This window comes from Chanos chanos, chromosome 4 (assembly GCF_902362185.1).
Source record: "Chanos chanos chromosome 4, fChaCha1.1, whole genome shotgun sequence".
Lineage (NCBI taxonomy): Eukaryota > Metazoa > Chordata > Actinopteri > Gonorynchiformes > Chanidae > Chanos > Chanos chanos.
In genome coordinates this window covers 20,415,290-20,487,378 of record NC_044498.1, presented here as the reverse complement: position 1 = coordinate 20,487,378, position 72,089 = coordinate 20,415,290, and the positions used below count along the sequence as shown (strand labels likewise).

The 72,089-nt window shown below is 38.5% G+C and overlaps 1 protein-coding gene across 2 annotated transcripts; it reads right to left on the bottom strand.

The window, feature by feature from the left end:
* Positions 1-30,951: 30,951 nt before the first annotated feature.
* Positions 30,952-60,943, bottom strand: fbln1 (fibulin 1). 2 transcript variants are annotated; one of them, XM_030771613.1, is made up of 17 exons: positions 60,874-60,943; positions 53,302-53,413; positions 51,943-52,075; positions 51,133-51,277; positions 50,495-50,560; positions 50,083-50,175; positions 49,742-49,879; positions 49,209-49,346; positions 48,830-48,973; positions 47,682-47,807; positions 46,946-47,071; positions 46,505-46,624; positions 46,111-46,242; positions 45,021-45,144; positions 38,402-38,547; positions 37,672-37,809; positions 30,952-31,139 (listed from the first exon to the last, which is right to left on the bottom strand). In XM_030771613.1, exons 1-17 carry the CDS (start codon positions 60,926-60,928, stop codon positions 31,000-31,002), a joined length of 2,076 nt encoding a protein of 691 aa, XP_030627473.1. In that variant the 5' UTR covers positions 60,929-60,943; the 3' UTR covers positions 30,952-30,999. The 2 variants fall into 2 exon arrangements, with proteins under 2 accessions (XP_030627473.1, XP_030627474.1); XM_030771614.1 differs by having other exon boundaries at positions 38,402-38,544.
* Positions 60,944-72,089: the final 11,146 nt, after the last annotated feature.

The window sequence follows — 72,089 nt, the reverse complement described above, 5'->3', positions numbered from 1 at the left end:
GAAGAGAAGAGAAGAGAAGAGAAGAGAAGAGAAGAGAAGAGAAGAGAAGAGAGAAAGCATAGATTTACAACAAACAAGGAACAATGAGAATGGCATTCACATAAAATGCACGCATTTAAAACAAAAACCACTATTTCATTTACCAAAGTGGTTAACTGCCCATAAACATACATTGTTAGTCACAGCATCATTGTTCTATTAACAGAAACCCAACAACTTGGCAGAAAACACTTTTATAAATTTTATCTGCTTTGATTTGTTTACATAGTGTGGAGGGTGCTTACTGATTCAGAGTGCAGAACAGTATACAGTCAGAGCAAAGCATACTCAGAGATTGTTTAGCACCTTTGGAACTCTGGTAGGTCTGTAGACAGGTATTGTATTTCCAATGAGGAGATGAAAGACTCATATATGTCTTAGGTGCAAATAAATAGTTATATATGAATAGGTCATACTTAGATATTGCTAGACATTTTTACTCAACTGGATAGCACATTTGGTCATATTGGCAATCTATCAATCTATGTAAGACTTTCACATTACAATCTACAAGTTTGTCAGCTAACTAGTTAGCCTAGCTGAAACTAAAACTCCAACTGAAGCATATCTAACATGTAAATGTATCTATTAGTATGTGTCAGGCACCTGAATAGAGAGAAATTTCAGCCCCCGTCCAGATATGAGCATGCTGCTGAGAGAGAAGAATCGACTTTGTCTGGGGGTGTGTCTTTCTTTGTGATCTTTATTGTCTTTCCTACCTTTAGTTAGATGTGACAATTAGTTATCTTTGTTGTTGTCAGACATGGCACAGATGGAGGGGCTGGCCGCCAATAAGGCCAAAGTTTTTGATAGAGCATTACTTTGTTCACTGTGCTGAACAGATTTTCTTTAAGTTGTCTGCTATATGTTGGATACATAGTGTCATTTGGCATTTACTCCCTTTTGTCTCTCCGACACCAGTGAGTTTGCTCTCTAGAGGAGTAAGTATGATGGAGTTATTTGTATTTGTACCATGGAACATCAGCTCCTGCAGGCCACAGCAGACAGCTGTGCTGGAAGCTTGGAGGAAGAACACAGAAAAAAGAAGCAACAAACCTCCAGGTTAGTATTTTTTGATGACTAGACCTGATAAATAGTCAGAACTGTCTATGCAGACAAAATATGCTTGAATTTACAGTGGAAGAACAGCAATTGGTAATTAAGCAAAGGGGAATGTATGATGTGTGCAATTGTTATACACATTCATAGCAAATAGTAATTGCCCATCTTCTTAAGGAGGTATGGTTGCATCAGACCACACCAGCTGACACTATTTCTCATTTCATATTTTTCCCTCTGCTTTTCCCTTCCCTTGCCTTCCCTTGAGTGTCTATGCCATCTGAAGAGCCAATCTGCGAGCAGCAGGTGGGACTGCCAGGTCTTCAGTTTTATCAGTGTTTGATCATAAAATGAATTGACTGGGTTTTTTTTTTTGTGATCATTATTGAACTAAGGAAGATCTATTTAACAATTCCTCCATCAGAGTCCTTTGGGTAGGGATGAGATGGTGATGCCGTGCTGCCCAGGCCTATCAGACAGTCTTCTTCTCAACACACTCATTGTCTCTGAGTCAAAAAAAGCTTAGCAGCCCATTTGCTTAATCCATCAGCTGGTAGCAAAACACATAAAGGCATAGCCAATAAGCCATTAGTTTCTGGTCTACCTCAAGTTCTTGGTCTGCTTCTAAGGAGAGAAAGCAGAGGGAGGAAGCAGCTACATCTATTTAATTGCTAAAACAGTGAGCATATCTCTGAGGCTTCAAAGTTCTTCAAAGAATGTTTGGTTGACACTGCAGCAGTTTCCTCCACCACAAGTATGGGACATATGACAAGGCAAACAGAAACAGCAGTTTACTATGCTCAGTCTGTAAGGCAAGGTATACATTTTTCATCTATTTCTCTCTGTCCATTCATGAAAGCATATATGACAATGTCCAGTTGATAACATTCATGGAAAGTAGAATGAAGAGAACCTTGATCTTATTAAGGAAATGGTTGTTGTGCAGTTGCAGAAGAGCATAACCATGGTGAAAACTTTGAAAGAGATTAATAAATATGTTTGGGACTGAGATGGAATAAGCTAACAACCATGGCTAGTGGCCACCGTGTAGGGCATAAAAATAGACCTCTGTCCTTGAGTAGTCATGCTTCTAACCCATGGTGGTGCAGTGAATTCTTCATGTTTTATTCTGTGGAAAATTATTTTCCAGGTCTGGGGATAGGTAATATTGTGTTAAAGTGAAATACGCATAAACAGTATTATGATCCCATAAATGAAAGTATCTTAATGTATTAGATCGATCAGATTAGGTCTGTACTACAGACTTAGTGTATTATCAGGTGGAAGCATTTGATATTCACCTTTTCTGTTTTAAACTTCATAACATTATTGCGTCACTAATCCATGGTTCTTCTTCAGTTTGACAGTGCCAAATTGGGATCTGCTGCATGGTAACTTTTTGTAGAAACCAACAGAGAATTGTGTCTGTCTTTCATTGCTCCCTTCCACATTTTTTGTCAAAATTATATCATGTTTTCAGAATTGAGGAAGCATGTGATATCTGATCAAGATATGTGATCAAGTTATGTTATGTGACCCCCTTCCCTCCTCTTATTTTAAGTATTTGACTTTGCTGCTCTCTCTTTCAGCAGCCATTTTGGGGAATGAAAGATCATCCACCAAAGTTAAAGTGCTGGAGAATACTGGAGAAGATAAATACTGCGGTAAATTAAAGCAAAGTCACTATAGATGAGACTTTTTGGACTATAGATGAGAAATCTTAAGTAAGACTTCTCTTCTGTTCACAGTGGCTCAGTGATTAGCACTGTTGCCTCACAACAGGCCCTGGGTTCAAATCCCAGCCATCCCAGGTCCTTTCTGTGTGGTGTTTGCATGTTCTCCCCATGTTTGTGTGCTCCGGTTTCCTCCCACCATCAAAGACACGTATGCTAGGACTAGTACTCCTGTCAGTGACCTTGACCAAGGCACTAGCAAGAAGACATGGAACTGGTCCCCAGGTGCCTGCAACTGCCAACTGCTCCTAGCTCATAGTGTGTGTGTGTTTGTGCTCATTGGTGTTAGGATGGGTTAAATGCAGAAGCTGCATTTCACTGCTAACTGCTCCAGTGTGTGTGTGACCAATAAAGTGCTTCTTCTTCTAATAGCAGAAACAAACTACGTTCACATTCACCCTCTTCATACATCAGAATCATGGGGATTGGTTTATTTATGTCAGCTCAAAGGAAAGAAAATCAGTTTATGCCCTTGTGTTAGAACTGGATAATACAAAGCAAAATAAACACAGACTTCCTCCTTCCTAAACATGAAGAGGGATCATAATTTGTACATGGTCACTGTCAATGCTTGGTATAACAAACACGCTTAGATCAAAAGTTAGGGAACCAGTGGTGCATCTTAAAACTATCAAAAAAAAAAAAAAATAGTGAAGCAAATTAATATATTTGCCAAGAAAATGATCTCGTTTTCACAAATAATGAACAGTAAAATAGGCTCCAACGTGGCTGAGTGGTTCTGACCTGCTGTATGGCGTTATGGAGTAAAAATACACCACAAGAGGGCAATCTTTTAGGACGTGCTTTATGACTTGGCTACACTTAAATAAGAGCCTTTATTTTCAACTGCACATGCTGTGGTCCCTCAAAGAATCCTTCTATCTCTCCTTTTTTTCCCTCAAGCACACACTCCTAGACCAATAGAAAAGTGTGTGATGCATACCAGTCCAAAATCCAGATTTGCTTAGGGGTTGTTGAGAAGTGTGGACATGCCTTTAAAGTAATACTATCCCCCATAACATATTACAACTAACCACAAATTTTTATTATGTTACATAAAAACCTCATCTTTGGGGGTCCACTCACATGAAAACACAGTGTCTCATCACTTATGGTACAATCAAGCCTGGACAGGTGAGAAGGTATGAAGTCACCTGATAAAAAAAGAAAGAAAGAAAAAGAATAATAAAGATGCTTAAGTAAGAGAATGATGGTACTGCTTCATTACTCCATAATAAACCTGCAATGAACAGTAAAATCTCTTCTAGCATCATGCCTGTATTATAGTATTGTAGATGTCTGTATTATTGTAGTTTTTCCAAGTTTCACAAGGAAAGCTATTCCCTTAAATATCACTTGCCTAGTATTTGAGAGGCATGTGGTTGAAGGGCAGGACATATTCATATGTTTTTTTGTTTGAGCTGATGCTTATTCTGTAATTCAGTTATTATCAGGAGTGCTGAACCTAACTTTGACACAGGAAATATGATATGTTTCAAAACTTTTTCATTTTTTAAATGAAATTTCCTGATTTAACCTTGAGTTGATGTGCCTTCCACTCTCTGTCAGATAGGATATAAACTGATGCATCGGATCATTATTTTGTTTTATGATTATAAACTGTCATTGATCACTGACATTCGAATGGTTTAACCTAGCGCTCCACTGGTTCTGAGCAAAACTGTTGATTGGAAATTGCATGGCTAAGGTCTGTGTTAGGCAGACACAAAACAACTTAAAGGTTCCTTGTTTTCTGTGTCAGTCTCTGGCTGCTGTGGCAGAGCGGAGCTGTCATTGCAGAGGGAGGCTGCGGGTAGAGAGAAACAGCAGCATGAACAGGAGAGAGGATCCCTTACCCGCTATGTCATGCTAGTCTTATCTGCCTGTATTTGCAAAATGGCACTACTCTGCCCTGAGCCATGACTCACACTTTCTGGTTTCTAATCCTTCCACTGGGCTCCCTCCGCAATGTCTATTTCTGAAGGGGTAGGCACAAATATTGCTTTAACTAAACCAAAGCCTGGCAGACACTGGCCTCAAGAACTTCCTACACCTAAACCCCAGCGGAACACCTTGCCTTGGCGATGACCCTCAAAATGTCAAACCTCTCTGTGTGCTTGACTGAGAAAACATAACTCTGAATCAAGCTGTCTGAGTGGAATGGATTTCTTGGTTGCTTGCTGTGTTCAGCAAGCAACCAAGTCATGCATAATGTCAAGCATATTCATGTAAGAGAGACTTTTAGAATGGGATTTATGGTGTAAAATGATGGAAAAAAGGGTAAGAAATGACATACAGATTGATGATTTATCTAACTATTTACAGCATATTAAATTATATCACAGGGTTTTCATTCAAACTTGGTTATTAACATAATTATAGCGCAACAACCAGTTTGCTGTACTGTAAGTCTGCCATTTCATTTATTAGTCTGGCTAATCTCTAACTTTACTTTAAAAATAAGTAATAATATGTTGCAATGAAAGTAAAATTAACGATAAACTTAAGTTATTATTATTGTGGTGGTTTCCACAATGTTGTTGTACAGAAAACATTTAAAATTTTGAGGGGGGAAAACAGTGGTCAATTAAAGCAAACTTACTAGTTTTACTGATAGAATGCAATATGAACCTAACAATGGCCCTTTCTGTTCCATTATTACCAGCTTGGCAAGCTCTTTGGTCCATTATGACAACTTACTCTTCTGGTTGGAAACATCCCTCTCATTCAAATGAGCAGCTCATCGCTTGAGAGAGGATATTTTGGCACCATACTCCACATTCATAAAAAAGCTGAATCAACAGCACTCTGCTTAGCATTAGCATTAGCCCTAGAGATGGTAGAACGGGACTTATGTTGATGAGTTGATGAGTTTGAATGAAATATTTGTGTGTGTGTGTGTGTGTGTGTGTGTGTGTGTGTGTGTGTGTGTGTGTAGTGTGTGCTGAAGTACATAAATATATTTTCTGTAGTACTGAGTGCGGACCCAGAAATGCAGCACCTCCACTATATAACCAGTACTTAATTTCTTATTTGATGTATCCTTGTGGGCTTGGCAAGTGGTATTTTAAATAACTCATGAATTTGATGTGCCTCTTGAAATTTCTCAGTTCAGTTTTCGTTATTATCCGACATGACTTGCACACATATCTCAGACTACAAAATTCAGTTCCTATTATCTCAGGAACTGATGCCAAACATGTATCTTGATTTCCTTCAAAGTCATATAATGAACTGTGAACACAGGCTGAAACATGCCAACTGACAACTCGTTCCTGATAGTAATCAGATTTTCTTTATGATACTGATTATTACTTTCCAAGCCAAAATCAAAGCAGTTGAGAGATTATATTAATAACATTGCTTGTTATTTGTAATATATCTTGTCCCTAACATTAGACTGCATGTTCAGATACTGTATAATCTATTTTGACTAAATAATAGCATTAGACCTAACCATATAATTGTATGTTTGCAACTGAGCCTTTGATATTCACTTGCCGAGTATTTGTAAAATACTTAAAGAGTGATCAATATTTTTCATCAAGTATTTCATGTATTGTGTGAGATTTAATATTTTCCATTTTTATCATAATCTCTGGACCCCTGCATCTCAAATATCTTATTGTATGATTGTTGCTGAGCCATCCAAAGAATCATGATTAAACACAAATTTTCCAATGGCAATTACATCCCACTCATAAGAGATATTAAGTGTGCCTATGGCTTTGTGTGCTCTGCCAAGTCAAATACATGGGAAGTAAAGGGGAAAGTCTGCCAACATCTTTTTATCCTAACGTATGTTTCTACCCAAAGAAAACCATAATTGGCCTCTCACTTACCATGGCTGACATGGCCCTCTTAACCCTCACGTCCAAAAGGAGCTTTCAGTGAAAAAAGCTGGAAGACAACTTCTTGCATGTGTGTAATTCTGCCACTGAAACACAGAGGATCCAGAGGTTGTTTTTTTTTTCCAGAGGATGTTTCTCATTTGGATAAGGAAGTTGTTTCTCATCTAAAAAGACAAGTGCGCTGTTGACTCTTCTCCAAATCTCTCTAACTCTTGCTATTAATATACTATTAACTACTCTACTTTGTGGTGGTACAACCTTAAGCATTACTTAAATACAGTGTAGTAATTTGTGGTTACAGCAATTGCACTGAACTGTTCATACCTTAATGTTTGTAAAATCGTGGACTGCAAAATAGTCAGCAGTATTACATTTACATTGCTAGAACACAGGTATAGCAGAAAAATGACTTATCCAAAAATATCCATCTGTTGAAGCATAATTTCTGTGAGTGGGGACAATAGAACTCTGTGCCAAGCCTCAGATATACTGAGCCAGAAACCTAAGTATTACAGGCCTAAGTAAATCGATCTTCTCTGAAGTGGTGAGGCAATCAGCTAAGCACATTCATTTCGTTGAGTTTCATTTTATTTCCAGTAGTATCTAGCCATTCCTGACTACCTATGCCACCCAGCAGTTGATCTACGCCAAGGATATTTAACACAGGACGTTACTGTAGCCCATAAGTACTTTTTTCATACCTCCCAAAACTGAAGCCATGATTATATAGTATATCTCACCAATAGTTGTAAGAATTTGTCTTATGAAAATTACAGAACAAAATTGAGCTATAAAACTAATTTCAAGTCATTGCAACGCAAAATCTCACAAAGTCACAAATAATATGCTGTGTTCAACATGATGATTATGGATATTCCTTTGTAGGATACACACATTTGCCTATAACCCATAAGTTGTGTCTGTTCCTCTTTCACTCACAAAGTTGAGTATCCCTGGTCTAGGTACTGGTAATCAACAGAATGACCTACTGCAACTCCCTTCTCAGTGGGCTGCTAACATATGACTAGACTTCCCTGCAATGCATCCAAAATATAGAGGCAGTGCTAGTACATCATTTGCTAAAATGCTTCTAAATGCTAAAATTCTTCATTTTGAAATTTAAAATAGTCTTTTAAGGGACAAATTAAGCAATGGTTTGTCTAAAAATAACCTGTAATGTTATATATGTTCTCTCACTGACTATTTGTATGTGGTTTATGTGTAGCAGTTGTTAATAGTGTGGCTTCCCCACTGGTTTAATGACCTCTTTGGTTTTACTATGCAGATTTTTCTAAGTTACTGTTCCAGAAATCTGTTAGGGCCTAGGAAAAGACCAGGAGTTAACCTACACTTAGTATATGGCCATGTGTTGAAATGAGATGTCAGGTTGTGTAGAGAGAGCACCAGAATATATATGAAATATAAACATTTCTCAAAGTGACTTGTGACAAGATATGCTAAGATGATTCTTATTTCATTGCTGGTTATGTGAACAATCTAAAGATATGCTTAGCTGAGGAAAATAAGCTGCATTTGTTCCTTGCAATATCCTAATACATGTTTAATTGTCCCTTGGCTTTGTTTCTACACAGTTACAACAAAAATGTACATCTGCATTATTGCTCCTCACACTGAATATAAAAGACAACACCTGTGTTAGGATGAAAACCTCAAAAAACATCATAAATGACACATGGACTGTGTCATTCTTTTTTTTTTTTTCCAGAGTCAAAGTGATAATTTATATGACTGCTGCCTATGGATTTGATACAGAACTTTGAGTCATTGGTCCTCAGCTGCTCATTTTTTCATAGCAATGATCCTACACTGATTCCAGGTCTCTCTGGCTTTCCTGTTTCTTGACTCACAGAATTAAGATTAGTCACACTACCACACTACAGAGCTTCCCTTAATAGTTAAAATATACTACGCATCAAGGCTTTAAACTGGTTCAAGGAACGAAAATGAAAACCAAAAACAATTGACATTTAACTAGGAACAAAAATGAAACCAGAAACTTTATATTTTTTAATGTTCTGGAACAGAAACATTTATTTGAAGTAATGGTAACAGGTTAATAACATCATTTTTTCGTTCTTTTATTTATTATAACAAATTAAAATATTTTCTGCTTGCAATAACTTTGGTGCAGAGTTTACTTCCTGTCTTCCTCTGAACGTCACTAACTTCTTCAGATAGCAGACATAAATTTACCTGCAGCAGACCCCCCCAAAATATCTGTTAACAGGCATTTTTATACTGTCCCAAAGATACATATTATCATGTCACAGCCCTACATGGAACATTATGGACCGGTATTTTATTTGGTTCTAACCGGTACGGGAACGATAGTTTTAAGGTGCAAAACCGGAAATGTTAAAATACCGATTCTGCTCCGAACGAACCGATTGAAGAAAAACTCTGGTTTGAAGCCCCGCTACGCATAAGAACATGTGCAGAGAGACAGAACATTCAGTCTCAATGTAGACAATACAACAGTAAACAGAACTAAAAGAATACTCAAGGTGACATCTCACAACCTGTCACTACATACATCCAAGCTATGTACTTGTAATGAGGATGGTCCTCTGTTTTAAAGCAGCTTTTCCCAGTAAATACAAAACCGTTGGCCAGATGGCTGTTAGGACCATGCAAAATACAAGAGACAACATCAGAGACTGGGCATTAAGCAAAAGCAAACACCTTCCACAAATCCACCATAGAGAAGTGGCACACAATATACCAAGAGTTAAGAGAAAAGAAGTGAATGTACTGCCTCTGGACATTGTCCCACAGAGAAGTCTACACTGAAGACTGAGAGTTCTCTGCAGTTTTGTCTCACTCTGATTTCAGAGTAGAGGTTTGGGTCTGTTTGAGAGTTGTGGCTGTCTGCCAGTTTTTGGTCCCCTTCATTATCTTTGCTTTATGGCTGCATGCAAATTATGAATAGGCGACTCTTTCCATTAAAATAATACCCTCATCAAGAGGGCTTATGCCAGAGTCGCCAAGTGCCAGCCTGTGTTATTCACATCCTGACAGCCTGCGGAACACTAGTCAGTGGGTGGAATTTTAATTGTTGCTTGGGAATCACCCCAGTTTATTGGCCGGCAAAGGAATACTCCTCAAGGGGAGACTGGGAGAGGAGCAAGGGGAGGGGGCAGTGGATGAACTTCCCAAACCTCCCAAAAGTGCAGATTTACTGAATAAAATGTGCCTAGCCAAGCTGAGAAGAGACACTTGCTTACAAGTATGGATGACCTGTCCACACAGGGAGGGATGGGCTCATTAAGAGTCTCAGGGAGATTACAGATTATAGAGTTATTGCAGACACAACACCTGCCAAGCCTGACCCCCCACTTTTATAACTGACCTTTGACTTTTACCCTGGCGCTGTTCCCTCCAGCCTCCATTGTAAGCACTTGAGCCCTCAACCACCACTAATGACTTGGGATGCCATGGGTAAAAAGGGTGTGAGCAAGAGAAAAGTTTAATTGGAGATGCAGCACCTCCCGTAATCCACTCTCAGTCTATTCAGTGGAGGAACAAGGAGATGTGGGAGATGAGACGCTTTTAACAAGAGGTCAGAGAAACTTTGGCCAGGCATGCTGGCCTTCATCAAATCCACTGGTAAATCCACAGATTAGTCCCTCTCATTGTTTTCATCCAGTCAGCTCTCACCAGTCGAAAGAGAGGAGGTAGTTTGAGAGCTTGAACTAGGGCTCCAGTCCACCAGGCCTGGGGGCTCAGAGGAGGCGGGTGGATGCACAGAGGAAGAGGGTGTCACAAAGACTCAGGCTCATGCACACAGTTCAAACCAGAACATTCCAATGGTCATTTCTGCCTTCCTGACCACCATTGCAGAAAAAGTCCAATATCCTAGCATGACATTTCCATGGATAATATATGCTTTGGACATCGTTGAGAAGCCTCAAGGTTTCATAAGGATCTTTTTGATATTTACACAATTTTCTGAATTTCTCCTCCACAAAATTAATTTATTAGAAAAAATATTATTCTCTATTAAATGTGACAGAGGGAACCACAAACAGAGTCATTGTAGTTTGAGTTGGAGCAAAACTTTATTGAGACACAAAAATCTGTGAAAATGTGTCAGTTTTTTTCCCTGCTCTACAGTGAAAGAAATAAAAGTACTAATCAAGAAAAAAATAATAATACCAGCATTCTGGCTGCCAGTGAGCCATGTTATGGCTTTTTAAATCATCATTGCTTATTTGATTAAACACTGACAAAGAGATGCAAAATGGTTAAAAACATGAAACTTGATGCTAAAAACATTCAAATCCAGACTGAGTGTACTGAGACAAAGACTTGGCACAGCCATAATGATGAAGTATTCAAAGATCTAGAGTGCTTTGTCTCTGACAGCACCCTCACAGATAACATAAAGATGCCAACAGTACAGGCGGAAGTATAATGAAGTGCAGGGAGCATGACCGTTGCAGGCCCATGAAGGCAGGGGGGGCCTCAGTGTAAAGACATTACAATAGTATAAAACCTGACAAGCATAATTCATCATCAGTTAGACTGCCACACTTAAAACATACAGAGATTTTTATACTTCTCATAAGACATTGCTTTGTAAATCATGGTGGTGCTACACGATTGTCAAGGTAGGCAATATTGAAGGTGGTATTGATTTCAAAGGTAATAAATACCTGGACAACATTAAATCACTCAAAAATAAGATAATAGGATTACAGACAAAAAATATTGAAATTTCTAATAATGCAAAGCATGGCCTGAGGAAAAAAAATGAGTGTCACTCACATCATGTTACAATAATAGCTACAATCAGCTCTACAATGGACAGAAGTGAGATAAGTGAGTATTTTCTGTTCACTATAACTCTAGAACTTCTTGTGGTGGACAGAAATAAATCATAATTTGAACACAGAGACAATAAGGAGTTGGGCGCCTGGAGAGTTTTTTTATTTGTTTGTTTGGAGGGGTTTTTTTTGTTGTTGTTTTTTTGCTCGTGGGTAGGGAATTAAATAGTTACATTACTTACCAAGAGCATGTGGGAACTTTGTTTTAGGCAATTAGCTGACTGTTGGAGCAACAGTATATTTCTTGATTTCTGGTTTATTGTACAATGGTTGTAACAAGGCAGACATTTTCAAAGTCTGTGGTAGTGGGCCTCTGAACACAAGCTTCTGTTTTGGACACTGTCTTCATTATAGACAAATTATTCCCATTAATGAGGTTTACATGATGTGCAAAGAGGACATGAAGGAATCTACAAATTATTTTTATTTAATTAAGCAATGATCCCAGGCAACACAAACGGTTAAAAAACAAACCAACTTATTGTGGTTAATTATGCCACCTAAAGTTTCAGTTTATTATAGCTCCAATCATGCTGGGTATTTACTCTTGAATTTTCTGTAATACCAGCATTAGGCTGGTGACCACAGTAAAAATGCATATAGACTGAGGCTTACTCCTTCAGTGAGAAATTGCAGTATGCATGTATATCTCCTTACCTTTATCTCATATATCCTATGGATGTACGTTGTATCAAATAGACAGAGCACAACGAACAGTGCTATTGTGGCTTAAACATAACATTAAGTGGTTTGATACAGATTTTTGAACATTTCACACCACAGCAAGAAATTCTGAAAAGTAGGTTTAACCATCAAATAACTGATGAGCTGAGTTTACTAATCTCATATTTGTGGATAAATTACTTTAAAACAGTTATGTTTGTCTGAAAGTCATTCAGTATCTTGTATCAGATATCATTAAAAACACATAGAAATGTGGTCCCTGTCTGGATTTCAGCACTCCACAACTCCATCTGTCTGAAAGTGATAGGGGTATTGTCTCAGTCCCTGTAATTCTGAGTTGCTTGTGCAGCATTGGAACTCAAGTGATCAGATATGCTCTCATCATGTATGCATACCCAGGGAAAGAGCTGAGTCATGATCCCGATGATTTTAGGTGTTGTGGTGGATCACAGAGAGAATATGGAAACCTCTGGAAACCATGTGGCACAGACATCAAAAACAAAAATGTGTGTGATCAGAACTGCTTTGGACCAATAAAGTCCATTACAGACCACTGAAAGGGAACTAAACCCACTGAACTGGAATGAGATGAGTGTGCCTCATGCCATTCTTGAAACAGTGCTTGTCTTCAGGCATTCAGTGTATATCTGATAGTATGAAACCACATTGCTGCAACTGCTGGACCAAAAGAGCCGTGGACCGGCTTTGATAAGTTTTGCTTGCCCAAGATAGCCTGTACATGGGATTGTGTGGGACAGGTATAGTGAACTAGCGGTGTATATGACATTTTCACCTAGGCAGCACTGTTGTCTGTATTTCCAAGGCCCTTCTCTTACACCTTGAAACAAGCTTTCACTGAGGTCAGGTCTTGGTTGTAAACATGTTCTGGTCTGGAAACTTGTGTCCTTAGGGCAGCACATAGTTTGAGACCTTCCACAAGTTCAACATTGAGAACTCTTCTCAATGTAAAGTCACTGTGTAAATTCTATACCACAGCACACCTCCATGGGATATGTCTTAGTGTTTCCATGGACACATTTAATAAGTGTGCAGTATGTGTAGTCAATATTGGCCTCAGTCAAGTACCACTGCTCAACATGTAGGCACTGCCAGTATCTAGAAAAGCATTAACTTTCACAATTCATTGACATGGATATAAGAATAGAATCACTGGTACACTGATTACCTGCATCAAGATCACATCAAATTGTTGACATATAAGAAAAGTTTCACAGCTTGGGTTTTCATATAGGCCTCACTGAGGCTTTATAGCTTAGCTGCTGACAGTAAAAACAAATAAATACGCCGTTGTTAGTTTGCCAGTTCTTTCCTTTTTGTAGGAGTTTCTCCTTTTTCTGCTGGAAAAACTTTAAAAAGCTGTTTCTGTATGATCTCCTTCATCCGCTACTTGTCATATCTGGTGATACCCAAAGTAGCAGATAGGTGAACAGTGATGTGGGATGTTAGCTGTGTGTCCATGGAGGGATATTAAAGGGCATTTCAAGTGTCAATTACATATAGGCATAATGCAAGAATGAAGTAATGGCAAAGTTTTGAGATATTGTGTAAAGAGACAATTGGGGACCAACTGCAGACTCCTGAGGAAAACTGGCTAACAGTGTGCAGTATGATGCTGACCTTCTCCACATGTCCTATTACAGCTGGTCTTCTATGCAAGGGTCATGCCTGAGATTCCTAGATTGGGCGGGGGGGGGGGGGGGGTCAGTGCCTCTGTAACTGCAAGGAGAACAGTCTCATTTGAGTTGGTATGGATCCAGGAGATTGTTCTGGAACAAATAAGCTGAGGTGACTGGAGATGTCATTTTGTAAAGCTCTTACCAGTCAATAATTTATTATTCTTTCGTGGCCATAGTTTGGACCAGATGGTGACACTTTGCTCTTGTTGTCTTGACATTCTGCTTTAACATTTGGGTTATTTGTGCTGCTACCAAAAAGTCTTCCTTCTGTGGATGCCACAGAGTGCAACACCATCTTCAGATTCCTGTTTAGAATTTCTTGTTCCTCGTATATTTTCCAGTGTGTGACTCTAAATAGCACTTGGCACAATCACTGAATTGTAAGGAAATTTACCTTTGAACAAACATGTGTATTCCAACTTAAGACTGTTGTGTAAAGTTAAAAGTATGGTCTCCCACAAAGCACAAATCTGGCCTCAAACTAAATTGGATGTAGACCTTGGGAGGAGTACAGAAGCCACATTTTTCCCCAAATGCTTAGGATACTGTGTTGCTGTTGCGGATGCCCAAGGCAGACCATTTAAACATTTTCTTGTTACCATGTACAGTTTTGAAAGCATGATACATTTTTTACAGAGCTTATAGAAGGAACTAGTACCTTCTGATGATTGTTAGGATGGATTGGCAAATCGTTTTGTCAGTGTATTTTGTGAATGAGTTACGTGCAGAATAAAGTACAGGTTGTGGGATGCTAGAAATTGTGTAATCGTAAGACGCATCAGTGTAAGACCAGCTTGACTTGACAAAAACAAATGAGTAAATAAAAAGAAAATAGTTAACACTAGAGGGAAATATTATTGCTTTAGTCTATAGATCCAGAAGATTCTCTCTTACTTTTCAAGGTTCATGGCACCCTCTTATTATTTCCTCTGATTTTCCCATGATTTTTCAGATTGTCTTTGTTTCCTTTACCTTTACAAGCTCCTCCAAGTGCGTTGGTTCCCTGAATGTGCCATGTAAAACTTTTCAGCAATAGCTCTCTCTCTCCACATATTCTACTCTCCGACATAATTTTTTCTCAAAATGTCACTTACGGTAAGACACACCACTTCCCCTCGCGCACACACACACACTCTCTCTTCTTGTTCTCTCTCTTTGTTCCATCTGACCTTCCCAGCACTGCACAAAACTGTGTATTTGAAGCTATGTCTGAAACAAAAGCAAAATTATGGGTCTGGTTTGGCATAGTCAGAGTTGTGTGACCCCGGCATGTGGTCACTACTTCACTACTGTGCTACACTGGGAGAGGAATCTATTGTGTATTGGATTCTCCAGCCTCGTACACCCCAGTCATCTTCATCTTCTCAACCACTTTCACTTTCCCCCTTTCAAGGTAGATATCTCAAAAGAATCTGGGCTCCAGCAGCAAGTGTTCCTTTGCATTTTACACTCAATAAGTTGTTGTAAACAGCAGAGGTAAATTATTTAAATTTAAGAATTTCTGTGAACCAAACAATGACCTATATAAAAAGAGACACAAATAGTGCAGTCTTTTTCAGAGAGTTTCCTCTTGTGGCCTGGTGTCAAACTGTGTGGTCTCCAAAGCCTATTTATATCCCATATGTGACCACTGCATAATTAGGTGAACCACGCATCACGAGGAGGCAGAGAATGAAATTCCTATTTGATGGAATACTCTGCACTTGTTTACCTTTCCCATCTTCTTTTCTGCTGGGGAATGAAAAAAAACTTTATTTCATTGGTGCAATATCAGGTACAAAAGAGTTGTGTAATTACTTACTTATATAATCCTCTCACTTGTCAGTGCCGGAATAGAATATTTGGTGCTTTTACCAAATTGTTTGTAAAAAATGTGGTAGTTATCACAGCAGCGTTCTATAATTGTTAAGATGGCAAAGTGCAAAATAAAAATGATGTAAAACAACGTACAATAGTGTAAAGAAAGTCAAACAAAATGAAAATCTGAACAGTCACAAATATTATGTATACTGTGACAATTTTTTTTTCAATTATTTTTTTTAGCATTTAATAGTCAGTACATTTTTAATTAAGCTTCCACTTGTTTTAATTTTCACCTGCTGTCCTTACTCATATAGTTTAAGCAGCATATCCTTTTCTCTGCTTTCAGTTCTTGAATGGAAAAGGGGTTCAAATTATATTCTCTTGTCCAGAGCCTAATGAATGGATCATTTCATCCCTCCTGACAAATTCAAGCAGAAATCGCTATAATATCTCACTGAAAATTTGATATGTTTTGCTTCAATGAATTATAAACTATAAGATGATTGTCTTCTGCCTGATAAGCTGAAATTTGTGGATTTGTTGAGGTAAAGCAACCACATTTTCCACTGATTTCACTTGCAGTTTCTGACGTAGAGTCCATCGAAATGAGTAAATGAACCTTTTGTATGTACTGATAATGGGTACAATGATTAGATTTGCATCATAATATCCCATTTTAGTCCCATTTTAAATAAGGGATCGTGTTTATCTGAACATACTAAGCTGTGGGAGAAAATGGGAGACCATTTCTGACATGAGCCAGCCAAAGTATCTTTTTACTGTGAATGTCACATAACATTGTCAAACACCCTCAGGGAGAACACTATTCATGTAATAACAACCACAACTACATGAACACTGGGCCATCTGTAAAGACCAGCAAGTAGAGATAGCTAAAGTGACCCCAACACACATAATTGCCCAAGGAAACATTGCCAACAGTCTACAAGTATGGCACAGCTAGAATTCACCCTGAGTCCAAGATTCATCCATGACAATCATTTGTGACAGTGGACTGGAAGCCCCCGCAATATGTTGTCCAATCAATAATACTTAGAGTAAACAATAAACAGAGCAGAAGAACAGCATTTTTAAAGACAACAAAAGATGACTGTTCTGACCATTCTGGAGTGTGGATTTAACATAGGCAGTACATAATCCTGAAACCATATGATGAAGTGCCCCTGAGGAGATAGTCCTCTTGTGGAGTCTCAGAGACACTGTTAGTCTGTACCCAATTGTGGTGGGAGAGCATTGACAACAGTCATTCTTTTTGTTTTCATTCCATGAGACCAAAAAAAAAGGGCACAGTAGTTTGGGCAGACAGCATTTTCCATGGGAACAACCACAAAACAAAAAAAATATTCTGTGAATCATTGTGCAGGAATCCAGAGAACACCAAACGCGTCTGAGTTGTATTAAAAGATTCATCTGTACGAACAAACAAATGTAGAAAACAAACTCATCTTCTTTTTTATATGACAGATTTTTCCAATATATAGTGGAGGGAGGGGGTTAAAAAGACTCCAGAGAACAAAGACATGGTCTAAACCATGACCGGTGTGAGTTGGTGCTCACATTTCAGACGAGGTCTGGGGTTGGAAATGATAAAACTCAACAAAACTCCAGTCGGTCAGTCAGCCACAAAGTTAGGGGACAAGTGGTCTTGAGATTTCCAACAGTTGTTATTTTCTTGTCTTGTTATTGTAGTGGTTGTCTGCCACTTCTTGTTGAACAGACAGTTATACGTTGTGGTCGTAATCGTTCTGTATCCAACGCCTGGAGAATTTGGAGTACACAACCTGTCCACCAGCTCTCTTTTAGACAAAGACCTAAATATAGCATATTGAATACAGTTGCCGGTAACAGCAGTTATGAAATGGTACCTAAATTGATGATGATGGCCTATGAGCTAAGAATCAGTGGACACAATGTCAAAGCTCAGTAGATATTGATTAGTAATACCCCCTTATTTTTGGTATTTACACTTTTGACAAAGCATAAACAAAACTGTGTTAAACATGGGAAAAATAAGTTTGCATTCAGCTGGAAAAGTATATTGATTCCATTACTGCAGCACAAGTAAATGTTCAACTCTATCACAGCTAATCAGTGGATTCTGTGTAGCTAGAATAATGAAGAAAAATTCACCTCAAGCTTGCTTTTTCTTCAGTTGTATGATGGTGAATTACTTTCAAGCTGATGAGAGTATCACTTTGAACTGCCAAACCTATAAATTTGTTTTATGTCTTTATATACTCTAAGAAACAGGACTTCAGCCTCCCAAGGCTAAACTTGAGCATGCCTTCATAAGATGGAATACCATAAAAAAAAGTCAAATCAGATGGTAAAATATCTGGCCAGACTAAGTGAAAATTTTAGTAACCAAGGCATATCCCAGTTTTCTTCAGTGTTCCCTTTTTGTGTGACCTTGCTCTCTTAATTAACAGGATAAGAGGCCATTTTTAAGCCTTGTAAGAATATGGACAGGATTCGGGTCTTATAAATAAAGTACTAGCTACTCAACCAGTGTACTACCTATTTCTCAGTTTATCACATTTTTTTTAAATACATTTGGCAATATTGCTCAAATATAACTAAAACAATTTTGTTTAGAATACACAAAATTAAGAGTTAGCTTCTTTATCTTCCTATGAAATACATAGAATGAATGATTGAGGTTGTTGACTTGTTTTCTGTCTATCCCTAGCTATGGTAACTTGATCTTCTGGATTCAGATCAAGAAGGGTTTCCATTATGCTACATGGCTGTTAAATGTCTGGCACAGTGACCACAACAAAAGAAGACATTTTGGAAGGGTCCCTCAGGAACCTCCCACTCTGAGCGTGTTTGGTTATTCCCTAACTCAATGTGCGTTGGTTTCTAAATCCAGTGACGTATGCTCCACTTCAACTACTACACAGACACGCACACACACATGTTTAGGAGCTTTTGTTTTCCCACTGGTTTAACTACCTGCGAGTCATTACACAGACTTTTAACGAAAAGTCTACACCAGTTGATGGATATAGTAAAATGTCCACAAAAACATTTTGCCTTTGATCTCTACATTCAGGTTGTCACAATCAAACTTAAAGCCAGTATTGAAACACCAAAGATTATTCGTCAAAAATTACTCAAGTGTCAAAATCCACAACACATTATATCTAACTGATTAATGCTAATGATAATAACTAGCCTCAAGTCAGAACTGACAACTATAACTTTTTTAATCGTAACTACAGTCCCACAGGGGTATGAAATTCAAATTCAAGTCCTACTTTTGCCAATAATAGTCAAGTCCTTACCCTACTCAAAACTAATAAAGACTCTATAGAGACACAGTATGTTGACATTTCCTTTCTTTTGGCAGTCACCTGTATGTCTTGTTTGTGTTGTTGTAAATTGTTCCATACCAGTCTCAGAGAACACAGATCTAATCCACTCCTAAACCAAGCTGCCATCAATATAAACTGACATTTGTGAGAATGATCTGCAAAAGTGTCATTATCTTTCTGCATTTTCTGTGTTAATATATTCCATTGGTTGACTTTCTGTAACCCGTGTTTAGACAGATGTTTCCAAGCAAGAATATTTAATTTCTAATGCTTTCCAAATATGCAGAGTTCATATTGCCACCACAAATATAACAGCAGAATGAAATTAAGATGCAGAATGATGTCAATAAAAAAAGGAATAATACACATTCATGATTCACCCTGGGTGGTCCCCTGCTTCTTAGGAATCATAATCTTACTCATATGATTCAAATAAGCACAATTACGCGTTAAGATGCTGAAACATGCAAATACATTACAATCAATGATGTCTCCACAAGAGGCACAACAGCCCTTTTTTGGATGGGACTGTAAGGTAACCTTACACTCACTTCATTCATTTTCATGTGAGTTTCTGGATTTATCAAAAGGGGTAAGGTTATGAATGCTCTGAAGTGGCCTTTTAGGTCTTTGCAAGTCTCTCTAAGATGTGAGCACTTGAAAGAAGTCTGGAAAGCATGTAAATGTATATGAACAAATTATTATATATGTACGTGAGCAAAATATATATGAATTCTGTTTCTCTTTCAACAAATGAAGGTTTTCATGACCACAAGCAAGCTGGCAGCTTATTGACCCTGTTATGGTGATGGAAACCTGGCAAGTTTTTTTCCCCCCTTAATGTGCCTTCTCCTCTCTCTTTACTTTGTAAGGGCAACACAAAAGACCCTTTCTTAATCAACTTGTAATATGCCTATGTGTCAGCCAGGGTCCTGGATACAAACGCCACAGGTCCATGGTGCATGTAATGCATATATCCACTGACATGATACCTAGCCTCTGTATGTCAGATTATTGGTGCTGGTTGTGGATACTGCCACTAAAATACTAGAACTGAGATACTGGCTGGTTTGTCAAAAGGCATTGCTGTAGTGGTAATCCCAACACCCAGCACTCTAGAACATGGAGAATAGCCTGATTGTATAATGAGAGTGAGATACAGACAAAACAGAACCCTAACCTGAAAGAAACCAGTAATAATTATTTTCATCCTAGAAGGACAATGCACCAATCATTTGCTGATGTAGACTTAATAATCATTCAGCTGATTACTTCATGGCTTGTTATAGTATCTATAATCTTGCGTTATTCTCGGTTTGTTTTAAACAATTCATAGCTTTGATTTTTCCATGTCTCTTGATAATACAGTTCTATGTAATATTTTCACTGATCCCTTCAAATGAGCACTATTTACATACATGACACATAACACAGCTTCCCCCTCATTCCGTGATCAACCTGGGAATAGCCTCACAAACAAGCAGAGGAGCTAGGGCAGTGTATTAAATCAGTGCCACTAGCAAAAAGGCCTGGGTCATTATTAGAACACAGATGTGCATAAAGGCCAATTGCAGAAACAAACTACTGCAGTTACAGGTTATGCTTGCTTACATTCATTCATTATTTCATTCATTTTCTAAGCCACTTATCCTAATTAGGGTCATGGGGGGTGCTGGAGCCTATCCCAGCACTCACTGGGCAAAAGGCAGAGAAACACCCTGGACAGGTCGCCAGTTCATCACAGGGCAGACACACAGACCAATACATTCACACCTAGGGTTAATTTAGTATCGGCAATTTGCCTGACTTGCATGTCTTTGGACTGTGAGAAGAAACCAGAGGTCCCAGAGAAAACCCACGCAGACACGGGGAGAACATGCAAAGTCCACACAGAAATTACCCTGGCCACCCAGCTGGGAATCGGACCTTGGGCCTTCTTGCTGTGAGGCGACAGCACTACCCACTGCTCCACTGTGCCATCCTGGTTGCTTACATGATATATAAATTAGATGAGAGTGCCTCTGGTAGTGAACAATATAATATTTAAAGATGACAAACATGCTCTCTGAACTGAAGGTTTTTTCAGAGAAACCCAATTTTCAGAGAAATCAAGCACATAGACTTCTTGGAAGCTGAGAATGAGCTCTGGATTGTGTATTTGGATTTTACAATTTTCACCATGAAAATTCTGCAAAATAGTTTTGACTTGAGACTGCTACAAGCATAGGAGTCAGCTGTTGCCTGGCTCCTGATTAATTATGAAACTGTACTGAGTAGGGCTTTGGGATCATTTTTTGAAAATGTGTGAGATAAAGGAGGAGCCTGAAGTGCTGGCCCGTGTTCAGGGGAGCAGATTGCAAGCGAAACAGAGAACGAATGTGCATGAAGAGGCATATCAGTGTTTCCCAGGGTCCCCAAAATATCTGTTTTGACCACTGATCAGTATTAACAGAGATTGCACAACCGTAAACCAAGGAATTTACAGCAAGCAGCCATCAACAGTGGAGATAACAGAGATCATTCATCCACAGTCAGAGGAACATACGTCCACCATTTGCAATCATTCCCTCAAATGACATATCATCTAATCCAGTGTTATATCCCAAATCATCAGCTGTATGGTTGTGATTGGGAAACCATTTCACTGTTGGTACCAACGTTGTGTTGTCTTTTTGCCTGTCTGAGTCTCTTGACCATTCTCTCTATCTCTTTATAAAGAAAGTCATTTTAGAGCTGCCATTTTCCTTTTATGACCTGATTGTGCTACATACTGATACATTGGCATTTTATATCTGTAGACTGCACAGACACAATCTTGTAATCTTTGTAATGTGCTCCTAGATAACTGAGGAAAAACATGCTATGAAAATATTAAGGATTAAAATGCTAAGTGCCTTGATGGTTGAGCCTATGAAATCTGAGGAATTGCAGGAAGTACATTACTATTTGAAGATGTACTGAGGATCTAGGGGGAGCAACTCATCCATGTGGTCTGTGTAAGTCTCCAAGCAGTGATGGGGATACTGTGCTACTATGAAATGTTAAGCAATGGTCTTGATATTTGGTGGGTGTTAAGTATTCCATGATTTCTCTCTGGGAAGAAACAACTGTAAACCTTGGTGGCCTGTCCAAATTCCAGTCCTGGCTTACTTGATCTTAGTTTCCCAACTGGTTAATTACATGCCAGTTCTCTTCATCCAATAATCAATGTTATGCTTTTAGTGCTTTCTGAGAATTATCATTCATACCAGTTGGGACCTCTATATTGTGGGTAAAGTGAGTGTCCCCTTCATGTTAAGCACAGTGGATTTGAGGAAAAAAGCAACTTCTGCATCCCATGATTTCACCAGTGGCTGCATTTTGATATAGGGGTGAACTTAAAAATAATACGGTTAATCCAGAAATGAGTCAAATGACTGTCTTTAAGAAGTGACCCCATACTGTCCCATTCCAAATGGTGAAATCAAAAATATTAGTGCTTAGAAAGATGTCAGTAGAACGCAGCCCCATAGCCCCTGTGGTGCAGATAATAACCTTCTCATACAATTGTACCAAATACGAATTGACTCATTCCCTTCTACCTGATGTTTGAGAAGTAATATTAGTAGCTGGTAACTGCGGCTTATTCAAATGGCACTAAACTTTTAAGATTTACTAGTGACTAGAGTCTTTCTAGAGACTGTAAACTACACTGAATGTATCACTGAAATGTATCTGAATGGTGACTATGTGAGTACCTTTGTGATTAGTTATTCAGCAATTACATTATCAAAAGTAAGTAAGCCATTGTCTGTTCAAAATATGATGAACCAAGTAAAAAAGTGCACCATCACACTAGGAATGAATATTTTTATATCCACATTCACTCTCAAATATAAATGTATTTAATGGTATCAAATCAAATTAAGACCAACATTTCAAAGTGGTTGTGGTGAAATAAAACACCGTGACATTGGTTACTCATTCATTTTTGGAGATGTATGCCCACTTCCAAGCAAAGAGTAAATCAGCTGATAACTAAAACTCAATACTATCTATGTCAGATATCACACAACTGGAGAAATCTAGAGGTTATGTATTTGCTTAGTAGTATCTGTACAGTGATCCATCAGACCAGAATGGTCTGGTCATTCCCTTACCAAAATCCTACTACCATTCTCCTGTTTCTGTCATTGCACTGTATAGAGGGTTAGTATGCAAGTTATTTGTGCAGGCCTTTTCTTCTCTCTCACACCTTTGTTCCGTGTATGTTCAATATTAATTAATGCGATGTTGTTTTGTTAACTGTATTTAGCCCTTCTGATGTCTAATAACTCTGAGCAATATTATGCAAAAACTCCACAAGCTCACCAACGCTCAATACCAGAGAGTTGTGCTCTCTCTATCTGCAGTTAATAGAGGTAGAGATGGTTCATGGAGGTAAAGATGTGAAAATATGTTTTTATTTTTGTACCAGTAAATGCTCCACATGAGAAGTTATAACCTGTTATGGCATTGGCTAATTTAACGATCGTATCAATTGCATTTTGAGTGGAGAATCTTCATTTAGATTACAATTAACATGAGGACCACTCTTAAGGAATGCGGTGGGAAGGAATGTGGCCACTCCTCAGAAGCTCTGAATCAACAATGTGCCGAGTTAGAGGCCCCACCCCTACCATTGCTTAGTCAGAAGAAGGAAGGATGTGATTGAGTGCTATGGTCCTCGCGAAGGCCCTCTGTTAAAGTTAAGTATTAACCCAGCTCTGTGTAAACTAGTACAGAAAAACAAAAACATATTGATGGATATCTTTTCTCGGCCTGGCGTGGCACAACAAAGGAGATGGTTCCGCCTTTCAAATGCAACACATTAATAATTATCAGCAATGTCATGTCGCGTCTTTGTTTTGGCAGCGCGATTATTCATGCCTGTTTGCCCACTTCAAAAAGGCCCTCTATTCATTAATATCAGAATGACTGCTTCTCTGTGGCGGCTTGGAAAGTCAAATAACGACATACTAATGCGCCAAGTGTAATAACAAAGGCCTGAGCAGCCAAAGCTATGACAATGTTATAGAAAAAAGGGGCAGAAGAAGAAAACTGTTCAGTGATACTTTCTCAAGTGTAGGCCGAAGGCAGTTATTTTTGCTAGCTTGTAATAGATAACATTATGTCATGTCACTGAGTGGAGGTGCTGATTTGCAAGAGCCAAGTGTCCCAAGGCGGGTGTCAGGTCACTTCGAAACACTTCAAAACCTGTCTGACACCTCACGTCATTTTAGTGGGTAACAAACCTGTTGAAATTAAACTTCTAAACTGGCCTGTCTATATGACACACAGTGTCTATGAGGTTGGGTTTCCTCACGTGGACGTCATCTCCTTACATCAGACACACAGAGGCGTGAAAGCTCACGAGACAAAACAACACTATCCACACGAGGAACACCATCGGGTGTGTGCTTGAAGGTTGAGACAAAACAATGCAGTGACCGACACAGCAAACTCCAGAATTGTTTTCATAATGAGGAAAGGTGAGACTCCGCAAGATATTGGGTCAATGTTGTTGGCAAAGCAGACACATTCCCTTTTTCCAACAATTGTTGTTACAAATTTCGATCCTTTAGACTAGTGGCTTTCTAGACTACTTTCACGCTGTGGATATCCCCATTGTGACTTCGCCAAAGGTAACATTCAGTCAAACATTACAGGAGCCGTAATTATAGTTGTGAAACACAGGGCCTCAAAATTCATTGAAAAAAAAAAAAGTGGCAACCCCCCCTTCCAGATACAAATGCTAAACGCAGAACATGCAAGCACTTTTGTTTTACAAATTTGGAGCTGTTGACCTGTTTTATATTACTGTTTTTGGACCCAGTTTTTTTTTCAGTGTGTTTTGTCTTTTTACCTTCAATTCAGAGGTAAGTGCGGTAGTGTTTTCAACCACACAGTCTTGAAGTTATCAGCAACAGTAATTGGACCATTGTTTTAAAATGTATTGTGTGTGTAATTAAATGTTTTGCTTAATTATCTAAATAGTTATTTTGGTTTTGTCTGTTATTGATACCACTGAAAAGAATAGTGCACATAAGATCTGAAGAACTCTGGCACAGTTTTAGAAAACTGCCTTGGAAAACTTTTTTTTTTTAATTATTTTTTAAAAGACAGTCCTTTCATCCTTTGAAGTGGTATTATCCATTATTGTGTATTTACAATTCTTGCAGCCAATATGTCATTTGGCACATGTTTGTTTTCTTCAATAAACAATGTGCTTTTCATTCCTCTAAAGAACACATTTGTTTTAAATATCACCCTTAACCAGAGAAGCCAGATAAATATGTATTCATCATGAATAAAGTAGTGCTAAAGAATTCCCTCACATCCCTCAAACAAAAAGAAACTTTTACAGCTCAACGTCCATTCATCCGTTAATGGCTGCATTGTGGTATACAGCAACTAATCTCTCTGTAGGGTCATACGATACCCTTCATCTCAACCAACCCACGGACATCACGAAACATCCTGTTAAATGAGGGTCTATTTCAGTGTTCTTTTCAGAGGCAGTGATGACGGACAGAAAACCCTTCCACATTGAATTTTCATGAGTGCCAAGTTAGGTTCAATTGCTCTGCTCTCAGACTTGATCTATCCAGTGTGTACTCTGGCATAGGCTTTGAGCTCTCCTCTGGTCATAGGTGGTTATGTCTAGAGCGTTAAGTTATGGAGAGTCACACACATGAGTCGAGCTTACTGCTTTAAGGTCAAAGTGGAGCGCCTCAGCCACCCTGACTATTCCCCGAAACCTCAGTGAACTTCAGTAATTGCATGAAATGCAAAATCAGAAGTCAGTGTTGGTCGGTCCAAATTATGGCTGAAAATAGCCTGAAGATGAAAAGGCCTTCTCTTTGCATTTGGCCAGTTCTTTCATTGTGTGATGAAACGGCAGATGACATTTAAATGTGAATAGGCAGTGCACCATGGAAAGAGGCATTGTGCTGTGTAAGCCTGCCATCTATTGGTTTCTTGAGAAGAAGAGGCATAATGTGGGGAAAAAAAAAAACCATGAGCATGACAATGAGTGGCGCATCATAGCACATCTTCACATCACTCAATTAGTTTTCTAGATGTTTTTTAATATACTGTGGATTCTTGTTTTGTTTTAGTTTTTTGTTTGTTTGTTTTTTGTTGTGTTTTGGTTTTTTATACACATATCTTGTTTCAGCCAGATTCAAAGAAATGAGACTATTGCATGCTTATTCTATGCTTTAACTTCACATAATATACTGTTCATATTGTTATTGTTTGTCCAAATTGCTATGGGCAATTGCTATGGTAAACTATCTGTCAGTTTTTCATATCAACATAATTTTCATTAATTTGTCTCATTTGCAGTATTGTCTCAAATAGGAGCTTTTCCTAGAAAACTCTTATTTAGTAGAAAATCCTGAAATATTTTAATTCTTTGGCTCTCTGTTTTGAGTAATGGCACAAAATATGTTGCTCTTTGCAGTAGTTAAAATAAAATGAATGAGTTTTTTCCTCTTTAGTCAGCCAATTTGCCAGGGTTAAATAAACCTGGAGTGTGTTTACAGGACAGTATAAACACTCTCGGAGTTAATTTAACACTGGTGTATTTTACCATATTCTGCTGATTTAATACAAGGGCAGCAACTTCAACATTTGAGAGAGTTACCTAACAAATAATTACTTAACAAGTAACAAATGTCCTCAGATGTGACTACATTAAAATGAAACATTGCAGCAATGTAGACAATACAATGGTTGAGGCCATTTTGTACATTCCATTTAAAGCAAAATTCTGGCGTTCTCCATAATGAGAAACAGTGGTTTTTACAAATGGAGAAGAAACAAGTCCCATTTTTCTTTAAAGAACTCACTTATATCTTATAACATGTGTTGCGGTGGAGGCTGGGGTAGCTGGCCAGGAAAAAGGCAGAAGAGAAGACTGAGTGAAGCACGTGTCTGAGCTGCCCTGACCCTGCAGTAAGCTGCCCATCCTTGCTTTTGGCTCCCATCCAGCCCTGGCAGTCAAGGCCTACACTACCCTCCCCTCCCCTCACCCCCCCAACATACACTCCCCCTAAGCCAAGAAGCCTTCCCTTTCTCACAAGCCTGACCACCATTTTTCTACAGTAGCCTACTGCATCCTACTTTAATGCATTAAGAGTAAGCCGTATGAAGTTACTGTAACACCAGACACACAACCAATAATAAGTTCAGTTGCTTGTTATCATTGGTTATCTGATATGTCATGTTTAACATATGCTTAAGGTAGACAAAAAATTTCTATGTAATGACAACAGTTACCATGTAGTGTAACGGCTGCTATTTAATGTAGCTGGAGTTAACCTTGCGTAGTTTCTAGGTGAATCATACGAAAAGGGATTACATATACAAACCAGAACACAATGTGCTGTACTCTACTGTATAAAGATACCTCTGACATATTTGCAGTTGAGGTAGCATGTGTAATTACCTGTGCATCATTCATTTTGGGCAGTTCTAACTCAGCACCATCAGTTAGACCTTTTTTTTTATTTCTTCTTCTTCTTTTTTTTGAGTATGTTCTGATTTGACATAGTCAGTCACACCTACAGCATGGAGAGAAAAATTAAGGGGGGCTTACAAGAGAGCATGAATAATTTAAAGTTTTTTAATGGAAAAAGCTGCGTCTCTCTCCTAAAAATAGACAACCTTTTCCCTGTTTTGGCAACATTGCCTCATTTTGAAAGCTAGTTCTAAAAGCTAAACAAGTAGGCATGTGATTTTATGGAAATTCATGAAGACTATTTAAACTGTGAATGTTTTGTCCACTGGTAATATTGTTATGACAAGGTAGTGCTCACTAAACCTCAACATTCTCAGCTCACATTCTTTGCACCTCATGCGATTATATAATTTTCACGATTATTTAAGCACTGGGAACTGATTTTCATCTTCAGTCCCAAGAATAGATTTGCTACTTCCTATAGACATGTAGCCTGATGCTAAAATACAGACTGCCAAGTACAGTACTATTCAAACATTCTCTGGATCATTGTTTTGTCAGTGCATTTTCTAATTTGATAGCAGTAGTGGAGTCAAATTCAGTAGTAGTGGAATCAAGCTATTGAGCTGTAGGTGTGGTCAGGGAATGAATATAGTGTGGTCAACTGAGATATCCCCATTAAAAAAGCCCAATGAGTGGGTTCCATGGCATTTTGACAAAGAGTTCAATCTGTCTACTTTTCAGCTTTCGTGGAAGGAAGACCATTTATAAAAACTGAAGACGCTCTCACCTACTGATTTTCTGAGAGTGAGGAGGGATTTGGGGGAATGGATATAGAAAATCATGTGTACGTGCCAGTAAAACGCAACTGTTAAAAATTACACAGTATTTTTATTATCACCAGTGTTTGGTGCATAGATCAGAAAATGAAGGATTTAACATAAACACAGCGAATACATTATTATCAAAGAACAGCCATTACTGTAAGCACATTCATCATGGAGGATATATTTCCTGTTTATATAATATAAATCAAAAGAGCAGCAGTTAGTCTCTCCTAAACCAAAGATGAGAGAAATATGTTTCTTGAGTGTATTTACTGACAGTCTCTATAGACAATGAATGGATAACAGGGAATGCATGCAATGTCTTTGTCCTGTCCCTTATACATCTGTCAATAGAGAGGCTGAGTGTGTGTGTGTGTGTGTATGTGTGTGTGTAACAGTGAAAAAAATGTGTCTGATAGAAATTTAGGTCTAACTTTATTTTAGGTGTCCATTCATAGCTCACTGACTAAATTTAGTAACCAACGAGCTGACCAGTATTATTAGCCGGCTACAGCTCCACTGCATTGTGAAACATGGCATATAACTTACCCTACAAACAAAATTGGTAAACAGAGTGGGTGTTTTTCTTGAAGAGCAGCAGGCAGAGTACTTTTGCAAGCATGTAACCATTTCCTAGTGCTTTCTACTGAGATCATTTAAAAAGCAGAAATTAGAATGAATTTGAAATTTTGTAACAACAAATTAGGAACACTTCATTACGTATGGCAGACTGTTGTTTTACTTAAGTTCATTATAGTAAATTACTCATTACTCAGCATATTCTTCAGAGCAGAAAAGAAATCAGCATTTGTAAAAGATGTGAAGACTGAGAAGAGTAACACATACATGAACAAAGGTTTGCAAAACTGAGCTTCAGCGCAGATCTTTTGTTTGTTCCCTTTTCCTCAATCTTTTTTTTTTTTCTTTGGCAGATTAAGGCTTTACAAAACAGACACTTTAAACATAAAGCAGCCAAAGACAGAGTGTTCTCTATTCATAAGTAAAAACTCTGAGACAAAATCCAAGACAAAGACATTGATGATGTTCCAATGAAAATCAGCCCTGTTTGAGACATAGTTCATGGTTAGCTTCATAACATCAAATCAGTCGGGTCAGCAAGAGATAGGACAACGTAGCATTGAACACTACTGAGGGGAATAAAATATTTACCATAGCAGGGTACAGATAAAAAGAAAAAAAATGTACCGCTGATTACGGTGCTTATTTAAACACACACGCACACACACACACACACACACACGCACACACGCACAAGCACGCACAAGCACGCACACATACACACACACACACATGCACGTGAGCAAAAACACACCAACAAACCAGGCTCTTCATGTCTCTCTCTTTCTCTTCGAGGGCCAATAATCTACCAGAATGAAAGGAGGGTCAAACCCTGGGCCTGGCTGATGACATGTTCAGATGAGTGGGATTGTACTCCTTAGCTCTACAGCTTTGTTGTCTTTTGAAGCGCCCGTCAGCGCAGGATTGGCTTGACCACAGTGAGGATTACCCATCTATAGCTAGGCCATTTCCCACATCTGCTCAAGTGAGCCAGGGTTTGACTCATGTTCCCTGATGTTAAGGAAAGCCAGTTTTGGTTCAATGACATGCACTAGAAGGATGTGGTCACAAACGACTCCTTTGTGCACTTTCATCCTTTCCTGACAATGTTTCTGCAGAGTAAAAAGAGAACGGCACAGCTGCAAATGGTATTCCAGCACATTCATTGTTCAGATAAAATACATTCAACATAAACTGATGATGACCTTTTTTCATTATGGTTGTAGGCTTTTGGGGCATTGCCTGCAAATGAATATACCAGAAAATAGAAGCAAATTGGTTTTGAAATGCACTGTAAAGTACACTTTCATTTACAGATTGTTGTTTCAAAATGTTTGGAAGTGTTTATGGAATCACCCATGGTTTAAAAATGATTTCTTTGAACTGTGTGCTTCTGTGATGACAGCACTCAGTTTAAAAGTGAGGCAAGAAAATTTGTTGGCATCTCTTGCTGACATTTTATGTACCATTAAGATACTTTAAAAAGTTAATGGTTGTTAATGGTTGGTTGTTTGCACAGACAGGTTACAGTGAAACTTTGAACTCATTTTATATATAGATATATATAGATGATTAGACATGATTTTTTTTTCTTCACTTTGTAGAATTATTTGTTAAGGTATTGGGATTGATACTAATGTGTTGCGATAGTCTAAGTTTTGTGCTTACACAATACCATTGTTGAAGACAGCAGTTCATTTTTTTAGTTTTTTTTGTAGCGTGTAGCATTTATCACCATAGCCATGTTAAGCACTTTTTTAAGATACGGCATGTCGCTCACGTTACATGCTATCTACAAGTGAGAAGAATAAAGAATATAAAGCATTCTTTATAACCTTATGAAAAAACACAATATTTTCAAAGGCTTTACCACCCTCCAGTTATTTTAACACACCCTACTTAGAGCTTTATAAATGCATTACACTTAATGGACTGTGGCAGGTTAGTCTGAACTAATGAACAAATCAATTATTTAGTGATAGATTTTAGATATTTAGTGAAAGCTCTGTAAATGGACACTTAAAATATCATGTAATCCACGGCAGAGTGTACTGTGTTCAGAACCAAAATTCTGAGACAAAGACGTGGACGTTGACAATGTTCCGATGAGAGACAACCCCATTCGTGACGTAGTTCATTGCCAACTTCAAAACGAGATTCAGGGGGCCGACTAAAGGTTTCACCTGACGGACGACACCTGGAAGAAAGAAGCAGATGCAACATGGATGATTTCTTGGGATTACAGTATAAACAAATTATCAGCCTATGAGTTTAGAGCTTTTGCACTTTAGAATCCTGGGTTTTGATCCTTATTTAATACTTCACTCTTAATTTAACTCAACATTCACCTACAGCATCCTGCTGGAAGACTACAGTTACATCAGCCATGTCATGTTGCCAGCCCATAACAAATTCTTGCATGAAAAAGTCTACTCTTCATTTCAGTCCTGAAATTATGACACGTTAGTGATTCACATAGATATGTTTATCCACTTAAAACAAACTTATAAGAAGAAACTGGTCTTAAGTGCACAATGAGCAGTGCTCGGTGGTGTACCTGGAGAACTTTGTGAGATGGGAATGTGAGATCTTTTAAGTAAGATCGCAGAAAATGTGTGAATCTGGATTACATTCCCCACACACCCCGGTAATCTAAGACTCTTCCCTTCCTCCCAGACCTGAGGCTGAGACACTATCCATCAGAGTGCAAGGAAAGAACACACCCTCACTGGAGATGACAAAATATGCTAAGAATGCTTTCGAGGATCGGTTTTAAAGTTAATATGCATTTAGGAAGGATGAAGAAACAATCCTCTGTTTACACAAAATGTCAGCACCCCTTCTCTCTGTGAAGCTCTGGTGACATTTCCACTCCAGACCTGTTGCCGTGTCAGCAGAGTAGAGTCTGGGAAATCGGGCTCCGCTCTGGCTCTCTCTCACACCACTGACACCTCTGTTCATTCTCCCTCCCTCCATTCTTCTACCTGTAATATGACTGTTCTTCTGCACATCAGGTGCTGAGATGCCCATAGCAAATTCTGAATTATCAAATTGGCACATGAAGTACTGGTGCCAAAATCAGTGCTAATATTTCCAACCCTTGAGGTTGAGGAACTCGCAATTACACAATACACATGCATGAACATTTCTCGTGTTCAACATTTTTTTTTTTTTTTCAAATTCTGCCAGACTGGAGCCCTGGATTCTGTTTTTTGTATTTTGGGGTCTTTGTTGTATAATGATGCACAGCAGGATCCTAAAGTTAACATAACCATGCATGTCATTAAGGCAAGAATCTCTGTGTGAGTTTACCGCAGGCTGCGCTGAAGTTTGAGAGACATTAATGAAGAACATGGAAAACAAAATCAGTTTCACATTTGAGAATGGTTAACACAGAACTGAACCAAACAGTTCAGACATAGGGTTTGCTTAGAAGCTGACATTTAGCAGCAAATGAGCAGAAGTAATCCTAAAACTAGCACCAAATCAAAATCCTCAAATCACCTGCTATAGATCTCCCTTACTTTATCCCTCTAACCGTAAGAATAAAAAAGGTTGTTTGTGTCCCCACTGAGTGGATATACTAGTTTCCACAAATGTAAAAATGACAGATTATTTTAATATTGGCTACTGAATTCACTGTTCCATGGTATTCTGTAAGAGAGATGTGGTAAAATTTTTCCACAGGAAAGTCATGCCTCACTGCTGGAGGTGGAAAATGCAGATGTAGATGCCATTCCAGAATCTCCCAAAAAAGCTGGTTTGGTTTTAGATCTGGTGATTAAGAAGGCCCTTATATATTGACAACATTGTCAAAACTGTTATCAAATCATTCGATAACTAATTGTTACTAGGTAACTGTATGTGGGCATTGTCCTTGGGAGACATAACATTCCAGAAAAAATGAATGCAACTTCATGTAAAGGTCGTGATTAAAAACCATTTGGGTTTTACATATGAACTGGCAGTTTCTTACGTTTATTATCCCCTTCTCAAAAGACTAAATATTTTCAGTGCTGAGCATTACATATGACATGCTATGTGACATCTGTTCCTCTTCTGAGTGATTCTGGCATATTGTGGTGACTATTCATGTCTGTTAAGGGAATGTACTGACATTTGTACCCCTAACATTACCCTTTCCTGAAGGGACCACAGTTTCTTTCTTAAAGTTAATTAACTATAATATTACTACTGTGTACTACTAACCAGAGACTAAACTTTCAATCAACCAGTTTCCGGTTTGCAGACAATCACCTTTACTGTTTACATTTCATAAATGTATTATGGTCCTTTATGTACACTGAAATAAGTGATTTATTTTGTGATAATTATCACATTTTCTGCAGATGACTTTTCAGAAGAGACAATATGCATGATAAACTGAAAACGGCCCTGTCTCTCAGTAGTGAGGTGGTCACATGTTGTGACCAGCTTGTTACGCAGTTCTCCTCTGGCCTCTTAAATGCTGATCTCTCCCCTTCAACCAAGTTTTGGAGGAATTTCTCTGCGTGGTACACTGGGGCCTACAAAAACATTCTTTTCACAGACCTCACATACATAGTTAAAGATCTGCAGTATAAATTTATCTCTTCTCAGCTATTTTAAAGTTGTGATTAGCACTTTTACTACAGATGCTACAATGACGATTTCATATGCGGATGGTTATTTATGCCTTTGCATTCACACTGAACATTCAAATCACACAGTAAATGAAAATTGTTTGACACTCTTCAGTGGTGGATTCTCCTTGGCACCTGCCCTGAAGACTTACAGGGCTATTTCAGTTAACATTGAAGTTCATGAATAATGCACTGATGGTTTCAATATAGTAATTCTATCTTGTGTCAGTAAGCGACCTTAGAGTTTTGTGACCAGAGACTTGAAAAAGCCAATAAAAAAACCTCACTGTGTAACCATAAGCTGTAGTTGATTTATTTTTTTTTCCCTTAGATTTGTACTTAGTTCAGCTCTGGCGACAACTGTATCACTGGAAAATTAAAAAGCTTCAATATGAACCTAATGTGAACATATAAGGCAATAGATCCATTATTGCACTGGCACTGGTACAAAAAATACAATCCTCCCTACTTTGTTTATGACTGTCCCCAACATCTGTTTTACCACTATTTCAATTATTTCATTTTGAGATTTAATGTTGCAGTATGTGTAGAATCTCCCTCCAGTGTATAACCTAAATCATTTAATGAGATTATTATCTGTGACATGCAAATTCATAAGTTCATATAGATTTCCTTGATTCAATGATTTTGCATTCTTGTAGTAACCTCAAAACTGTATCTTCTGGCAAGCAAAAAATGAAACACCCATGACAATTATTTTTAAGCAGGATTGATTTTCCCCAAAAGTTCTCTTTTTCTGAGTGTCCAGCTTGACTGCCACACTTCTACCACGAAGTGATAGGTTTTTGCATAACATTTTGGGTAACGTTAAGGTGACAGGGACTTTTTTTCTCTGCTCATGGAAAATTCTGGTATCTGTCTTCCATTGCTTGAACCCCTTCACCCAAGATCAAAGTTGCCTGCGGCACTAGCAACTGCACATTTGTCTGTTGTTAGAAACATCTGAGACACTTCTTTTTATAAAAAGAAGCTGTTCAGTGTCTTCGTCCGAGGATTTGAAGATTTTTGATGCAGAACACAAAATGGCAAAGGATAATCAGATGAACATGTTCAGAATCGGGAAATGGGGAGACATAGTGACAGTTCATTAGCATATTACAAAATCAGCAGCTCCAGGCTCCTCTATCAGACAGCCGGTGTCTGCATATACCCGACATATACAGCAACACTAATAAATAGCTAATACACAGGAAACAGCTAAGTAGATGTCTCCTGTAGATATTATAGCAATTTTCCTGTAGCAAAATTCTGTCAAGTAAAAAAAAAATGCTTATCCTCGACAACTACATGGGTTACACAATTTAGCAGTTATATGTAACCACTGTAATTTGAGGGTTTCCTGCTTTTTCCTGTTTGGGGAAGGGGACATGTATGACAGAATCCCAAATGAGTATATTTACCTCACGGCGACAAATGAAAAGTTGAGTCACCTTACCACAGTGTTGTATAATGACTACGCTGCTTGGTGTGTCACATAGTACACCCACTGGAGAAGCCACAAACTGAAAATGCCATATCCCTGAGGAACGGCACAGTTGGGAGCACATGGTCTGACCTTTTCTTGTATGTTTTGGGAACAGCCCTATCACCACCGTCCACATAACCTTTTGGGGCAACATAACGACCAAATCCAAACACAGTCTCTCATGTAAGTGCTGCTCAGACATTTTGACATGTGACTTTTGCCCATACCATTTGGAAAGTGAGATGTGTGGTTTGGTATCTCAAGCCCAATTGGCAATGAATTACAGCTAAAGATTGAAAAAAAAACCCCACTGGGGCAATGCCTTTCATGTATACTGGTGGTTACTGTACAGAAAGGCAAAGTAGATTGTATCTTTTACAAATCTGACAAAAAAGAGAATATATTGGTTGTGATGTTTTGCCTTGCACAATGAAGCAAATTACGCCATGGGGTAACTATGAGTATTATAAAACATTTGATGAAAATGCTGCAGTCACATTAAATCATCTTTTCTAATACGCACAAACATGTATTAAATAAAATGAATAGACCAATTCAGACTTTGTCGAAGCAAACTACAAAGCATGTCTGCAGATGATGTTACTTAATTTTTTTTTTCCAAACCAAAAAACTAGAACATTTTATCCAGAGATTTTTAGGAATTTCTGCAATGTATCCAAGACCACGCACGTGTCAGAACATGGCATCCTAAACCCTAAAATTTCGCCAGTGTGGGCACCCATTTGGATTATGGATTTGGACTACTCTAAAATAATAAATTTAGCATTTTTCAGCTAGGGGTGTACACATAGCTGACTAATCTGTGGCTGATATGAACAACTAATCGGTTCATCAGCGTAAGCATAAAAGCCTGAATAAAGCAGAGCAGAATTAATTGTTAACAGAAATCACACATCAGACTTATTGATTTCTAAAAAAGGTTTTTTTGGCATTTAATGTCCTACTCCATCCATTTTGACAGATGTTGTTAGACACATGATAGTTATTACCCTTAATGAGATCACATTGCGGAGATCTACATTATGGAGTCCCACATTATAAATGTATCAGTGGCTTTGCCCATTTATTAACAGTTATTGGAATCCATCTGAGTATGTTTCAAAGTCTCTGTTAATCAGTGAAAGATTTTACTTATTAAAGATTGGGTGTCCGTGATCTACAGGCAAGAATGAGTGAGAGTCAGGGTTGTACCCTCACTTATATTTCCCTTACAGAAACAACTGCATTGTCAATTGTCTTTTTACTCCATTTAAATTGTTTTTAATGTGTTTATCTCAACTTCAAAAATGTTAAGAGACAATCACAAAAATCAACTTTGTGATCAGTTTAGTGATTAGTCGAGTTCTGCAGTACTCAACTACGCTGTACAGTTCTCAACAGTACTACAGTAGTAATTTCCTGTATATGGTTTCATGTGCAATCAGGAAATTTAGATCTTAATCCTCTTGCTTACACTTACTTTAGTAGGTCAAATATGATGCCTGAAGGTCTGGATTGGTCTCCAATAAAAAAATGTAGACAAAAAAGTTAAGCGTTTAAATTTGGGCATTAAACGAGATAGGCAATATGTCCATTATTTTAGTCAGTAGAGGATTTTCCCGTTTTACTTTGTCTAATATTTTAAAATTATATTTCTCTTTTGCTTGTTGCTCAACTGCTCAGTCACACCACAACGACAACAAATGTTATCCTTTACTGTGACATTCGCATAAATCAGATTTAGCTTTTGTCTCATTCAAACACTCAAGAGAACTTGGATGGTGTATTAACTTGAAGAGTTTTCCAATACTCATAATTAATGTTTCATCCATGTAAGCTATACTCAGTGCTTTCAAAACTGAGCAGACCAGAGGGCCTAACCAAATTTGAATTCTGGTAAACAAGACGCCTGTCACGACACAGGGAACATTGAAAAAAGGAATTTTCTAACAAGACAAATCAGTGAGGGCACTCAACTCTCTGGGATTTGCCGAAGCAAAAGAGCTGAATCCAATAAGAAGGTCTGGTTGTGTGAGAAAGAGCTCTTCACAAAATGGTCAAAGGACACTTTAATGTGGTCCATGTTTTAACGCCCCTGGTGCCAGGCCAAACACAAATGATGGCTGAAGGGTAAGTGTAACAATATGGCGAACCACATGAATCGCCATCACCAGCCCCTGGCATTCATTTGAGCACACAATGTCTGATCTGCTGAGGAGGAATGACATCAGCACCACGTTTTAAAAGGTCAGTTTCAAAACCCCTTATGTCCATTTTCCTAATGCCAAAAATTGATTATCCCACAAGAAATTATTCACAAGGTTTATGAAGGTCTGTGAGTCTCGCAGGACAAAACTTTATCAAATCTTTGAGGAGTACAAGCAGTCACCTGTTAAAAGCTCATTCACCCACATACTAACTGAGAAGTGTTCAAATGTTTTCAAGCAAATGCTAACCCTAGTATAGGGCAACGTAAACAACGTGGTGTCATTTTCTGTGCTTTTTCAGCAATGAAGAGAAGAATTTGAATATTTTCAGTTAATGTCCTTCCTAAATACGCAAGACACACATGTGCATTTCATTTCTTTAACAAAAGAATTAGTCACACAGGCACTACTCACCCACAATTATGCCATGTTCGACGCGCTTGACAATATCAAATGAGCTCTGAACGTTCCCTTCTAGAATGTCGAAGACAATATCGGGGGAGTTGATTTGGGGAGCATGTGCTGGTGACATTGTTCTAAGGAAAACAATTTCTGTTGGAAGATCACAAACAGAGTCAATCACTGAATTCGGTAAAAAAAAAAAAATTGACAAATCTTAAAATTAAACAGTACCCTATATGGTCCAGTAAATATCGTACCTGGTTTCATAACAATAATTTGCATGAACAAAGTCCTGCAGAAATGACTGCATTTGTAAACATTTTTGTTGGCTGTTCCCTAATACACATAAAGCAGTATGTATCCTGAGCACTCTCATGTGAAATACTGAAAAATAAGGGCCGTATTTGTGAGGTACATTTACGAATAAAAATGATCAGTGATGAAGTTTAAAGTAAGCCATATACGAATTCATTTAATACGGCGACTCTGACATGAAATATGTTGTTACGAAAGAATACCTTAAATACAAAGTAGTGAGGTTGGAGTTTTGACAGGGTTGTTAATCTTATGGTCAAAATGCTAAATAAGTAAAATCTAAATCTAAACCCTTAAATCAACCATTACCACTTGCAATTTTGTCTAAATGTTTCAATGGTAAAACTTATAATCCACTCAAGTCACAATATGGAGAGGTGGTCTAGGACTGTACTGGGATAGACACTGTATGACTGCAGGTCTGTACCTTCTGGTTTGGAAAAATCCCTGAAAGTGGGCATAGAGATGACAGTGTGTGAGATGGAATGGACGGGGTCCAAAACACAGCTGATGTCATTGGGTTGGCAGGATTTCACACAGCGGATGGTGTCTGAGCGTTCAACCCTTACCCTGCTGAAAGAGGAAAAATATTATCCAAGGGTGATATAAAGTCACTCATACAATTGCTCCCATCCCTAAAGCACAGTAACAGAGTGTCCCCAAACACAATTCACAATAGAAGCAGGATCCCAGCATGCTACTGAAGTGTTCACAATATAAACATTAGTTGATCAAACATTCCCCAGTGTTTACCGCAACTTTTGTCAAGGTTACCATAATGAGCATTTAACCCAACCAATTCCCTAAATCTCCCTACCCCAACCCCACAGACACACACATACACAAACATCCTCACCATAATTACCCAACTCATCCACCAACAAAAACAATGCACCAATCAGGGACTTAAAAGCCCTTCTAAACAACTCCAACGAAAACACTGCACTGGACATATTGGATGTGTATTTCAAATTCAAACAATCATTGCTGAGGAGGAGTAAGAAGATCACAATTGCCCAAAAAACATACAGGGAGTGGCCAACTTTCCTGTTAATCTTCTATGCTTTTGATGTCATCACCCCACACAAGAATGAAAGAAAATATTTGGATTTCATTTCAGTTTCATCTCTAATAATCTTTTGTGTGGAATTTATGATGAGGGAATGTCGTATTGTGGAGACAGTGACAAGATGAGTCTTCTGTTCCCCTTGGGTGTCCAACATGCTTATTTAAGGCTTGTTTGTGCTGCAACTTACTCACAGGCAATGTCTTAGAGGGGACTTTGAAAACGTTCTTCGTGCCTCCAAGTCCTCATCAAATTTATGCTACCCATATATCCAAACCAATCCCGCAGGATAGGTGCGCCAATTTCCCGGACTCTGCCTCAAGCTAAAAACAAAGTCAAACTCATCTTTAAATCATCAGTGTTGATTAGACATCAAGCAGAAGTGGAACTCTGAAAGTTGCTGAAACACTAAAATATTCTCAAAACTATTGTGCAACAAACAGGAGGCCTCTTGTCTTATTCTCCGCTCTCGTAAATGGCATATTTGATTCAAGCAGTCATATGGTGTGCACTGTCATACATCTTCAGTTCTGGGGTCTCACTTTTTAGACTCAGAGTGTATCTGATTCTAAATCTGATTAAATGGTCGAAACCATAATCATACAAAACCATACATGAGAAAATCGGGATTCATCAGAGTCGCTTCTGCCATCCCTTTGAACACTTTCATTGATCAGTCAAGAACATTCTAATAATAAGTGAGCTAAAGTTTCCTGTTTAGTTATTACACACTGTGTATTCTTAGTTAGTTACAGTGTGTGTGTGTATATATATATATATATTATATATATATATATACACACACACATACACACACACACACACACATATATACACATATACATACATACACTGCATATATATAGGTAAGCCCCAGATAAGTGTGAATTAATATGCGCACTTGCCAACCAAGGGCTCACAAGGCTGAAAACGTGAAACACATTCATTTTTCATAGTCCTTCCAGCACTGCCAGTCTACCAACTTGAATGTGAGGTATGTGAAGTCCATTTGGGTTCTGTGGAGTATACATATGCACCAGATACACACTAAAGAGAGTGCTGGGCCTTCACAGACCGACTGATTGGTTATCTTTGCATTTTTGCTCACTGAACCCTAGAGCTAGAGCTGAACCCCCAAAAGTCTGATGAATTGTAGGATTATTTTCATCCAGTGGAGAGATGCTCCTGACAAAAAAACTCAGGCCACTGCTTGGCACAGACTTATAATTAGCAATTAGCGGGTGGGTCCACATGTTGCTTTAGTCCAAGCCAAAGCCACAAAATGGTCTCGTTTATAATACCTTGACTTATGCACAGACAGAAGAGAGAAAGGGAAAACTCCCAGGGAATCAGGGGAGTTGTTACTCCAGCCAATCAGCTGAATCAATGCATAAAATCAACCCATAGGGAAACTGCCAATCCCTGTACTAGCAGAGATCAAACAGTAGGCAGCAAGCAGAAGGTTAATTATGTCCTCTGTTTCAATGCCACAGCAGGGGTCTATACCAGGCACTCTTACAGCCAGACCACAGAATCCCAATATCTCCTACTAGAAAGAATAACATCTCTTTTTGGATTACAGTCCCTCTGGTCAAGTGTGAGTTCTTTTTCTCTTTTCTTTCTCTCTCTTTTTTTTTTTTTTTTAAGGGGGGCAGGGCAGCGTAATTATTATTTATAGTCAGCACATTGATAACGCCCCAACATAAACACAGCAGACCATCATTCATGTGTGCGGCAGCCATGCTGCTCCACCACAAATTGTTCAGACCGCTGACCAGAGCCAACAGCTCCATAATTCACTGTCAGAAAGTCTGAGAGAAAAAAGCAAAGCTTCACCATTTTTTTCCTTCCCCTGACAGCAGGGAGAAGCTCATCCTTGCACAGGCGGATCATTCCAGAACAGGAGGGAACCTGGGCCACTGAGGATTTATGACACTGAAAACACAGCCCAAAACCTCTGATATGACAAACTTCTCTGCCCATTGTTCCATAACAGTTAAAATATCCAAATATTCAATTTCGGTGCTGTGGATCTCTTAAACTCTCTGTATACGTTTTTTTTGTTGATAGTGTGGTGAATTACACTGGTTCAGTACCAGTTATATGAGGCAGAACTTTGTCATCCAATGATTTATTAAGGTATGACTAGATACAGTAACTTCAGAGCACCTTTCTATCGGAGCATATGTATATTTTCAGTGTTTCAGTTAATAGGAGAGAATAGAACAAAGCTAAAATCTAGATCATACAAATGTGTAGACTCCAGTTCAGTTTTACCAAGTTCAATTTCTTATACTTCACAGAATTCTTATAGAGAGGAAAAGACTAAAAGACCATAAATCAAATGACATCCAATAAACACAGTTCTGGAAGTGATTATTGCAAAAAGGAAAAAAGACAAAGGCTTATGAATGGCATCATTTGCAATAGATGTTAATAAAAATTCTTTGTTGAAATTGACATGCAATACAAAAGGGCCTATTCAATGCCATTTAGTCATGTTCATATATGGTAACTAATTAGCCCAAGGGTTAGAGGCACACTCTGACTTGCTTTGCCCTAAAGTGACATCTAGTGGCACTACAGATTGCTTCGTTAAAGATATCCAATACCAGTTATTCTCATAAAACAGCATTTAGTCTAAAATGATTCAAACTTAAAATCCCCCCAAAAATGTCACCATGTCACTTCCTAATCAAATGTACATCCAAAAATGTTCATTTCTTTTTGAGGTCTCTATTTTTTTTTGTCTGTTTCTTAGTTTAAACTGAGGGCATTCTGGCTACTTATCTATGAGAGATAATACTTCAGTTTCTGGATAACTCCATGTGTCTTTGGTTTCTCTCAAATAATGTTAGCAAACAAAGTTATCGTTCTTCACTGGTAACTACTGAGATTAATTATTTGGGTTAGCAATTTAGCTATGGGAGTAACAAATGGTGAAAGGTAAATACTTTGTTAGATATGACCCTGCAGCTAACTCCACAGCACCGTGGGAGGCGCGACAGGCAAAAATGTCTAGCAAGAAATAACACCTACCTGTTCAATCTAATGGTCTACATTATTTTTAGCATAATTACCTAAACGTAGTGGTCTATGTTTTGATTATGGTGGTTGGAAAATAGTAGCTAATATGCTATTATCTAAACAACAGGCTTGGAGGATGGTGCTTATCACTTGATTTGCACTTGACTAATAGTGCATAATGCTGCAAAGAGAAGGAAATCTGTAATTTACTTATAGTTTAATGAGCATCTAAGTAGTATGGCAAATCCCATTTATGTTTGAGAGACTATATTTGAGAGAGTAACTAACAAAATTTTCAACTTTCAAGAGTATATGCATCAAAGTTTAAAAAGCCCATAAGACAAATTTCTTGTGGTGACTGTTTTCTACAATCTACCAATTATTTTCTACAAATTATTCAGTCGTCAGCATCTTCAGATCACTTTTAGTGAAACATTTCACAAATGTCAATCATTTAAAAGATTTACATGATGAATGTCAAACTTCAAAGCCTTTTACAAAACCTACTGCATTTTAGTCATATAGTGATTGTTTTACTGATGTGTTTTAGGCAGTTACTTCTCAATATTACTGTGTATTGAGTTGACTTTGATGAACACAAGAAATTTACGAATGCCATTCTGAGATTACAAAGACTTAAAAAAGATTGGAATGTAAAAGCATTGCAATTTAAATAGACGGTTAGGTCTTATGGTTAGATTCATTACTAGACAATGCCCATAATGACATTCAAAATCTGAATTGTCTGTTTTAAGCAGTATTTTTTTTCATACAGTGCATTGACATATATCAGTACATCAGTGGCTATCCCAACAATTCATTACTACTGACAGTGTGGTCTGCTAGTTTACAGCTGGAGGAAAATAATACAGCATCATGAAGCTGCAGTTTAAAGCAGATGTAGACTGATAAATTAATGTATTTTCATGAACAGGTGCTCAGTGTCTATTTTGCCATCTTAGCTGTGGGTATTACTTTTTGACTCAACAAAGATATGCCACACACACATCACTGAAATGCTATGTTAGAGGCATTATACGGACTGTAAGAACATTGATTGTGAAATGTATTTGGGGCAATATATCAATGCCGAGCTGGAACATGTGGATGAGCTCTTGCTTTATCAGTTGGGTAAGACCACGCTGGGTTCGCTAGGCTCCTCTGGCGTGACAAACACCAGGACTTTAGCCAGATAGGTGCTGAGGTAGCCAAAGCGTCTCAGCTTCATTTCCAGAGAGAGCTCAAAGTCCTGTGGCGTGCCGATCGGCTTCTGAACCATCATCACCCCGCCAGCAGCCACCTTCTGCACGCTGAAGTAGCCCTCCTGGTTGCCGTCGACAATGGCAACCTGGATGTCATCACCAGGGGCGGAGTTGGAAGGGCCCATGCGGAAGATGTTGGTGGGAACAGGAATGTTGGTGGGGAAAGTGAGGTGGTAGTACGTTATTCTCACAGGCAAGGCCAGGCACTCGCTAGTCTGACTGCAAGGCAAGCGTTCACAACGACTGCAAAGGGGAAGATAGAGAGAGACAGAAAGACAGACGAACAGAGAGACAGAGAGACAAAGAGAGAGAGAGAGACAGACAGACAGAGAGAGAGAGAGGAGAGAGACAGAGAGAAATGGTGGAAAAACAGGAGAGAGGAGAGAGTTATGTTGGTGCAGTGTACAGCATGCAAACAAGTTGGGCATTCTGGGATGGTGGAGTGGTGGGGCGGGGCAGGGTGGTGTGGAGAGGGTTGCAGTGACAGATCATAGCCATTTATAACATTACAGTGCAGTCATTCAAGGCCGTGCTCTCACAGACCTGAATTTGGCAGCTTATTCCACTTGTGCTTTTGGCTTTTCTCTTAGCAAGACATTAAATCTGGTCAGTGCAGGTTGTAACATTTAGGTCAGTGACAGATTCAGGTTTGACTACCTCTATATTTTGTGCGTTTGTCAATCAATCATCATCAGCAAGGAACTCTGAAATGCATGACAGGATCATGCACATGGTGAAAGCGTGCTTGGAATATGTTTTAAATGTACAGTGTCTGCATCCCTCAGAAAGACCAATTTAACTGCAAGGTCCTGCTTACTGTCAGTCACAATGACTGGTAAAGCAAAAAACAGTAATACAGTGTGTAGTGCGTGATATGCATTATGTATTATAAATGGCCTCTAAAGTGCTATTAAAGTGGATTTAATCTATCGTCAACAACACTTATATATTGAATTAAGCAGTTTGTATTTTTGTCCCTGGCAGACCCCATATAACATGTGATAATTATAATATCAGTTCTCAGTGGTGATAAACATCTTGTCTGTAATGACAGCTATAGTTAACTGTATCTAGAATAAGAAACAATGCAATATACCAAAAGAAATGTTAAAGGTGATAGAACAGTAGTAAGGTAATTAAAATAATGGTATTGGTATTCTTCATCTGGGAGGCTAAGGGAATTCAATTTGTCATGTTCTACTGGCTGGGCATGATATTAAGTGTTCTTTTGTATCTCATTACTGAGAGACATGTGCTGACAGTCTGGCACCTACAGTATATAGTTGTGGGTAGAATAAAGTGAATCGCAAGCTTTGTTTTTCTGATTTATATTCATAACTCTTATTAACTCTTGGTGGAAGCAATGGCTTGTCTGAGACCCAGTAAAGAAAGGGTGTACTATCCTCCTAGACTGCGGTGCAGTTATTGCAAAGGACACTATAAAACCTTGGACACTGATCATTCCAAATCTGGTGATCAGGGACATTTAAAGAAAAAAAAAATCTTATTCAAATGTCTTGGCATCACTTTTACACATTTATATGGGCTTATACATATTCTAATATTTACAACGTTTGCAGCGAATGTTTATGCTGAGTCTTCCATTGCATGTTTATATAATTTGTGTAATTCCTTCAAAAGCAGTTTCTCGATCTTAAGTAAATGTCCAGTGTAAGCTAAGAGGTACTTACGTTTCCCCTGCCCGGCGGTAGTTGGGCGGACATTCGAATGAAAGGCAGCGGAATCCGCCTTGCACGTTGAAACAGCTCTCAGTCTCGGAGCAGGTATGTGTTCCTGTCACACACTCATCAATATCTTTTCATGGGGACCAGAAAAAAAAAACAAAAACCAAATGTCAAATTAAAATAACAAGATGTGAACCACATAAAGATTTCTCTCAACCCAGTTCTCAAGTACTGCACACATTTGTTAAGTCCTGCACTACCAAATTTAGGACTAATCATCCCACAGTATGTTAAGTGAATCAGTTGTTCCAGTGCAGGGCTGATGTGTAAATGCCAGTGCAGTGCAACAGATAGTCAAAAACTGAATTTGGATAAACAGTTCTGGGTAATATCCTAACACACTTCAGTACATGATCTAGTTAAAAATATGTTAGGGCTCATCTTTGTACAAGTTGATAGATAAGCCATCAAATGTTACATTAACAAAATGAAAATGTGGGATAAATGACTGATTAGAGATAATTACATAAATCTCAGGAATGTATTTTAAGGTTCACTCTTTTGACATATTGGTACATTGTAAGCCTTATCCCAGCATATGACAATGCCAAAGGCAGTATTTCAAATGCCTCGGCTTTCTCTCTTTTTTGTGGCTGTGTCAACAACAAATTTCCAAGTAAATTATGAAACAGACTTACAAAAAAGGGTTTATTTCAAGTGAGTGAATGGTATTATGTATGATGTGCAGTCTTTTTCCTCTCTGGACTCATGCATTGAAGTAGCTACTGTAACTACTTCAACTGTGAACAGTGGTAAATGCTGGTGTACTGAAACAATGTCCTGGAGCAAACACATGGAATATTTCATGAAAGGAGGTAATTGTCAAAACAGACTCATATGTCAACAAGGATGAACTTCTATTTAAGGTTAACATGCAGATGTATTACTAGTAAGTTTCTGAGATGATTAAAGTTGTAGAGGCAGCGTATGAGGAACCACCCCTCTTGAGAGGAAAAGAATTTTGCTCTGTGATTAAAACAGAAGTATATCAGATGTCTGTTCTATCAAAACTTTAAGAGCGATTGTTGTTGCTGACCCTGACAGCTCCGTCCATTTGGAGCGAGAGTGTAGCCACTGGACGGGCACGAGCAGTGGAAGCTCCCAGGAGTATTGTGGCAGCGGTAGGAGCAAATATGTCCTCCCGTCGGTAAGGCACATTCATCAATATCTGAGAGAGAAGAAATTCTATCAGCAGTGTTTTCAGCAGTGAAAGAAAGACATAACTGGTCAAGCAAGAAGACAGATACTTTGATTTTAACACGTCTCTCATCCTGTCTGGATTTCTGTTGTTTATCAAAAGTCATAACTTCTGTGTTTTACTCCTACCACATTTACATGAATGCTCTTGAGAACAAGGAAACTCGCAAACAGACAGTGATTATTCAAGATTTTGTTTTTTTTTTAATTGGACCATTATTTCCGACATTTACCCTCGCAGGTGATGCCATCCACGTCACTCAGCTGGTAACCACGGCGACAGTAGCACTGATAGGAGCCATACACATTGGCACACTCCTGGCTGCAGGGGTTGCTTTCACATTCATTAAGATCTATAGAAAGAAAGTTGCAGTAGCAGTTGAGAACAAGAGACTGAAGTCTAAACACTTGGTCTAAACGACTTTCGATTAACATGATCCTTTTTCCTATTTGTGCACAGGAGCTGAGATTATGTCATATCAAACTATGAGTAAGAGGAAAAGTCAGAACAAACTGAACAGAACAAACATACAGTGAGGTATGAAGTATTTCCATAACCAAATAACTGAATCACCTAAAATGAAATTTTGGGATTAACGCCACCACAAAAAACAGCCCTCAGAGACAGAAGATCGATACAAAAGCAAATATAAGACTAAAGCCATCTGTCTTACCATCACAATTCCTCCCGTCACTGGCAAGTTTAAAGCCTGTGGTGCAGCTACACTTGTAGGACCCCAGCAAGTTGTCACACTTGTGTGCACATAGGCGGCCAGGATAATGCCTGCATTCATTGATGTCTGAGGCAAGAGAACAGATGGTACAGAATGTCCAGTATTACAACTACAGCAAATATCACTACATTAACATTCTATGAAAGTTCTATAGAAAATATCATATTCTGCACTGGTATTCCAAGGGCCTATGTTACATTTGCCATTTTAAGAGCAACATTTCATTGTTACAGTACCACAGATGTAGTGAGTTTGCTGATCTGTTAAAGGGTGTTTTATTCATCAAGGGAAACAGGTTAAGTGGTGAGACTACCTTAACTAAGAGTCCAGAACCCAGATTAAGAAAGCAAGAGCATCATCAAGGCCCAACATAGCTTTATAATGAACAGGTTTGAAGGGAAAAATAGAAGTATTATATCACCAGTGTTGAATAAATACTGAATAAGTAAAATAACAATTTAGAGCAGAAGTGCTCTGTACTCAAGATCAATCATTAAAATAACTGAGTATACATGACTGTTTGGAACACATAGTTTAAAAATTGCAGAAAATTCTTTGCTCTTTCATTGCATAATTTTAATATAATAGTCACCAAAAATACTGTGTGGGCATGCTGATGTTTACTCTCAAAAAACAGTTAAGTCAGATTTTAAATGTAATGGTCAAAGACTCTTACCCTCACAGACTCTGGTAATGCTGTTGAAGATGAAGCCAGTGCGACATTCACAACGGTAAGACCCCACCAGGTTAATGCAGCCATGACCAGCACAAGGGTTATCGGGCCCAATGCACTCGTCAATGTCTGAAGGAGAGAGCCAGTCACCTCAGCTCCAGACCAACAACAGTTGGAGCAACAATTCAGCACAGTCGCTAATGCCGGGTTCAGACTACACAATTTCAGCCTGATTTTGACACAATTTTGTCGTTGCGGACAAACTTCCAACTTCAAGCCCGAATATGAATGTTGGGTATGACGAATGGGCATCTTTACCACTTGTAGAGTGACATAATCTAAGAACAGCGATGTGGAGTCTGGGATGCCCCACGACGAAAGACGACACACAACACAAAAAGTCTAGCATGTCAGAATTTTTTGTATTTTCCTGCCTCGTTTCACATCCCTTAAGACGTCGACCAATAGGATGAATGACAGTTGTCTTCCCCGATGACCTATGAATTTGCGCAAGGTCTCGAAAGACAGCATACAATGATTGGTCAGGGTCATACTTGTAGTGTTGCCAGTCTCCCGGCCAAGACATGGCAAGAATTTATGGTACTATGATTGCTTAATCTGACGTGGTGACCATTGTGAAAGACAAAAAATATTGTGTAGTCTGATCCTGGCATAAGACAGTGTAACAATTTTTTTTAAATGCTTTTGAAGGCTTTGCAATAATAATGGGAGAGTGTGCGTGTGTCACTGAGAGAAAGAGAGGTAGAGAGAGAGAGAGAGAGAGAGAGAGAGAGAGAGAGAGAGAGAGAGAGAGAGAGAGAGAGTGGCTATGCCACAACTTGTATCCTGTTCATTGTTATGCTGAATATTTTGATTGAATACTCTAATAGGAGGAGACAAACATAATAATATAACTTGGTTTTACAAACACTGGCTTTCCATGAAGCTCATTATATACAGTATATGAGATCAATGAATCATTATCATTAAAAGTAATGATAGCATCTGCACCAGACATGAATACTGTAATTTAAAAAGTCTGTACTTAAAAAAAACACAATTTAATCTTTATTTTTTGTATCTTCCAGGAATTGCATTTTCCAAAACTGAATTAAAACTTAATGACTGCAGTATCAAGTAAACTAACTTACCCACACAGCGGGTCCCCTCTGCATTTAGGTGGTAGCCACGCCCACAGTTGATAGAGTTCCTTTGGCATACATAGGAACCCACTGTGTTAATGCACATCTGCCCCGGTTGGCAAGGTCCAACTCGACTCAGACACTCATTGATATCTAAGGATGGAGGCAGCAGGGCTCAGGTCAACTTATTCAACTAAAATTTAAAATACGTTTGTTGAAAAAAAAAATCCATGATATTCTTGAATGCAGACAGCAACACATGGTATATCTGGGATTCAAGCCATGAATCCCATTCGTAAAACATATTTTTTTTAGCAAGATTATTAATGCTTGTTTGATTATTTATTGGTCGGTGTAAATAGCCTTTCTGTTTGTCTGTAATCCTTACCAATGCAGCTGCCAAGAGCATCCTGGATGAAGCCATCCCCACACTGTATTTTTGGCCGGCAGCGGAAAGAGCCCAGGGTGTTCTGACACTCAAAATTCTCTGCACAGTTGTGTGTGCCTGTCTCACACTCATCAATATCTGGAGAACACCAAAAAAGAATTGTCTCAGCACACTACTACATGATGAAGCTAAAAAATAAGGGACTAAAACTTGAGAAGAGGAACAACACTATTCTTACAACATTGCGTACTCGTCCTAACAAAAACAAGCCTGATTCTAATACAGAGCAAATCAGCGTGTTAATTTGCTAAAATCCAATGTTTAGGCACAAATCTCAGACACAGACATTTCTGACAGCTCCTGAGCTTGAAGCTGAAGTCAAATTAAGATTTGATAAAGCATACTTCACATCTTGTTAAAGTGATAAATAACAGAGACATGAAAGACTTGAATCTGCTGCGGCAGTGGCGTAAGATGTCTTAAGAGAGATCAGGTTTTTATGAGTTTGATCTCTAGGGGGCACTATTGCTTACCTTTGCAGTTGTTGGAGTCAGTGAGCTCATAGCCTGTGCCACAGCTGACCTCCCGCTGGCATCGGTATGAGCCCAAAGTGTTAATGCAACGCTCGCCAGGACGGCAGTGGTGAGAACCCAGGAGGCACTCATTTATGTCTGCTCAGAGAGACGGAGAGAGAGAGAGAGAGAAAGAGAGAGAGACAGAGAAGGGGGGGGGGGGGCTGTTTTAAGGTAGCCAACTTCACAACATGTTAATGATTGAGCGTTTCAATTTGTATTTTCTTTGTCTGAACAATCAGTCTGTTGACGTAATTCACTTCACCTAAATCCTGTTCCAAGAACTTTAAGTGTTTCCTTACCCTCACAATTCTGTCCATCTGGTTTCAATTTATACCCCTGGGAGCAAACGCAGGTGCCATTACCCCGACAATTCTGGCCACATCTTGCCCCGTCTAAAAATCAAAATACAGCCAATCACGCACACACACACACACACACACACATATACAAATATACACACATTCACACACACATTCATCATTAAAATCATTTAAATGATTACAGAGTTTCTCCTGTGTGTGTTATGTAAGTACGGTACATGATCAGCATTGTAACAGAAGTTGTTCTCAGTGCATTGTCCAAAAAGTTATAGACATTAAAATGTTTGTGTGAGAATCATGCTGTGTCCTGGCTCTGTTGATTTTGCTGTTTCTGAGCTGTGATATGTGGCACAAAAATCTTGCATTTTTATATATATAGTTCTATACTCACCTTTACATTGGTCACCCTGTAACGGCTCCCCAAATCCATTAGATGCCTGGTTGTCTTGTTCAGGAGCTTAGTTCACACACACACACACACACACACACACACACAGGACGTTAGAATGTTTCAGTTTTCCATCAGCTAACACTGCATTAATTTAATAAATATTCCACAAGAGAGCAGAAGAAACAGTCCAAGACTAAAACAGTCCAGGAACACACATGGTCTGGGCTGGCCAGTATGCTTGCAAATACAGTGTAGTCACAGTCACACATTGCCCAGAACATCCCAAGGAGCAAGTCTTAGGTATCAACTTTGCCTATCAGAAACAAGTGATGCCTGAAGCCAGAGGCTCTGCTACTTGCCACAAGTACAGCTGTCCTTGACGCACAAGCATAATCATGAAGCCTTTTCGATTTGTTTGTAAAGCTGTGTATGCCAAAGGACTTGTCTGTTTAAATATGAGTCAGTGTACTGAAGCTTTTCCTCTTCTTTTCAATCTACTCTTTTTCAGAAGCAACAAAAGTAGGATATTTGTACTTCATTCACATTTATAGAATATGAAGACTGCCCCCAACAAGAGTAAACTATGTATACTGTAAATATTTTTTTTCTTTAAGCCAGAACACACTGTCAGCTCTCACTTTCAGGGGAGGTGGTGTTAGGGAAACTATCCTGACAGCAGGCACGAGATACCAGACCACACTGGTAGCCGACCGAGAGGGTGAGGTCACAGGACAAGCCCTGCTCCTGAGCCGCTTTACCCAGGAGGCAACAATCACAGCACATCTGAGGAGTAAAGGAAGTGAAACAAGTCAGAGAAATCACCTCTTTCTCAACTATATCCAGAAATTATAAAAAGAAATTACCATATGGTTGGTTTTATGCTGTTCAGAGCTGCCATCTACAAAGTTTTCTCACTGAACTATCACGTGTTTTACATAAAGAGGTGTAATGGTGACAAACTTTCTGTATTTTCAGCTTGGAAGACACTGAAACTGGTCACTTCTATAAATGCATTAGGTGCATTTATAATCTGGAAGCAGTCTGTAGTGTGTAAACTGAAGTCTGGAGCTCCAGAGCTGGGCAAAGTGCCTGTAGACTCTCTCTCAAGTGAATTTCTAAATCTGACTGACAGCAGCAAATCCATTCTCATTCTGTGTGATATGTTTGGTCATACTTACTGTAAACTCACTGAAGAATCATTATTTAATATACAGCATGTTTGCTTGAGTCTGTCCAACACTGAAGAAATATAAATCTTCACCCATATGCCCCCCCTTACCACCCATCCACCCACCACCACCACACACATACATTCAAGCACCCAGACTGTAAACTGTAAATGAGTATGGAAGTGCCCTCACTTCTTCATGCATTAAATAAATCTGCTCTGACACACACAGACATGCACGCACACACACACACACATGCACGCATACACACACACACACCTTGGCAGTCTTTATCTCACAGGTACTCCCAGAGAACAGAGTTTCACAGGCCCCTTGGTCTTTAGCCATATTAATGCCATTAGTGCAGTTGATATCCTCACGGACTGCCACACAACACTGCTCCTGTGCTATCCTGACAGAAAAGAAATACAGACTCAAAATAATACAGGTTTCATAAACTTTTATGAAAGAACTCTGGACAGCCCTCAACAAAAATAATAAAGGAAGTTGCTTCGTTTCTGTTTATTGATAGTATTTTTTATAACCCCTCTTCAACATTTTCTTTTATGAACTTCTACTATGAACCAGTATTACGATCAGCTCTGAATATAGATTGAAATGACTCTTTCCAGTTCCCGAGAGAGACTCTGACAATCATCAGTTTATGCCATTTGCACTCTATATTTTTTCTGGAATCTTTTTTGTTTTGTCACAACTCCAGCAGGCATGAACCACTGAACTTGTGTTAAAGAATAAGAAAAAAAAAAAAGCAATTCACTGAGGTCTCTTGAGTACTCCTCCAGACTCCTACCGTATCAGTTACTGTAACATACGTCTCTATTTTTCATTAGTCATTCCCAGAGCATGGAGCTGTGTTTACAGTAAGAAGCTCGCTGCCTGATGGGACAAAGAGCAATCCCCTTCTAACTTACTTCATTCCTCTTACTCACCACATCACATCCCCTTCATCAAGCCTGACAGAAAATCTTTCCATATTAGTGTGATCCCCTAAACGGCCCTGACAGCACCTTTTAAGGGCAAAGATGTTCTCTCGCTGCTGCTATTTTTTTTTTCTTCTTTGTGACGTTTTTTGTCTATAATACTCCAATTTCCTGTTATTCCTACTTTTCAGTCTTACTCTGAGTATACTTTCACTTGCTAGGTATTTCCTGGATATCGAAATTCGTCCTTGCTTAATAGTCCCCCACATTTTTTCTCAGAAAAAAAAAATCCAGATATCTGTACACTCACTGTTTAATTTGAGCAAATTCAACATCACCTGGCTTGCCAAGAGAAACACATTTACCATCAGTGGGCTTGAATAGAGTTATTCATTTTTCAAAGGACCTAAATCTGCACTCATGTAATGCTCTTTTAATGCTCTGGCTGTTATTGTTATTATTTTAAGACTGCTGCTGTTATGTCTGCTTTTCTTGTGGCACACACAGTGTGGTGCTGGCTTCACTGCAAAGCAATCCCAAGAACAACCTCAGCCTGATGTCCTGGGTTATGGTAGAAGTCAGTGATCTTGGGTCAGTAATATTTCAGCTGGTGACGATCATGTGTTGCTAGAGAAAGACTTAGAACCAGAGTTGAGCTTAAAACTGAAGCTTGCTGAAAAAAAGAACCAGTACTAACCTGCAAGTGGTGGATGCTGAGATAAGAGGCAAAACTGTGCAGTCTTGATTTTCCATGCCTCGCTGACGGCCATCCATACAGCAGTCTTCCATCATAATTGAATCTTTGGATTCTGCAAGTCATTCAAAAATTAAAATTGTGCTCCTAAATAATTTTATAGTTACAAAATCATGTGCTCACACTTATGGTGTTTAGAGTATAAAGACCGGCTCTAGAATGACGTTATAAATGTTTTTCACATTAACAAAACACATTTTTTATTCACATATCAGAATACATCACCATATTTCATTGTGGAAAACCAAAGTTTAGTATGAAAATAAAAGAAATGAATCCTCACACTCTTGAGTTCTAGTACTAATAATCGAGTCTGTTAGCAGTCTCCACCAAACTTTCAGTTTTACAGTTGCCAATAATTGTTCCAGTTCTGTCAAATTGGGAACTGTTGGTGTACAGCAACTCTGAGGTCCTACCAGTCATGTTTCTCTCAATTCAGACTAGACTAAGCCACCAAAGGCCATTCATAGTACATTGTATCCACTCTGGTTTAACTTTGTTTGCATTCTCTCATGCTGAAAACTGAACTTTTAAACCAGTTTTTCTCAAGTAAGTTTTCCACAGTCAACATTCTAAACTTCCTCTTGCAACCCCTTCCATGGGGAAACCACCACCATGCTTTGAAATAGGGTTAATATTCTTAAGCCTCGTCCTCCTGGTCTTTGGAATTATGCATCTCAAGCAATGGGTCAGTCTGTCACTGGCAGAGCGTGAGGACACCGTGGGGGGGAGAGAGAGCTGTTTTCAGTACCTCTTGGGCCTTGTGTTTCTTGCCCATCTTTTTTGTGGACAGTGCAGACCAATTGTGTGTTACATCCACCAGGGATTTTACTTAATATTGTGACCACACTTTACATATAGGCCAATATTATTTATTTTTGCTTGGTTGTACCACACAACTTTTTGCCCTATGCAAATTGCATGTTCAGGCTTAAAAGAGGATTAGCAGTGGGCTTTCATAAGTATGGCTTTATTTTGGCCACGCTCCTACGCAGGCTTGAGATTTGGAGTGCTTGAGATATTGTTATTACTTGCCAGTTTTTACCAATTTTGGCCATAAGAGCCTGGAGCTCTTTTAAAATCTAAACTTGCCTCTTGTTAGCCCCTCTAATCACTCTGATTTATTCAGATTTATTCCCCCTCTGTATTCAGCTGCCAAAAACTTACTAGAACCTTGATCATAGTGAATTACTGAATCCAAATCACTGAGTAACCCAACGCTCAAAGACTCAAATCTCAAATGTCACTGATTGGCTTCCTACTTAGCCAGTTGCAATGAAAATTGCCATAGCTTTTGAAATAATAAAGACTTTATGTGGAAAAAATGTGGTCTTTCACTGATTGTAACAGGTCAGATTTTAGGATCTAGCATGCTGCTTTTGGGTAAGTAACAAATTTAGTAAAAACATGATATTACCTTCAGGTTGCTTTCTTAAAAGTCTATTCAGATTTTTCACTGAAAGTTTATACTAAATCATACCTAAGCTATGTATATACATTTTAACATTGTATATGCTGCAAATATATAGTATATGTTTACACATACGTATATGCATATGTATATACATGTATGTGTGTGTGTGTGTGTGTGTGTATATATATATATATATGATGTGCCTGTAAGATTAGTGTACATGATGTAAAAACACACACATAAATAACACCATACTCTGTACAGCATGAGTTTAAATATAAATACATGGCAGGTAATAACACTTAGAATAAAATAGGACTTTAAGGCTTAAGGCACATGTATGCTTTGAATGCTATGCACGCTCACATTATGTGAGAGTTTCTGCTGAACCTAGGTGATATCAAACACATACAAAATATGCCATGACTTGCCCATACTTTTAAGATTCCAGCAGTATCAGAGGCAGGCATCAGAGTGACTGCAAGCACAAGAGCAGGAAATTCTCTTTCATGAGACTTTAACCCACACAAAGGCTAGGCCTGACTGACATAATACTTGCCACAGTAGATTCTTAGAGACAATGATCTGAACAGGTAAAGTTTTGTTACAACAAGATTGAGCATATCAGATTCCATTCATCCACCTAAAGTCCCTGAACAATCAAATGTCTGTGATTGGCTAAAATATAAATGAACGAACACAATACTGAAAGAAGACCAAGCTGAAAAAAAACATTTACTTAGATTACATGAAGAAGGCAAGTAATTCGACAGCAACTCAATGAGAATTTGTTCAGTATTCTTAAATAATGAGCAAGTAAAGTCAAGCAAAGTAAATTAAGCATAACATATTATTTACACACTAAAAACAACTATTTGACTTTGCTGGACTACAGATGGGCCACCTCTGTGACTTTACCTGATAGTGATAGTCACAGAGACAGCAACCTCATGTTTAACTGCTCTGCTGTTCTACTGGCTGAACAACAGAACACCCACCTTCAACCTGTCTTTTTCTCCACAGTGATTCTTAGAACGATAGGCATCAACAGAGATAATGTGGGTACCAGACCACTATTAAAACAGGTCTTGAACTGTGCCTCACTCAAGCTGCCAATGCCCTTACTATGTGATTACAGAGATATACTGGAAAAGGCCTCCATGTTTTGTTACTTTTGGGGGATTTTATTTGCACTCGCCGCACTGAACTTACCCAATGTTACTGTCTGTCTGCTTGATGAGTCGCAAATGTGATTTTTGATTCATCGTCTGTTCTCCTCAAACGAAATCAGACTCGGTCATAACTTACAAAGCAACCCAATTAGACAAAATATTTTTGATCATTGTTAGAAACTGTAAGACTACCAGGGCTAGGTACCAAAACCCAGTGCCAATATGGCATCGGTTCCTTTACGATCGGTATCTACCAGACCGAATCGCAACACAGATTTTGGTGCCTCATTTCAATGCCATTTAAGTGCCTGAGCTGTCAACTGAAATATTTGCCCTTTAGTGCTCTGCAACAGACGTTACAGACAATAGAGGGATCACTGCACGTCACATGCCATCGCTAGTTAACATTACACTTGCTCTGACGGCAGCAGACACCTACCGTCAGCTAACAGCTACCTTGAATACGGTTAAAATGCCTAAAGCTAAACAGTCTTAAGTGTCTCTTCACTCGAAAAGATTCCAACACCGGGACATGCAACAAATGTTTGAAAACAATTGCGTGTAAAGGGGGGAGCACATCGAATTTAATGAAGCATCTGGAGACACTTGAAAGCAGAGGGACACACCGTGTTAAGTGTTTTGTGTATATTTATATTTGTATATTTAACATGTTAATTTAATATATAGTTCAATTTTGCCAAAGAAATTTTAAAAACCCATTCTTTAATGTCGTTGACCGTCGTTTTGTGCTTTTTTTTTTAAGTTTTGGTTCAGGCACCATTTAGGCCCCAGCACTGTTTTAAAAGTATTGTTTTGGCACCATTATTGGGAAAAACCCAAACGATACCGGACCCTACAGACTACGTCAGTGAAACACGCCACTTTCTCCCATAAAGAATGTATGTTATAATCATTAAACAATGGGATTTGAAGAAAACAGTGAAGTCTGCAAAAAAGTGAAATGTGAAAAGTCTCCTCCACAAGCAATATTTCATCAAAGCTAATTCACTTAAGCTAATTCATCACCCCATTACATCGGTCCCATGCAAGATAGATAGATAGATACACAGATAGATAGATAGATAGATAGACTGGCGTAAAAGAATGTGGAATCATCAAAAGCTCTGTTGTTTTTCTAGGCGCTGCACTAAATTAGCATCTTTCAGGGTCCCAGATCCTTTGGTCTCCGCTCCTTTGGTTACTACACTGTCACTGTCCTGCTTTCCAAACCTTTAAATTATTCTGTTGTGATGATTTGTACATCTCTTGAGTTTACTTTTAAAATATGTGTAAACACCCTGTGTCTATTCAGTTTTTCAGCAATTTTTCTTTCAGAGATCTTTTCAAAAGTGTTCTCTTTGTGTCTCATAAAGAAGTATTGATTTATAATTGTGAAAAAAGTAAGTCTGCTGGAGGAGCACCAGCCCTGCAGAATATACTTGACACTGTCTGCTAGCTCAAACGAGGAAAGGGGGGGGGGGGGGGTGCTTATGCTAGAAACAAGATTAGTTACCCCAGTTGGGTCCAATGTATTCATTTCCTTGCAGTTTGAATAAGCTATCAAACATAATATAGTTTTGGAATATCTGTTTTTTGGATTTTCTTTTGCTGGAGGTTTAGACAGGGCTCTAACTGTCACATTGGTTTAACCTGTGCTGATTCTTTTTAATGAAGATAATCCTTGCTTACTATACATGATAAAATACGGCTGTACGTGGTTGGCAGCCAAAGACCAGGGATTTAAGTGCTTTTGACTATAACTCAATTATATGGAGATATCTGTTAAAGAACCTTGGCTTAGTCTAGCTGAGTGAAGACATGTGTTCTGATACATGGTGTTCTGATACATCTAAACATCTCCAGTTTGAAGTACTCTACTGCTTAAAAAGAACCTATTATTGTGCAAAAGAAAAAAACACTATGAAATGATTAATGGAAGTATCTCTATAAATCTAAAACTGATATGGAGTTATAAATTTCCGTATGACACCATGCCATAGAGACTGTGACGAAATGGAATGAAATACTCAAGCTGTATTTGGTCATGTTGCACAGTAGGCTGCAGCAGCGGTGCACTGTTTTACTTGCTGGTAAATCATTATTTTGTCAGAATGTACTCATACTGCGATTCAGGTGACACTGATTGTTTCAGTTCCTCTACAGACCCTTAGTGTTCATGCACACTTATATATTACTGCATGGAACCTTGATTCAATACGACACGTAAAACTGGTGTTAATGCAAGTGAAATGAATTAAAATGAAAAAAAAAAAACAACAATCCCAAATGAACAGAATTGTTTTTAACCGTGTCTTTGAGCAAGACATAACCAAAATGGCCATTGCCTTTCTTTACATATGCTGGGTCTAGTTCTGGCTCTGGAAATACAGGTATGCTAAAGAAAAAGTTTGTTTGTTCTGTATTATAATTCTGTGGGAAAAAAAAACAGGAGGATATGGATAACTGTGTCTGGTTGCTTGCAAAACACATACATTATTTTTCAGCATTTTTTGAGGACTCACTTCTTTGCATAATAATTTGCTGTGATTCACTTAGTGAATTTATTTCATTGCATGTGTTGTGGTTAATTTTGGGTTCTTGAATGCTTCAAATGCTGCAGAGACACTTTATATTGTCAAATTCAAATTAACAATAAAAGTGAAGATTACAGTTTAAAAGAAATATGAAAAAATTAAACAAGCAAGTTTAGTTGTTTAATCTGTGAAGATTATTCCTGTAATCTTGAGTTGAAACATTGACTGAGTTAATTTAATCTGTTAAGGAAAAGGGCATAGCACTTTTCAAACCACAAAGATAATGGTTTGACTGCACTACACTGACACTGATAAACAGCTATCCAGAGATTTCTGCAAACATTTGAAAATATCGGCCAACTTAAAAAATTATCAGTATAAAAGAGAGACTTTCAGTGACAAAAAGGTGAACTTTCCCTTTAAGCCCAGCACAAAAACATTAATTAAAATGTTTGCTGAAAGTAGAGCATTACAAAAATGCCCCTTCTCAGCTCTGTGGAAACAATCATGTTTGCCCTGAAATGGTTTGTTCCAAGTGTTCTTGCCAAAGCCCCCTGGAGTTCACTGACTTTGTTTTGAAAGACAGACAAGCCATCGAACCTTACTTTGTCAGGTCCAGAGATAGACTAAATACTAAATGTTTCCCCGCAACAAAGGACAGGCTGAAGGAGTAACTGCCTGATTGATAATGACCAGAGCTGCCTGGAACTTGTTTTATGGCACTGTCCCTAAGCTGATAAGTAAAACATGCGTCTACATCCTAATTCAGCTTTACACTGCGTGGCAGATTCACTCTGCATCTCTTAGTCGTGAAACTTTGCAGCTAATCCAAGCCATAACAAGGAAAGGAACCCCTAAAAACAGCAACTTGGTATTTTATCATCCCAGACTATTTTCTGCAGCCCAAACAACCTTTTAGGTCTCCTGCTCACAATGTTTTGTTTGCCTCTAAAAAGGATGACTGTCATCATTGAGGGCTGGCTTGGTTTTTAAGGCTGTCTCTGTCCTTTTTAGATGGAACAAATGGCTGGCTTGTTTCAGAGAGCTCAATATAAACACGGCTTAATGAGACAAGGGAAGCAGCACACTACAGTGAGTCTGGCTGGGAGGCAAGTAAATGGTGTGTGCTTCCCAAGGTTTGCTGTCTCACCATGCTGTTGAGTGTGAAGACTGTCATGGGATGCGGAAGCTACTCTCTTTGTGCCAGTGGCAGAGGAGAAATTGTTTTAGATTTAAGTGATGACAAGGCTTGCCTTGAATGAACATCTAGACAAACTAACCAGTGAGTCTCCCAGAGAGTTGAGGCTCATGGTTGTTAGTATTACAGTTGCTGCAGGATCCACTTCCCACATGTCTCTGGTGGGCATGAAAAGGGCTTGAAATGTCCACGTTGTCAATGGTGCCTTGTAGAAAACTTCACAGTGACAACCTAAAAACGTCAACCATATGTGTAATTTCTCTTTGTGCCATGCAATTCCACAAGGTGACCCTTGACTCTACACTTTGTGGTTTGGCATTTGAGAGGGGGACACCTGTGGACTGTGAAAATGCCCCCATGTGTGGCCACAGGACCCCTGCTCTTACAAACAACTAATCCCACGCCTCGGTGACCCCTCATGTAAAATATGGGTGTAAATCAGGTCCCAACAATCAGTGGGGGTATTGGTCCTGGTTACACTGCAATACCAGACTGCATCAGAAATGGCTCCTTCTATGGCAGATTCATGACTATCTTCTAAACACTTGGGAGAAATTTTAGCATGACCTCTATTTTAACACAGTATAAAGTGATAGTTATAAATCGAACACCATAAATGTGATGTTTCACCCTCTCAAAAAATCAGCACTACTTGTACTCAAGCATTTGGTGGCATGTCAACAGTTTGAACCTCAACTAAAACTTGCCCTTTGTCAAACTGTTAACTGGGGGTTATATTTACACGTCTATCAAATGAGCTCAAACTGTTTTTCAGCACGTAGCCTATGCTTTCATTTTCTCAGTCTGACATGACTACCCCACAGATACTCACCTGTGCAGTTTAGACATAAAAAGAATGAAAGTGGCACTGCGTCCACACATTGCAAAGAGTGTATTTTTTATAATAAGGGATAGTAATAAATTCCAGGCACGTGCAATAAGGAGTTCGATACTCATTGTTGTAGTTAATGATTAGTATTGTTTTGGGGAAGAATAGTAGATTAGAGTACACACAGGTATTTCAACATGTCAGTGTGTAATCTTGAGTGTTCCACTCTAAAGATGTTGCATACGTTCATGTCTCCACTCCTGTTAGGCGTAGACAGTTCATAGGTACCTCATTCTCAAAGAATGCTTATTCACACGCGCGTGCACACATACACACTCATGCAACTTAGCGTACTTAAGCAAACTTACCTTGCCCGTTGAGAAATCCGTACAATGAAAAAAATATCACCATCCAGGGACCCATTGAGACGTGTTTTATGCAGACACAAGATGGGGGAAATATTCAATACGCTCAATGATTAAAATACACTATGGATACAGTGTATAACGCACAAAGACTGCACTGAGGAGGCGCCGTGCAAGTATCTCGGAAGGAGAGATCAATTAGTCAGTCCCAGCTTGCCTAGTCCGCTTTAAGGGGGCGGGGCGGGTTACTCAGATGCGCTCACAGTCTTTTTTGAAGACATAACTGATGTCATCAAGTTGCTCAGGGAGTCATGTATCACAATAGTGAAAGGCGATCGACACCCCGGCATCCCTGACCCACCACAGCACCGAATATCGTTTAACATTATAAGTTGCAGAGATTCCTCTTTCGTTCCAATAACATTAATAATCCAAACTACGTAGTTCCATATTAACATATGTGACATTCGTCAAAAAGCCTGCACTTGAAAGCTTTAAAATCAGACTGACCATGACTCTTTTTTTATTTCACTAGTCGTTAGACATCTGGAGCAATTTTGCGGTTATCAAGAAATCTGTTGTGGCTTTCTCCAGACATAAGTATTCAAAATATTTCCCCGAAAGTACTGGTTTGGTAAAATCTCAAGGAAATAATGCATATTCCACATTTTGCGATATTTACGACGATTCGCAGTACAGAGTCTTGCGCAATTACTAGTCGCAATATTTTAAACTTACGAAATTTGCCTTTGGGGATGCTGATTGATTTTATGTAATCCTCCCAGACGTCTCTGTGGCGAACCCCTGGTTTCATCGAACCAAATGGCAAAACAAAGCACTCTCAGACATGTGGAAAAACAGCTCTGAACTATTTCCTGGCAGGCTAGATTTCCAGCAAACGTTTAGGGGTTTGTGTTTGGATAGTTAAGGCGAGTCATTTGCAGTCATCGTCTTTTATCAGTAATTTTGAGTGAGAATTCTCAGTGAAAGCGCGTTAATAGATGTATGTGTATCTTTTAATTTGTCTCGAATAACTGGATTTGTAGATTATTACAGCAGAAATCAGATTTTCATTACTTATGTACATTAGCCTCCTTAACTTACGTCCACTGATCGGTGTTCAGTCCGACATTCTGTGCTAAGCATACGCTTTAAACAGATGCACAGCTTCATGTTTAATAGAGCACAATGACAGAGAGTGAGACAGACAGACATAGAAACAGAGAGAGAGAGAGCATGCACATTTAATTTGCTGGGACTGGCAGGAACGAGAGAAAATAATTGCTAGACGACATTATTAATACTTCCTATCGGCAAAAGGTGCTCTGCTATATCAATCAGCCTTTTGCTCTGGGCAGGATGACAGAGCCAAGGGTAAACTATCCTCTAATCAAAGCCATATGTCTTCTCAAGAAGTCAGTTCAGAAATGTCTCCATGCAGCTGGCATGCAAGCTTCGTCTCACTATTGTTAGAGCCAGAATTTCAGAGTGTTACAGCCTCCCTAGTCTCAAGATTCAAGCTGACCTAATGATGTCTGGACACAAAGCAGTCACATTTTCAGTGATGAGTGAAACCTTATTTGCTCCAGGATTTGCTCCCATCTAAAGCATGATTAAGTGACGCCACTAAACTATATCCCTCGTGTAATACCCCTACCCCACTCCCCACACACACTTCTCATCACACAGTCCTATCTAAATCCGCACCTGGATTTGAAATGCCTGTGTGAATGTATGATTTCTAAGAGGAAGAAAAAGTACTATGGTTATTAGTTCTCCATTACTCAGCATGGTCAGTGTTGTTAGTCCAAGTTTAATATACATTGCATGAATACTAGAGTTACTACCTCACCATCAGAAACCACCTTCCAATTTTATAATGTTTACAATGCCAACACCAGTGTAATGGGTTTGTATTAAGCTAATATACTGAAAATCAAAACATGGAGCACGAGGGTCAAGTTTGTAAGAGTACAATTTGACTGAAGCACTGAAACCTGCCCTCAAAAGTTGTTAGTGATCTAAGTGAGAGGAAACAAAGCTATTAGAAGGACGCTCAAAAATCAGACTAAAAGATTTCCCTACTGTGTCACCATTAAAATAAAATAAGGTTAAGACAGGAGGCAAGTTTATATCAAACCACAATATGGCTGTTAAAAATGGTAGAGGATTGTTTTGAATTTGGATTTGTGACAGTCATGCTCATCTTTATTGTAAGAGTGATTCTTCGTAGATGATGGTGTAAGTTTCTCGCCAAGAATCTCTGCAACCACATAAAAAAAAAAAAAAAAACCACACACAAGGCTTTTTGTTACTATTATCTTTGCCAAAGGAGCAAGCACACAAACACCCTGGCTACACAGGGTGAACATTTGTGCTTTTTCATCAAGATTTTGAGGGATAATCGATTATTTGTATTCTTAAGTTCATTAAGTAACATTTACTGTAAATGACTCACATTCATACTGTGTAATTACGATGAACTCCTTGTAAAAACAGTTGCATTACTTGATATCGTGGCACAGTCAGCTGAGCCTTATCCCAGTGAAGCCCTTCTCTAAACATCTCTGATAATAGCAGAGGAGGTAGAGAGGAGGTAGGTCAAACAGAATTGCTAATGGGTTATATTGGTGCAAGTTAGAAGAACCAGTTCGTTGGCAATTTTGTAGGTAACTGCGTATGGGAGGTCAGGTATATAATTAACATAGAAATAAACAGCAGAAAAATTCAGATATGAAAGAACTTAGACCATTTGTTGCTCATGCACTGTACAGCAAACACACATAAATAAATATAAGATATGGATATGAATTTTGTTAAGGAACAAAATGTTTCATGATTATCAGTGTAATCACTGAAGACTAAGAACACTGCAGTTTACTACTGACCAGTCATACAATACATCTCTGCTTTTTCATCCTCAAAAGTGTGTGAGTGGGGTGGGTGAGGATGTCAGGACAAACACTGCCATATATGGCCCCCTAAATGGAGTCCTTTAATGGAGAACAGACTGGAAGCCTGGTTAACTGAGGCTCTGGTAAGATCAGAGGTGCAATTTATGCTTGTGGCTCTTTCCCTGATCTGCATTTACTGCTTACCCACTACTCACTCAGTGTCTGCACCATAAAGGACTTAACAAGAAACAGCGAGAGCCAAACTGAAAGCTTGTAGGTAAAGGAAATTGCCGCCGGTGAGGTCATTTTTAAATGGTGCTAATCTTCTGAAGGGCATGAGCTTCCTTTTGAAGCCCTGCTAGCTCTGTCTTGCCATGTCTGTGTCGCTCAGCAGTGGGCCACTAAAGACAAAAATTCCTAAATGGCCCCAGATCTTTCATGAACAATCACTTAGCCTGATTAACATTATGTTGAAAATGCTCTGTCACAGTATAATACCCGCTGAAGTATAAACTACAGACAGTACATTTCCATTAAGCAAAAAAGAAAGCCAAGAAACTTAGGCCTACATGGAGTGCTACCATTCTGAGGAGGTTAGCTGAGGTGAAATGTTGAACAGTTTTATGGTGCCCTTTAAAGAATGGCTGGTAAGATCACATTTTAAAGGATTCTTCATTTTTCTGTTTGTATTTGGGTAGCTGTATAATGCTTAAAACTATGTGCTGTATCCTAACCTGTTATGTAATGATCTTGACAGAGACTACATTAAAACAATAGAGCTAATACAAATCAGTCAGTGTAGTCAATAAGAAAAACAGTTTGTAAATATTAAAGAGATTTAATGGACTACACTGATGTCTTTTAATGTAAAAGTAATTTAATGTAAGTCACATGCAAAGAGACTAAGAGATTTTTGTTAGTTTGTGAGTTTATGTGTCAGTTAACTGCTCCTAATGTATGAAGTAAATGACATGTGGGTATTTAAAAGGTTCAGAGCAAATTTGAAACTTCATGTTGTCTGTGGCTAAATACAATTTTTTGGGCCAGTCATAATCAGTGGCCAGCTCTGTCTGTATTTACTGTTCTGCATTTCTTTCTTTCTTTCTTCTGAGTTCAACCCTGTTGCCAAGGAACTGAGGATGACTTTATTTATGTCTCCCTAACCTAGGCTAATTTTTCTTGTTTCTACTTAAACAACAAACTGTTGGCATCTGCATAAAGGAAATTAAGACAAAATATCATTGCTGCCAATTCTGTCCAGACAGTTGAATTACCTTAAATCATGCAGTTGATGTATTTGACAGAAGAAGAATATGCAAAGCCTTTCTGCTGGAAACACTATAATCAGAAAGTGCTTTTTTGTTTTGTTAGACTCCATTACTCTCCATCAGACACCAACAGTGAAGATGTGACATTAAAAGGAAATAATGAGAGATTCACGTGAATCGTACATCTCAGAGTTCCTGCACGATCATCATACAAATGAAGAAAAAAGACATGGATGAGAAGATATAGAAATATTTATAAAGAATTACGGTATTAATGAAAATGCTGTTCCAGAAAGAATGTTCTATCATATGATATTCTGCTCAGCAGAATGTGTTCTTTCCACATCTCATAGCAGCACTTGAGTATGCCTATATGTCTCCAGAAAGCAAATTTCAAAATTTTCAAGTGCACTGTTTTTACTTTACTTTTTTCACAGCAAGAAAAAGTTACAAACATATACTTGATCCTTCCAAGTCTTAATATCTTCAGAATGTTCAGAACGTCTTTGCCTGAAACAATAACAGACATGTAAAGAGCAATAACATCCATGAGCTGTGATTAAACACTGTCCAAGAAGGAGAAAAAAACCATAAATCAGGCCCTTTTAAGTTCTGCACAACACTCTCGCAACAATTAATGCTTATCAAAGCCTATATTTTTGTGATCAAGTGTCAGAAATAAGTGATTAAGTCTTAATATCTGACACAAACACTTGGACTTTATAATACTTCAAAAGAGCCAATATTTTAAGTGGAACAAGTTTTTGTTTGTTTGTTTGTTTGTTTGTTTGTGTGTTTACAGTCTGCAGTCTGCTTAATTTCTATTACATGATGCATTAAGGCTCAGTGTCCGCCAGTCAATTTCAGTTTCACCAGTTGGTTTCTGTATTGTTATCATGCTTATACTCACAGAGGATGAAGAGAAATTCTGCGTGTCACTCTGAATTTGAGAGCTGTAAAAAAGTGGCTCTAGACACTGCAAAGAGCCACTGTTTGCACTATCAGTACACAGAAAATAGGCCTACTCTTATTTTTTGCAGTGCACACACTATATAAACTCTTACATACACATACACAGATAGAAGATTTTTTTCAAGGGTAGTAACTATGTTAGAAGCACAACACATATATAAGTATGTTGATTGCTTCTGAAAAAATGTTACCATACTGTAAAAGGGTCAGCTAAGCTCTCAGAAAACTAAACCACAGACTGAGTAAATGGAACAGTAGTACAATAGTAGCTTCGTTTTCAGTTAAAAAAAAAAAAAAGAGCCTCATGGGACAGACTGCCTTTGAGCCTTGATGCTTTGTAGTAAGAAAATGTGCAAAAGCAAGAGCAAAATCTTGAATTTAATCCTCTAGGCACTCATGCAAGATTAAGCATACATCATACGAGGAATAGCAATATGACTCGTGTTCATACTCTCCACAGTACTTGTCAAATATATTGTTAATTCTGCCTGGCAAAGACAATGAAAGAAGAAATAATTTTTAAAAAAAAGGACTGCCTAAAAGATTCTTGAGTTTAAGAAGTCTGTCAAGGAAGCGAATTAATTTCTTGCAAGTTTTCATCCATTTACATCAGTGGCATTACGATATCAACAGGATACATTGAAATCCTATTGCCCTCATTTATAAAGCAATGTTTTCACGGCTGCAATACCTATTGACCATGTCAGTATTCAAATCCTTAGCCTTGCCATTTTAAACCCTCTTGTTCACATAGCCCAGCACTAAAGAATTAGGGCCATGCACCACTGATAAGACATCACAAAGCAAGCCGGTATTCACCTTTGCTACTGAAGCATTAAAATATAAGAGTGTGTCCTTTACTGTTACTGAGACAGAAGAGGGACTACATTATTGAGATTAGAGGCACAGAATGATGTGCTCGATGAATATGAAATGTAGCATCAGAAAATGGCACCTGTATCACTGTAAACAGTAACAATCCGCTAATATACAGTTGTGGATGTACCCTTACCAGGTCATGTTGAACAAGAGCAACCTGCTCATGCAGACATAAATATACCATCCAAATACATCTGATATTTGATATGATTCAGATTGACTAATTGATGTACATTTTACCACCAAATGGAGTCTCTGAAGCACAACCCTTTGTCTCCCCCAGTCTTTCAAGGGTCTCTGTGTTACTGAAACATAGTTTCATGAAGAATTTGAGCTCAGTGAAGGTAACAAAATATTTTTTAAGTCAAGCATTGTTCATTGTTCCAGTCATGCAGTAATGCTAAGCAATTGCACAGCTGGAATACAGACCGACAAGTAACAGCAGAGAACATGTCTGTTTTCATAATCAGATATTACATCTCAAACAAGACCAATCAGATCACTTCAAAATCATATGCGCAATCCAGTGCTCTGTGTTTTTTTTTTTTCCCGCAACAAACACATATTGATTCATATTGATTATATTGATTGATGTCTTGTGGCTTGTGGGGTACTAGAAATATAAACAACATTTGTTCAACCAAATGTTTCTGCCAACTTAATTTACAATAGGCAGACGAGGATCAACCTCACAGATCCAAGAGGAGATGTTGCATAACAACATAGACTTTAAGACTTTAACACACATCACTACAAAATAGATCCCCTCTGCTATGGTATACAGCACCTCAATAATTTGGGTCCTACCCTGGAAGAAAATTTTTCTTCTGATCCTGCACTTTGAGTGTGGTGGGTGATCACTGTGTGGACCTCATCTCCGCTGTGGAATATGGGGTTGTTCTTTAGCACTATGTCGGTGATTCTCTTCAACACCATCTTATGTACTAATTGAGTACTAATTGGGTTGTCTCTGCTGCTGTGTTGTGAAGTCTGAACCACTATATGTGTTTGAGGAAACCTATCTGAATTCCTCTGTAGAGCCGGAGACTGGTCTGTCATGCATAATAATGATGCCGTGGCCTTATCTTCAAATGGAATTACAGCTTGGAACGGGTTTGGGTTGAGCTGCTCTGGGCAAGGCCCGTAATTTGGTCCATTGCGTGTTGTTGATATTGATGTTGTCTGAGAGGTTGGCTCGCTCCCTGGATTGGACCTGAAACCCAGCTTTGATTAAAAAGTAGTGAACCTAGAAAAATGTTGGCTCCGATTAGTGATGGTAGGTCTGTGTTCGGCAAATCTGATCTCATGTAATTTGCATATTATTTAAGTTGTTAATAGTGTAGGTCCCTGTAATCATCATAGTCTGCCTCATCTTTAATGACACAGGTTGATCCTGCAGATCATTTCTGATCCTTGTTTTGCTGCTGAGTTGTGTGTTCCGTTCTTCTATAGAGGTCTCATGGAGAGAGACCTTCAGAAATAGAAAAAAATAGTTACCAGTAGGCTATGCAGGTACAGGATTAGCACATCAAAGAACAGCAGCCTAACAGCACAGCTCCAGTTGTAGTGACAGCAGAAAATAGTTGAAAGGGGAACTGAAAAATTTAAGGAAAAGTAGATTACACCTTCCACTTTTCAAATGTACCATGTGAAACAGTGCCCTGTGTATCCTGCACTTTTGTAAGAGTATATGTAGTTAAAGGATTTGCGTTGTGGCTGACTGGGAGACACTATTTAAAGAATAATTACCCTTCACATGTCATCTCACCTTATGTATTTGTCCTAAATAAACATAATGGGCAAAGGTAACAAATAAATCCACTTTAAGTTTAGGAGAATATATTGAATTTTTAACTTACACAATATTGCAGAACCATATATGATCATATCTCTTTTTAAAGCTTAGTCACCTAATTTATGAAATCAGCATACCTAGTTTATGAAATAAAATCTAAGTAAATCTTTTTACCTGCAGATATGTGGCATGATGTTAACACCAGTCACATCTCTTTGAAGCTGTACATTTAACGTATCCCTGTCAGGATGTGGAGCAGCACATTTGGTTAACTGATTTAAATCTGACTGGCGCAGTTCAGTTCTCATATTTGTTTCTGTCTTAAATGTAAACATTTCGTTTTCTGATAATACTGTCTCTTGTCCACTACCAAAGTGTCATGACAAAAGATGAGGAAATTTATCTAGCCAGAACAACTGTGAGAAGGCTCCAGACTAAACATCCTAACAGATATTAACATTGACTCCCCATTTGTGCAACAAATGTAAACAGATGGTCAATAGGGCTAGATTTTTTTTTTTAGCGTCATTTAGGAACCGTTCAGCATTCTGGCTGAAAGCCGAACAATTATGTTTAAACAAAAGAAATTGTCTTTCTTTGGCAAAGTAATAGCAATTAAAAAAATCTAATTTTTATCGCAAGGTAGATGTTACAAACTGGTAATGTACATTCAGTCTGAATGGTATGAAGATTCCAATTTGCAGCTGAGTTTTAAAGAGTGGAAGAAAGAGGAAATTACAGGTGGATCAGTTACAAATATAATCTTTTTTTTTTTTACTGAGGACGAGTAATTTTTTTAAGTTCTTGAATGATGTCTGATTTTGTCTCTTGTGTGAATGCACATTATTTGCTTTGTTAGCAATATCTGATATTGCAGTGTCAACATTAGATTTCTGTTACAAAACCTTCACTAAAAACTACACAAGCTTTCTACACAGAAGATATTAAAACTCTTCTTCTTCCTTAAAGGTTCTTCCTAAATGCCAAACACATATCATTAATACATGCTACTTTCAGTTAACATGACTTCTGGTTTTCATCCTATAATAATGCCCACACTAAACTTTCAAAATGCAAGCAATTTTCATCTTGAGCCATCTTAAGTTTTGGTACTGTATACAGTTGTGAGAAAAATCATGTAAGCACTTTGGAGTTACCTGGATTTCTTCATGAATACTTTCTAAAATGTGGCCTGATCTTCATCTACGCCATAATAATGTATAAACTCTTATTTCACGAACAACACACTCAAAATATCACATTGCCATATGTTTATCAAACAAACAGTTTCAACAACCAAAGTCATTGATTTAAAAAGTATATGAACCCTGAAATTTGGAACCTCCTTTATTGGCAATAACCTCAACCAAATGTTTTTTGTAGCTGCCAATCAGACTTGCACAGCAGTTAGGAGGCATTTTGGCCCATTCCTCTACACAAAACTGTTTCAGTTCTTGTATTTTTTTGGAATGTCTTGCTTGAATGGCCTGCCTAGGTCCATGCCACGGCATTTCCATGGGGTTGAGGTCAGGACTTTGCCTTGGACACTCTGAAATAGACCACTCTGTTGTTGACTTACTCCTGGGTTTTGGATCATGGACAGTTTTACATCATGGACAGATCATTGACAGATGTCCTGATGTTCTGCTATAGAATTTCCTGATACAGCTTGGAATTCATTGATCTCTCAGAATTTGCAAGCTGTCCAGACCTTAAGGCAACATAGCAGCTCCACACCATTATAGTCCTTCCACCATGTGTCACAGTTGGGACAAGTTTCAGAAGTTGGTGTGCGGTGTTTTGTTTTCTACAAACATAACACTGTGTAAAGTTTTGTCTCATTTGTCAACAGAATATTGTTTCAGTAGCATTTTGGAGCATACAAGTGGTTTTCAGCAAACTTGAAATAGTCTGCAATGCTTTTTTTGGAGAGCAGTGATTTCCTCCATGATAACCTCCCATGAATGCCACTCCTGTGCAGAGGTTTTCTCATGATAAACGCATGAACATAAACATACTGAGCTGTCACACCATGGTTCTTTGTCACCTGTCTGAGGATTATGCATGCCATTATACTAATCATGGGACACCCACTGCCAGAGAGAGTAGCAACTGTAATGAATTTCTTCCGTGTGTGACATATCTGTCTGACTATAGACTGATGGAGACCATTTGCTCCAGTCTTATGGGGTTCAGCAACACTTCTTCTGAGGTTCTCTGAAATCTCTTTTGATCAGGCCTCATGACATTTCAACAGAATTCTGCTGCAGAGAACAGGTAACCAAAATTGTATGTATTTTTATATGGCAGGGCAGGTCAAACTCACATCTGGACTGACTGGAGCACCTGATTTACTGAATGACCCCACGATGTCATTATCCTAGAGATTCACATACTTTTGCCATTTCTGACCTTGATTGTTTAAACCATTTGTTCAATACAGGTATCTAAAAGTAACACTTCGTGTGTGTTATATGTTAAATTAGGCAGTCTTTATTTATTATTATAAATTAGATAAACAGATCTCATTTTAGGAGCTGTTCATGCAGAAATCCAGAAGGGTGTTTACAAACTTTTGTTTTCAGAGCAGTATCCTTAGTTTTTTGGGTCCAGGTGCACTCTTTTAATGCAAAGCTTTGATTTCTTATCCCTTTTTTGTGTGTCGTTCATTGTTGTCCATAACTTGTATTTCATTTCACCCTTTCTTTGGATTTATCTCTTTGTGTTATTCCTGTTCTAGGTTCTTAAACCTGTGGGAATTGCCCTGTAGCTCGTACTGTCATTCTATGAATCTGCTATACTGTTATTAGTGGAAGACATTTTAGTGTAAGAGAAGTGGTAAACGAACTGTCCTGTTCCTGTTGTGTTATTGTCGAAAACTTATAGTCATGTCAACACATTGACGCAAACTTTTTTTGTAACACCATCAGGCACTGACTGACGACCACAAGACTGCTCAGAGGAAGCAGAAACATGACATTGTCTCCATTCCAAGGCTTCTGAATCACATAATCAACTTCTCCAAATGGAAGACATCCAAGAGTAATGATACTGCTTTCCTGCAGTGCAGGCATTTGGTAAGGACAGGCCCAATCTTTCTCCGCATTATATTTAGGAGTCTAAAACACATAAAAATGCAAACATCCGTTGAGTTTATGTTGTTTGTATTATTAGCGACCCCCCCCCCCCGCCCCCATATGTTGCAGATTCTGCTTCCCATTGAGACAAATGTGAGAGACCCTCTTGAGACAAAGTACAGTTCTATGCTTGTGCCATAGAATTCTGTGAGATCATAACGTCACTCTGGACTCTAGGCCCCCAAAAGAACACTTGCTCAGAGCATGTGATTTGAGTGGAAAGTACTTTCACTTCACTTTGTTTAGACTGAGTGACTCCTTGGCACTCGCTCAG

What these genes read in the sequence shown, in the direction of transcription:
- fbln1 (XM_030771613.1), bottom strand. Translation starts at nt 60,928, where the DNA reads ATGGGTCCCTGGATGGTGATATTTTTTTCATTGTACGGATTTCTCAAC. An exon ending in GGATGGCATCACCTGCGAGG is followed by an intron (nt 46,243 to 46,504) that starts GTAAATGTCGGA and finishes CTTCTCTCTCAG; the next exon opens with ATATTGATGAATGTGCCTTA. An exon ending in TACCGCCGGGCAGGGGAAAC is followed by an intron (nt 38,548 to 45,020) that starts GTAAGTACCTCT and finishes TTCCTCTTTCAG; the next exon opens with CAGGGTAAGGGTTGAACGCT.